At 45.7% G+C, this 72,089-nt stretch overlaps 1 protein-coding gene and 1 pseudogene across 1 annotated transcript; both read left to right on the plus strand.

The window, feature by feature from the left end:
* Window positions 1-9,103: 9,103 nt before the first annotated feature.
* LOC123153274 (uncharacterized) lies at window positions 9,104-12,497 on the plus strand (annotated as a pseudogene).
* Window positions 12,498-37,887: 25,390 nt separating this feature from the next.
* On the plus strand, window positions 37,888-39,877 carry LOC123151288 (cyclin-dependent kinase B2-1). The gene is made up of 6 exons (XM_044571022.1): window positions 37,888-38,433; window positions 38,568-38,741; window positions 38,848-38,941; window positions 39,028-39,097; window positions 39,195-39,333; window positions 39,443-39,877. Exons 1-6 carry the CDS (start codon window positions 38,023-38,025, stop codon window positions 39,533-39,535), a joined length of 981 nt encoding a protein of 326 aa, XP_044426957.1. The 5' UTR covers window positions 37,888-38,022; the 3' UTR covers window positions 39,536-39,877.
* Window positions 39,878-72,089: the final 32,212 nt, after the last annotated feature.

Consider the following 72,089-nt stretch of genomic DNA (forward strand, 5'->3'; position numbering starts at 1 on the left):
CCGACCTGAGCCCCAAGTTTCTCTCGCTCGGTGCGCTCCGCGGCCGTTTTCTTTTCGGCCTCGGACAACGCCTGCTTGAGGGTCGCCACCTCAGTCGTGGCCCCTATAATAAGCAATGCAATCCTGTTATTTTTGCAATCACGCCTCTCTATAGGCACTTTTTCTGTAAGGTATTTCCTACCTTCTTTTTCCTCGAGCTGCCGCTTGGCAAGGCCGAGCTCTTGCTCGGTCCGCTTGAGGTCCTGTTTCAGGACACCCACCTCCGCAGTCAGTGCGGCGGTGGATAGCAGCGAAGCCTGCACACGCATATTGACTCTTTGTTGTTAGACTCCTGCGAAATTTACTAGATCCTCTATTCGGCTTTTCTTTCCGAACGCCAAACAGAGCATCAGGGGCTACTTTCTATGCGGTACTATTTTTATATATTTTTACTTACCTCGAAGCCTGTTAGAAGGCTAGCGCAAGCTTCAGTCAGTCCGCTCTTGGCGGACTGAACCTTCTGGATCACCGTACTCATAATAGTACGGTGCTCCTCGTCGATGGAGGCGCCGTCAAGCACCTCGAGCAGATTGTCCGGCACCTCCGGTTGGACGGACGCCGCCGGCTCAGAAGGCTTGCTCCTCTTGGAAGGAGTTCGCCTACCGCGGTCCGAAACTGTTGAAGATTCCGACGCGGTGTCCGGCACAAAGCCGGACTTGGAGCCCTGGGGGGTCTTGTCCCCTTTACTCCTGGGGTCCGGGAGGTCGCCTTGCGGCTCCTCCAGGACCACCTCCTCCTGCCCCGGAGCTCGTTGCGACGCCACTTCGGCGTTGTCCGCAGTGCGGGGGGGAGACAGCGGGTGGAACTGAGTTGACGTCCGATGAATCCAGGGAGCCGCTCGACGACTCGTTGAGTTCGGCCCGGGGCGGGCTGCATAATTATGTTCGACATTAGGGAAAGTTGTGCAACAAAGGAACATCATGAGTTATTCTAATATCCGAACTTATGATTTCGCCGGACGCTTGGCCCTGTTTGGCCACTCCTCTTTGCCCTCTTCGGCATTGGGGGCGTAGTCCGGCGGAGGGGTCTTCCTTTTCCTAGACCCCTCGACCTCCCCCGTTGGGGCGGCCTTCCTCTTCTCTCCTCCCTCCGCTGGGGGGGGGGGGTTGGAGAGTTTTCTTCTTCCTCCTCCTCGTTTTCGCGGGAAGAGGGCGTCTCGGACTCGTCAGATGACGAGTCCGACACCACCACATTACGGGCACTCTTTCAAGTCCCCGTGGCCTTCTTCTTCTTGGCCTTCTTCTTCTTGGCCTTCTTCTCAGGCACCACATAAGGCGCCGGAAGCAGCAACTTCACTAGGAGAGCAGGGGCTGGGTCTTTGGGCAAGGGAGCCGGATAGTTAATCGATCCGGACTTCGCCCGCCAAGCCTGTCAAAGGTAAGGGAGTTTAGATCCCGCATAGAGTCAAACTATGAAAAAACTTAACATCCTGTAAAAGGTGAAAATAGCTTACCTTGCTAGCATGACGCTGCGAGCTGTATCTGCGGTCCTCGGAAGTGGATGTGGGAGCCTCGGCGCCTTTGGTTAGCACCTTCCAGACGTCTTCATATGTCGTGTCGAAGAGCGTGTTGAGGGTTTGGTGCTGCACCGGGTCGAATTCCCACAGATTAAAGTCCCGTTGTTGACATGGGAGGATTCGGCGGACGAGCATAACCTGGACTACATTGACGAGCTTGATTGGCTTGCTCACCAGGGACTGGATGCATGTCTGCAGTCCGGTCACCTCTTTTTCGTCGCCCCACGACAGGCCCGTCTCTTTCCAGGACATAAGCCACGTGGGGGCTCCGGATCGGAACTCGGGAGTTGTGATCCATTTCGGATCGCGCGGCTCGGTGATGTAAAACCACCACGATTGCCACCCCTTCAGGGTCTCCACGAAGGAGCCCTCGAGCCATAGGACATTGGCCATCTTGCCCGCCATTGCGCCTCCGCACTCCGCCTGGCTGCCGCGCACCACCTTGGGCTTGACGTTGAAGGTCTTGAGCCAGAGGCCGAAATGGGGGTGGATGCGGAGGAAAGCCTCGCACACGACGATAAACACCGAGATGTTGAGGACGAAGTTCGGGGCCAGATCATGGAAATCCAGGCCGTAGTAAAACATGAGCCCCCGGACAAATGGGTGAAGTGGAAAACCCAGTCCGCGGAGGAAGTGAGGAAGGAATACTACCCTCTCATGGGGCCTTGGGGTGGGGAGAAGCTGCCCCTCCTCGGGAAGCCAGTGCGCAATGTCTTTGGACAAGTATCCGGCCTTCCTTAGCTTTTTGACATGGCCCTCCGTGACGGAGGAGACCATCCACTTGCCTCTCGCTCCGGACATTGCTGGAGAAGGTTGAGGTGGCAAGTGCGGGCTTGGGTGCTGGAGCTTGAGTGCGCAGGAGATGGGTAGGCAAAGGAGGAATAAGGCGTAGGTAAAAAGGTGGATCCTTATCCCCTTATATGGGCGGACGCGGTTGTGCGTCCCCACCAGCCTAGTAAAACTCGCTTGCCTCCCAAGCGCCGTGATAAATGGCGCAATTGGGTTATCCATATCCGTATTGATGAGAATCCCGTAGAAGGGGGTACACGATCTCTGCTTTGACAAGACGTGCCAAGGAAACCGCCTCGCAAAACATGCTGAGGTGGAAAAGTAAAAATGATTCGAGTAAAGGACTTGGCTGTAGTGTGATGATGCACTGCGGAATACGTCAGCAGATTTGATTTGTGTTAATATTATTCTCTCTATGGCAATATGTGGAAGCTTATTTTGCAGAGCCGTACACTACTCTTGGTGTTTACAATCTTTTATGAAGGACTTGGAGGAGGAACCCGCCTTGCAATGCCGAAGACAATTTGCGCGCCGGACTCGTCATCATTGAAGCCTGGATCAGGGGCTACTGAGGGAGTCCTGGATTAGGGGGTGTTCGGGTAGCCGGACTATACCTTCAGCCGGACTCCTGGACTATGAAGATACAAGATTGAAGACTTCGTCCCGTGTTCGGATGGGACTTTCCTTGGCGTGGAAGGCAAGCTTGGCGATGCGTATATTCAAGATCTCCTACCATTGTAACCGACTTTATGTAATCCTAACCCTATCCGGTGTCTATATAAACCGGAGGGTTGTAGTCCATAGGCAATCAACTCCATATACAACAATCATACCATAGGCTAGCTTCTAGGGTTTAGCCTCCTTGATCTCGTGGTAGATCTACTCTTGTACTACCCATATCATCAATATTAATCAAGCAGGACGTAGGGTTTTACCTCCATCAAGAGGGCCCGAACCTAGGTAAAACATCGTGTTCCCTGCCTCCTGTTACCATCCGGCCTAGACGCACAGTTCGGGACCCACTACCCGAGATCCGCCGGTTTTGACACCGACAACACTTGATAAGTTTTTCAATGAGTACATACCTTGACAAGATTTTGAAGTAGTTCAAAATGGAATAGTCAAAGAAGGAGTTATTGCCTATGTTACAAAGGTGTGAAGTTGAGTAAGACTCAAAACCCGACCACGACAGAAGATAGAGAGAGAATGAAAGTCATTCCTTATGCCTCAGCCATAGGTTCCATAAAGTATGCCATGTTGTGTACCAGACCTATTGTATACCCTGCCCTGAGTTTGGAAAGAGAGTACAATAGTGATCTAGGAGTAGATCACTGGACATTGGTCAAAATTATCCTTAGTGGAATAAGGATATGTTTCTCGATTATGGAGGTGACAAAAGGTTCGTCATAAAAGGTTACGTCGATGCAAGTTTTGACACTGATCCAGATGACTCAAAGTCTCAATCTGGATACATATTGAAAGTGGGAGCAATTAGCTAGCATAGCTTAGTGCAGAGCATTGTTGACATAGAAATTTGCAAAATACTTACGGATCTGAATGTGGCAGGCCCGTTGAGTAAGCTTCTCTCACAAGCAAAACATGATCACACCCTAGTACTCTTTGGGCGTTAATCACATAGTGATGTGAACTAGCTAGATTATTGAATCTAGTAAACCCTTTGGGTGTTGGTCACATGACGATGTGAACTATTGGTGTTAATCACATGGTGATGTGAACTATTGATGTTAAATCACATGGCGATGTGAACTAGATTATTGACTCTAGTGCAAGTGGGAGACTGAAGGAAATATGCCCTAGAGGCAATAATAAAGTTATTATTTATTTCCTTATTTCATGATAAATGTTTATTATTCATGCTAGAATTGTATTAACCGGAAACATAATACATGTGTGAATACATAAACAAACAGAGTGTCACTAGTATGCCTCTACTTGACTAGCTCGTTGATCAAAGATGGTTATGTTTCCTAACCATGGATATGATTTGCCATTTGATTAACGGGATCACATCATTAGGAGAATGATGTGATTGACTTGACCCATTCCGTTAGCTTAGCACACGATCGTTTAGTTTGTTGCTATTGCTTTCTTCATGACTTATACATGTTCCTATGACTATGAGATTATGCAACTCCCGTTTACCGTAGGAACACTTTGTGTGCCACCAAACGTCACAACGTAACTGGGTGATTATAAAGGTGCTCTACAGGTGTCTCCGAAGGTACTTGTTGGGTTGGCGTATTTCGAGATTAGGACTTGTCACTCCGATTGTCGGAGAGGTATCTCTAGGCCCACTCGGTAATGCACATCACTATAAGCCTTGCAAGCATTGCAACTAATGAGTTAGTTGCGGGATGATGTATTACGAAACGAGTAAAGAGACTTGCTGATAACGATATTGAACTAGGTATTGAGATACCGACAATCGAATCTCGGGCAAGTAACATACCGATGACAAAGGGAACAATGTATGTTGTTATGCGGTTTGACCGATAAAGATCTTCATAGAATATGTAGGAGCCAATATGAGCATCCAGGTTCCGCTATTGGTTATTGACCGGAGACGTGTCTCGGTCATGTCTACATAGTTCTCGAACCCGTAGGGTCCGCACGCTTAAAGTTCGATGACGGTTATATTATGAGTTTATGTGTTTTGATGTACCGAAGGAGTTCGGAATCCTGGATGAGATCGGAGACATGACGAGGAGTCTCCAAATGGTCGAGACGTAAAGATCGATATATTGGACGACTATATTCGGACACCGAAAAGGTTCTGAGTGATTCGGGTATTTTCGGGAGTACTAGGGAGTTACGGGAATTCGTATTGGGCCTTAATGGGCCATACGGGAAAGAAGAGAAAGGCCTCAAAGGGTGGCCACACCCCTCCCCATGGGCTGGTCCGAATTGGACTAGGGAGGGGGGCCGCCCCCTTCCTTCCTTCTCCTTTTCCCTTCCCTTTCCTTCTCTCCTACTCCTACTACTTGGAAGGGATCCTAGTTCTACTAGGAAAGGGGGAATCCTACTCCCGGTGGGAGTAGGACTCCCCTAGGGCGCGCCATAGAGAGGGCATGCCCCTCCCCTCCTCCACTCCTTTATATACGTGGCCAAGGGCACCCCATAGACACAACAATTGATCTCTTGATCTCTTAGCCGTGTGTGGTGCCCCCCTCCACCATAATCCACCTCGATCATATCATAGCAGTGCTTAGGCGAAGCCCTGCGTCGGTAGAACATCATCATCGTCACCACGCCGTCGTGCTGACGAAACTCTCCCTCAACACTCGGCTGGATCGGAGTTCGAGGGACGTCATCGAGTTGAATGTGTGCAGAACTCGGAGGTGTCGTGCGTTCGGTACTTGATCAGTCGGATCGTGAAGACATACGACTACATCAACCGCGTTGTACTAATGCTTCCGCTTTCGGTCTACGAGGGTACGTAGACAACACTCTCCCCTCTCGTTGCTATGCATCACCATGATCTTGCGTCTGCGTAGGAAATTTTTGAAATTTCTATGTTCCCCAACACTACACATGTTCAATTCGATGATGTCCCGCGAGCTCCGATCCAGCAAAGCTTCACGGGAGAGTTTCGTCAGCACGACGACGTGGTGACGGTGATGATGATTTCATCAATATTATTAGTTTCAATAATTTCACTCTCTCTATCCCTAGCAAGTTGTCCATCAAGAAATTCACCAAGTGGCACAGTAGTATCAAGCATAGAAATAGTTTCATCATAGGTATCATGCATAGCAGAAGTGGCATCATCAATAATACACGACATATCAGAATTAATAACAGAAGTAGGTTTAGGTGTCGCAAGCTTACTCAAAACAGAAGGTGAATCAAGTGCAGAGCTAGATGGCAGTTCCTTACCTCCCGTCGTAGTTGAGGGATAAATTTTTGTTTTCTCGTCTTTCAAGTTCTTCATAATGATAAGCAGATATAAATCCCAAGTGACTCAAAGAATAGAGCGATGCTCCCCAGCAACGGCGCCAGAAAATAGTCTTGATAACACACAAGTATAGGGGATCGCAACAGTTTTCGAGGGTGGAGTATTCAACCCAAATCTATTGATTCGACACAAGGGGAGCCAAAGAATATTCTCAAGTATTAGCAGTTGAGTTGTCAATTCAACCACACCTGGGTAACTTAGTATCTGCAACAAAGTATTTAGTAGCAAAGTAATATGGAAGTAACGGTAACGATAACAAAAGTAATATTTTCGGGTTTTATAGTAATTGTAACAGTAGCAACGGAAAAGTAAATAAGCGGAGAACAATATGTGAAAAGCTCATAGGCACTGGATCGGTGATGGAGAATTATGCCGGATGCGGTTCATCATGTAACAATCATAACATAGGGTGACACAGAACTAGCTCCAATTCATCAATATAATGTAGGCACGTATTTCGAATATAGTCATACGTGCTTATGGAAAAGAACTTGCATGACATCTTTTGTCCTACCCTCCCGTGGCAGCGGGGTCCTAGCGGAAACTAAGGGATATTAAGGCCTCCTTTTAATAGAGTACCGGACCAAAGCATTAACACATGGTGAATACATGAACTCCTCAAACTATGGTCATCACCGGGAGTGGTCCCGATTATTGTCACTTCGGGGTTGCTGGATCATAACACATAGTAGGTGACTATAGACTTGCAAGATAGGATCAAGAACTCACATATATTCATGAAAACATAATAGGTTCAGATCTAAAATCATGGCACCCGGGCCCTAGTGACAAGCATTAATCATAGCAAAGTCATAGCAACATCAATCTCAGAACATAGTGGATACTAGGGATCAAACCCTAACAAAACTAACTCGATTACATGATAAATCTCATCCAACCCATCACCGTCCAGCAAGCCTACGACGGAATTACTCACGCACAGCGGTGAGCATCATGAAATTGGTGATGGAGGATGGTTGATGATGAAGACGGCGACGGATTCCCCTCTCCGGAGCCCCGAACGGACTCCAGATCAGCCCTCCCGAGAGAGTTTAGGGCTTGACGGCGGCTCCGTATCGTAAAATGTGATGAATCTTTCTTCCTGAACACGAATATATGGAGTTGAAGTTGAGGTCGGTGGAGCACCAGGGGGCCCACAAGGCAAGGGGCACGCCCAGGGGGGCAGGCGCGCCCCCCACCCTCGTGGCTAGGGTGTGGGCCCCTAGCCTTGATTCTTTCGCCAGTATTTTTTATTATTTCCAAAAATAATCTCTGTGGAGTTTCAGGTCATTCCGAGAACTTTTTTTTTCTGCACATAAATAACACCATGGCAATTCTGCTGAAAACAGCGTCAGTCCGGGTTAGTTCCATTCAAATCATGCAAGTTAGAGTCCAAAACAAGGGCAATAGTGTTTGGAAAAGTAGATACGACGAAGACGTATCAGCCGACCCCCTTTGCCCTAAACCAATTCGGTTTGGGCCTTGGGGGGGGAGGGCGCCCCACACTCCCCTTGTTGTCCTCTATTTCCACTAAGGCCCATGTAGGCCCATTAAGCCCCTCGGGGGTTCTGGTAACCCCCTGGTACTCCGGTATATGTCCGAAACCTTCCAGAACCTTTCCGGTGTCCAAAAATAGTCGTCCAATATATTGATCTTTACGTCTTGACCATTTTGAGACTCCTCGTCATGTCCGTGATCATATCCGGGACTCCGAACTACCTTCGGTACATCAAAACACAAAAACTCATAATACCGATCGTCACCGAACTTTAAGCGTGCGAACCCTACAGGTTCGAGAACTATGTAGACATGACCGAGACATGTCTCCGGTCAATAACCAATAGCGGAACCTGGATGCTCATATTGGCTCCCACATATTCTACGAAGATCTTTATCGGTCAAACCGCATAACAACATTCGTTGTTCCCTTTGTTATCGGTATGTTACTTCCCCGAGATTCGATCGTTGGTATCTGAATACCTAGTTCAATCTCGTTACCGGCAAGTCTCTTTACTTGTTCCGTAATACATCATCCTGCAACTAACTCATTAGTTACAATGCTTGCAAGGATTATAGTGATGTGCATTACCGAGTGGGCCCAGAGATACCTCTCCGACAATCGGAGTGACAAATCCTAATCTCGAAATACGCCAACTCAACAAGTACCTTCGGAGACACCTGTAGAGCACCTTTATAATCACCCAGTTACGTTGTGATGTTTGGTAGCACACAAAGTGTTCCTCCGGTAAACGGGAGTTGCATAATCTCATAGTCATAGGAACATACTAAACGATCAAGTGCTAAGATAACAGAATGGGTCTAGTCAATCACATCATTCTCCTAATGATGTGATCCCATTAATCAAATGACAACTCATGTCTATGTCTAGGAAACATAACCATCTTTGATCAACGAGCTAGTCAAGTAGAGGCATACTAGTGACACTCTGTTTGTCTATGTATTCACACATGTATCATGTTTCCGGTTAATACAATTCTAGCATGAATAATAAACATTCATCATGATATAAGGAAATAAATAATAACTTTATTATTGCCTCTATGACATATTTTCTTCAATATGTGCATGTAGTAGGACCATTTTAGGATGCTGCCAAATATACATGGGTGCACATGGGTGCTATTTTTAAATGTTTCCATGTTTAGGATAGTGCATTGATGAGTGGCGGTTGCAGAAGACCAGATGCCACTGATCAGTGGCATTTGCTCATGGGCAACTAGCACTAATCAGTGCTACTTGCTCTTGGGCAAGTCCCCTGATCAATGGCACTGGCACTTGAGAAAGTGCCACTGATCAGGGGACTTGCCCAAGAGCAAGTGACACTGATCAGTGGCATTTGCCCAAGAACAAGTGCCATTGATAAATGGAATTTGGCAAAGAGTTTGTGCACTGATCAGTGGCATTTGCTCTTGGGCAAATGTCTCTGATCAGTGCCATTTGTTGTAGTGCTAGTGCAACTGATCAGTGGCATTTGCAGAAGAGCTAAGGCCATTGATCAGTGGTTGTTCATTTTGCAAACACCTCTAATACTTGTCATCTTACCTGACAAGATATTGAAGAGTGACTGGGATGTGGTGGGTGGAGGAGCTCAGGTGGTGGCCGGAGCTGAGGGTGCCGAGGATCTCATCCCCACGAACAGGTGGCTCAAGAGGGTGGACCTGCCTGGCAGGGTCGCCTTCATGAGCCTGCCTCGTTCAAGGGGACGATCTTCGAGAACCGGCCACGAGGAGGGGGGCCGGGAGCCACCGCGCTTCTATCAGCAAATCAAGGACGCCGAAGACCTCGCCATGCTCGTCATCCCTCGCAAGTTCGTGGAGGTGATGAACGAGTGACTGGTCATCAAGAGGCTCCCGCGCGTGGTCAGGCTGTCGGCGAACAAGTGGTGCGAGTTCTGGGTGCAGGTCCAGAACTTCGAGGGGCACATGGTGCTTGGCCGGGGCTAGAACTACTTCTGTCACCAGCACCGGATCGTCCTCGGCGACCTCCTCATTCTGCACATCTCGGGACTCGGCCTGAAGGTCCAAATCTACAACAATGACTCCTCGATCATGTGCAGGTTTTGTTGCAACAAGCACAACTGTGTTGGTGACATTGAGCATGCAATGTAGTTAACTTAGGTATTAGTGTTGAACTTGTTATGGTCTGTGGCTAGAACTTATGGTACTTGTGCTGTGAACTTGTTAATATTTTGGCCAGGAGCAGCACCCTGGCGTGGAGCAGGGAAGGAGGATGCCCCTGCTGTTAATCTAAGTAGTTTGTTGTCATTTTCGTTGCTTGCTTTGTTTGATCTCATTTGGTTGCTTGTTTTGTTTGCCGTCAGTGCTTGCCTTTTTGATCTGCTGTCAGTTGTGCTTACTGTTGTGCTGATCATGTGGTGGTAAGGCCACCACATTTAAATGGGATGAGCAGAACACAAACGCTGCTTGCAACTAAACAGCCGAAATTTGCATCTGCTCTCACCCTAAACACAAAACGTCAACCAAACAGTAGAGGGTAAGTGCCCTTCATGCGATGCAGGCAACCAAATAGGTTGCATCTGTTGCATATGAGGGTGCATATGAAGAACCAGACTGGTTGAAGATGTACATGCAATGCAGGTACTGTAGCGAACTGCAACTAAACACACCCGTTGTGAATGCTATGAACAATGAAGGAAGGAACAAAGCCAAGTGATGGGCTAAGTATGAAGAGGCTAAAAGCCTGTTGTGTAACTTCAGTCTAGCTGAGGTCAGAAAAATTAAAAGAGAATGTAACGTGGCTGCATATAAGTTGGCTGCCCATGCTAAAATTTATGGGAATTTTTTTCTGCCGAAGAATGTGCCACCAAATATACTTCATGTAATCAAGAATGATTGTACTCGTACTATGAGTAAATGAGCTCTCTTTTTGCCCTTAAAAAGAAATAAACTACTATTGATCTCATAGAAAAATACAGGTTCTCCCGAAAAAAATACAGGCGTTTCTTAAAAAAAACGCGCCCGAGACTGGACGTGCAACGAGGAGGACGACGAGCCACAATTCCCACACGGCAGCCGGCCACCAAGCAAAAATATCCTCTGAAAACCAAGCGAACCTGCAGTTGCAGCCGAGCAATCACAGCAGCGTCGTCGACCACCATCGAGCCGTACTCCATGGCTGCCGTGACCACCGCCTCCCTCTGCCCCGGCCTCGGCAAGCCCCGCCAAGGCCACGCGAAGCCGCCGAGAACGACGGTCTGCCATTGCCTCCCTGCTCGGAGGGCGGAGGAGGGGGTGAATCGGCGGGACGCCCTGCTCGGCGTCCTCCTCTCCGCCACCGCCGCGTTGTCGGCGCCGCTGCTCGTCCCCGCCGAGGCCTTCGCCGAGACCGCCGGTAATGCCAACCACCGTTTCCGGTTTCGCCGGCCATGTCTGATGGTGTGTGCTGATTCCGTGGAATTTCGTTTGGTTTTAAGAGGCGCAGGAGGGGTTCACCGCGTACGAGGACGAGGCCAACAAGTTCACCCTCGTGATTCCACAAGGTGCTTCATCTTTTGCAGTAAAAAGATGGAGGAATCAGCCAAATTACGGTCTTTTTGGCTCTTAAACTGTGCGCGGCAGAATCAGAGTCCGCAAGGTGATGAACAATTCGGTCAATTTTCCTTTCCGTGCAGGCTGGCAGGTCGGTGCAGGTGAACGCAGCGGCTTCAAGAACGTGACGGCGTTCTTCCCCGAGCAAAACCCCAACTCCAGCGGTACGTACGAGTTGGGGTTCTTTCCCGGCATCCATCTCACAGTCCCAAATACCAATCCACCATACCCACCCCTCTCCAAATTCATGAGCTTCTTCTCTGCAATCTTCAGTCAGCGTCGTGATCACCGGGATCGGGCCGGACTTCACCAGCCTCAAGTCCTTCGGTAGCGTCGACGAGTTCGCCGAGAACTTGGTAAGTACCCGGCACTCCCACCTTTTTTGTAGAATCTTCAGTGAACTGCACGAATATCTATCTACAAGTATGCATGGTCGTCTCTGAATTCCTGCTCGTGTGTCATGGCCAATTGATGCACTCTCTGTATCTCCACCGAGCAGGTGACCGGCCTGGACAGGAGCTGGCAGAGGCCGGCGGGGCTCGCCGCGAAGCTCATCGACTCCAAGGCATCAAACGGCCTGTACTACATCGAGTACACGCTGCAGAACCCCGGCGAGAAGCGCCGCCACATCGTCTCCGCCATCGGGATGGCCTTCAACGGCTGGTACAACCGGCTGTACACGGTGACAGGGCAGGTACTTCCATCTTCTGCTCTGCTCAGGTCAACCAACCAACATCACTCCACTCACATTTGTTTGTCTACGTTGGTGTCTCGCACAGTACATCGACGACGAAGAGGAGTCAGCCATATACAAGCCTGAGATAGAGAAGGTGACATCTTCTTGGATTGAATCTACCTCCTGCTAGCATGTGCTTGTTGGAGCACTGACTGATCTCTTTTATGTATGCATATATCTTTGCAGTCTGTCAAGTCGTTCAAGTTCACATGAAATGCCTCCAAAAAGGAAGTTCAGGTGAGAACAAGTATAGAGTGACAGAGAAGAGAGAGTATACAGAGCTAGTAGCTCCTGATGTTAAGTTCAATTAGTGAGTATGTATATGTATGTCGAATTTTACGAGAAAGAAAAGATGAACACCAAATGTTCGAAGACTTCTGTGGCGGAGCTTGGCTGAGGACAGCATTGGCAGCATGAGTGTGAGATAGAGCATGAGAGTGTCGTTGGTTCAAACAAAATTGCTAGAACTCGGTTATAAGGAAACTAAAATTGCTCTGATGTAAACTTCCTAGCACCTATTTTTGGGCCCACATGTCAGATTTGTTTTTTCATCATCTACCTTTCTCTCATAATCTGGATCAGCTTGGGTCTCTCGTATAGTCAACTCTTTTAGAACCTGGGTATAGTACTGGAACCAATTCCAGCCTCTTTTTTTCTTCTTTGCACCTCACTCCATAGTGGTTAGCATCAACTATAGTTGGTGCTAAGATTTCTAGCAATTTCTATGATAAAGTCTAAAACATGTATAAAATTGAATGTATGTTTGCAATTTATAAGAAAAGTACTAGAACTGGATTATAAGAAAGCATATAAAATTGAATATATGTTCACAACTCGGTTATAATGTTTAGAACGCCCTCTCCAACTCATGGGCGGGAGGTAACCAACTTAGCCTGAGTCTGAGCTGACGTTCTAAACATTATGAAACTATGATAAGGTGAACTTGTTAACATATATTCAATTTTATACATGTTTTGAACATAATTTGAAATTAAAGCTTGCAATCCCATGTCTTCTAATACAAGACCTTTATGATTTGCAAGAAACTCATACTCCCTCCGTCCTAAAATAAGTGTCTCAACTTTGTACTAACTTTAGTACAAAGTTGTACTAAACTTGAGACACTTATTTTGAGATGGAGGTAGCAGAAATTTACTGCAATTTCACAGGAACATGAACCAATTTTCAAGGAAAGACATTGGAGAAAAAAACCTCGGTGGCAAAATCACATGCTTCACTACCTTTTACATCACTTCCATTGTTGCCTATCTCGTGTGACATATTTTTGACTTATTCGGGGTCTTTACTCATTTCTTGAACATTTATGTCTCACAGATTTTTAAAATGTTCTACCGCACATGCACGGTCCATTGTAAGGGGTGAAAACAGAGCAAAGATGAAGATAACTAGATGCTATTATATTTATTTTCTGTAATTTTTAGTTGAGCCGAAACTTCATCAAACGAATAATGAGGAAGATAGCCCCGAAAACAAATAAAAAGCCATATGGAGCAGTACATAAAACAAAATAGTTTCTGGGGCACACAAATCCCTTGAGTTGCCCAATAAGAAACACACATGAAACAAAAGCTAATGGTCTAGATCAATTTTGCCAAGATGGCTACAAATATTATCATTTATAAGTTGTAATATGGTCGAGTGCACAGATGGGCTTGGGCCACATCCATCGAACCAATGAGTGTCAGAGGGTTGGTTTCGCTGGCCCTCCACGGACAAGTCCGGAGGCCCTCCGACATAGACTCTCGGGGCTCCGCTGTAGCTACCAGCTACGGTGGCGAGCCCATGTTTCCACCTCCAGACAAACCCGTCGAACCTTCGAGGGCCTCGACCAACGAGCCCCCCGCGGATGTCCCGCGAGGCCTCCTCCTGTCCATGGATCGTGTCACGGGACCCATAGGAGGAGCGCCCTGCGGCTTCACGGCCTTGATCAATAGAGGTGAGGCGACCTTCTCCAGCAAGATCTTCTGCGGCCTCTCTGTGGGCGGGGCGGCCTGAACTTGTGCTGGGCTCCCGGACGAACCTCGGGGAGGGGGACGCAGGTCTATGGCGGCATACATCACCGTTTCTCCACGGATGGGTTGAGGAGGCCTCGAGACAGAATCCTTGAAGGCCTGAACAAACAAGTCAATAAAGACGGGTGGCAAAGCCCAAGAAAGAAAAATTGCTAGGACCTCACCTTGCAGAGGGTTGCTGATGACCCACAAGTATAGGGGATCAATCGTAGTCCTTTCGATAAGTAAGAGTGTCAAACCCAACGAGGAGCAGAAGGAAATGACAAGTGGTTTTCAACAAGGTATTTTTTGCAAGCATTGAAATTGTCGGTAACAGGTAGTTTGATAGCAAGATAATTTGTAAGGAGCAAGTAACGGTAACGGTAAATAAAGTGCAGCAAGGTAGCCCAATCCTTTTGTGACAAAGGATAGGCCAAAACATTCTCTTATGATAAGCAAAACGTTCTTGAGGGTACATGGAATTTCACCATATCACTTTCATCGTGTTGGTTTGATTCATGTTCGCTACTTTGATAATTTGATATGTGGGTGGACCGGTGCTTAGGTGTTATTCTTACTTGAACAAACCTCCTACTTATGCTTAATTAGCCCCCTCGCAAGCATCCTCAACTACGAGAAAAGTATTAAGATAAAATCTAACCATAGCACTAAACTTTTGGGTCCAAATTGGTCCCTTACGAAGTAGCGCATAAACTAGGGTTTAAGTTTCTGTCACTCTAGCAACCCATCATCTAATAAATACTCCATAATGCATTCCCTTAGGCCCAAATATAGTGAGGTGCCATGTAGTCGACGTTCACATGACACCACTAAGGGAATCACAACATACATATCATCAAAATATCGAACGCATATCAAGTTCACATGATTACTTGCAACATGACTTCTCCCGTGACCTCAAGAACAAAAGTAACTACTCATAGATGAAAATCATGCTCAAGATCAGAGGGGTATTAAATAGCATAATGGATCTAAACATATAATCTTCCACCAAATAAACCATATAGTAATCAACTACAAGATGTAATCAACACTACTAGTCACCCACAAGTACCAATCTGAGATTCCGGTACAAAGATTGAACACAAGATATGAACTAGGGTTTGAGAGGAGATGGTGTTGTTAAAGATGTTGATGAATATTGGCCTCCCAAAGATGAGAGGGTTGTTGGTGATGACGATGGCTTCGATTTTCCCCTCCAGGAGGGAAGTTCCCTCGGCGGAATCGCTCCGCCGGAGGATAAAAGGGCTCCTGCCCAAGTTCCGCCTCAAGACGATGGTGCTCCGTCCCGAAAGTCCTCTCCTGATTTTTTTTGTATGTCAAAATGACCTATATACCAGAAGATGGGCACTGGAGGTGAGCTGGGCTGAGCACAACCAACCAGGGCACGCCCCCCGGGGGGGCTGGCGTGCCCTGGAGTCTTGTGCTCACGAGGTGGCCCCCCTCCGGTAGTTATTTGCTCTAGTATTTTTTATATATTCCAAAATAATTCTCTGTAAATTTTCAACTCATTTGGAGATGTGCAGAATAGGTAACTCTGACATAGCATTTTCAAGTCAAGAATTCCAGCTGCCAGCATCCCCCCTCTTTGTGTAAACCTTGCATATTATGAGAGGAAAGGCATTAGAATTACTCCATAAGCATTATTATGCATAAAAACATTGTAAATAAGAGTAGGAAACATGATGCAAAATGGACGTATCAACTCCCCCAAGTTTAGACCTCGCTTGTCCTCAAGCTAAAAACCGATATCAAAAAATATACCCACGTGCTTAGAGAGAGAGAGAGAGATGTCGATAAAAACAAAATACGGACATAGAAGCATCATGCTTATTATTATAGCAACAACATATTTTATCATAGAACTTTATCATATAACTTCTCATGAACAAGTAAAAATTCATCACAACATCGAAGTAAAAGCATAAACTCTATTGAAAACCAACAAACTATGTTCTCTGTCAACTTTGCAACTCCAATTCATCATCTTTTCAGAAAGGGTCACGTATCGGAGCCTTTTGGCAAGTCCACATACTCAACCATCATATAATCTTCTACAATTGCTAAGACTCACCTCATACACATGAACAAAATGTTTCAACCGGACACATAGAAAGATAGGGGCTTATAGTTTCGCTTCCCAATGTATTCACCTCAAAGGTGATGTCAACAATAATAACTCATGCTCACTCATATCCAACTAGATATATGTGCCTAGATCTTTCCTCACCACATGATGCTTGCAAAAATAAAAATAAAAAGGAATAGGGAAGAATACTTTGACTCTTGCATAAAAGTAAAAGATAGGCCCTTTGCAGAGGGAAGCAGAGTTTGTCATGCGCTTTTTGGTTTGTATGTGAAGGAAATATGCCCTAGAGGCAATAATAAAGTTGTTATTTATATTTCCTTATATCATGATAAATGTTTATTATTCATGCTAGAATTTTATCAACCGGAAACTTAGTACATGTGTGAATACATAGACAAACAGAGTGTCACTAGCTTGCCTCTACTTGACTAGCTCGTTGAATCAATGATGGTTATGTTTCCTAACCATAGACATGAGTTGTCATTTTATTAACGGGATCACATCATTAGAGAATGATGTGATTGACTTGACCCATCCGTTAGCTTAGCACGATGACCGTTTAGTTTGTTGCTATTGCTTTCTCCATAACTATACATGTTCCTATGACTATGAGATCATGCAACTCCCAAATACTGGAGGAACACTTTGTGTGCTACCAAATATCACAACATAACTGGGTGATTATAAAGGTGCTCTACAGGTGTCTCCGATGGTGTTTGTTGAGTTGGCATGGATCAAGATTAGGATTTGTCACTCCGATTGTCGGTGAGGTATCTCTGGGCCCTCTCGGTAATGTACATCACTATAAGCCTTGCAAGCAATGTAGCTAATGAGTTAGTTACGGGATGTAACATTACGTAACGAGTAAAGAGACTTGCCGGAATGAGATTGAACTAGGTATTGGGATACCGACGATCGAATCTCGGGCAAGTAACATACCAATGACAAAGGGAACAATGTATATCGTTATGCGGTTTGACCGATAAAGATCTTCGTAGAATATGTAGGAACCAATATGAGCATCCAGGTTCTGCTATTGGTTATTGACCAGAGACATGTCTCGGTCATGTCTACATAGTTCTTGGTAGACCGTTTTTACGCACTATCGGTGTCGTGATTGATATGAAAGAAGGCAATATTAAGTGTCAATTTCCTTTGAGGAAGGGTATGGAGCACTTCCCTAGAACAAGAATTAGGCCACCATATGAATCAATCATGAGGGCATCTTATGGATCTCGAACTAAGGATGGCAAAACTTAGATCCTTGCTTTATGCCTAGCTAAGGGCATAAAACTATAGCGCTTGTTGGGAGGCAACCCAACGAATAAAATTTAGTTTTGCTTTTTGCTTCCTGTTTTTGAGTGTTATTACAATTATGCTACTGTTATGATTGTGTTTTTAGTGTTTTAATTAGTTTTTGTGCCAAGTAAAGCCTTTAGGATCTTCTTGGGTGATAGTTGTTTGATCTTGCTAAAAAAACAGAAACTATTATGCTCGCGAAAATAATTTTTGTTTTTAACCATAGAGCGATAAAATACTAATTCCTTTTGAAGTAGATTAATATACAAATTGCCCAGGTCTTCCTAATTTTTCAGAATTTTTGGATTTACGGAAGTATTTGAAATATCCAGATTGCTACAGACTATTCTGTTTTTGACATATTCTGTTTTCTTTGTGTTGTGTGCTTGTTTTGATGGCTCTATGGTTTTCTTTGATGAGTTTTTGTCATAGAAAAGTTGTAATACAGTAGATATAATGCAAGAACAAAATATGAATTGGTTTGCTACAACACTTAGAGTAGTGATTTGTTTTCTTATACTAACGGATCTCACGAAGGTTTTGTTGAGTTTTGTGTGATTGAAGTTTTCATGTTTTGGGTTATCTTACGATGGATGAAGGAATAAGGAGTAAGAAGAGCCTAATCTTGGGGATGCCCCGATATCCCAAGCTATTATCCAAAAGAGAACAACAAACTAAGCTTGGGGATGCCCCCGAGTGGCATCTCCTCTTTCTTCTAACGACCATCGGTATTTTACTCGATGCTATATTTTTATTCGTCACATACTATGTGTTTTGCTTGGAGCGTATTGCATGATATGTGTCTTTGCTTGTGTTATTTTGTGTTTTAAGTCTTGATTCCTTGCTGGACACACCTATTTGAGAGATTCAAAATTATTTCATGACTTGTTAGAATTGCTCTCTATGCTTCACTTAAATTTCTATGAGCTATGGATTTGCTCTAGTGCTTCACTTATATCTTTTTGAGCACGGTGTGCTTTAGTATTTTTGAAGAAATGATCTCTTGCTTCACTTAGATTTATTTGAGAGTTAGTAAAATTTTCAAGAAATTCTCTCTTGCTTCACTTAAATTAATTTGAGAGAAAGAAAAATTATGCTCATGATCTTCACTTATATTTGTTTGAGCTTATCAGAAGCAACATATGAAAATAAGTTCCAAAGTGATAGATATCCAAGAAGGATATAATAAAAACTTTCATGAAGATCATTGGACAAAATAAACTTGATTCTTAGTAATAGTTTTGAGATATGATGATGTGATATGTGAGTCATCTTGATGAGTAATTATGCTTTAGTAAGAATATTGGTGTTAAGGTTGTGATTCCCTATGCAAGCATGAAAGTCAATAATTATGCAATGAAATTATATCCTACTTGTGGTGCATTATTCGGTGTTAATTATGCTTAATGCTCACTTATGAGATTATTCGTTTCTTGGTTGGTCGCTTCTCAATCTTTTGCTAGCCTTCATTTTGCACTAAGTATGATCACTACTGGTGCATCCAAAAATCTTTTAACCAGTTTTGCCATATGAGTCCACTATACCTACCTATATGCGGTATTCTTTTTCCGTTCTAAGCAAATTTGTATGTGCCATCTCTAATATTCAAAATAAATTTCTCTTTTGTGTGTTGGTACCGCTAACAAGGCGGTGAGGGGTGGCTAATATTTTCCATGCTAGATGTGTTATTCTTACGATGAGTGTTTATTCACTTGTCATTGCACGAGAGTAAGGCAAAGGTATTAGGGATGCCCAGTCCTGAAATGAAAAATGAATTTACTTTATGTTTTCAAATAATAAATTCCTTGGAAAGTGTTGGTTTGGAAGGCACCCGTGGATACGGTTAGCCATGAAAAATGAAAGTATGGTGGAAAAAGGAATATACTTTAATTTCTGTTTGGGAACCGCCTATGATATATCTAGCACGGAAAGTGTTGGGAACTGTAAGTCATTTTCGTTGATGGGAAAAGTATGCCTCTCAAAATGTTTTTATCTCTCAATTTTTGTTTTGAGCTCTCGCACCTCTACAAATCCCTACTTCCCTCTGTGAAGGGTCTTTCTTTTACTTTATGCAATTTTTATTTTGAATTTGAGTCTCCATATTCTCTTATAAAGCACCAACTAGGAGACACTATGGTCATACTTGAGCATTGGGTGTAGTTAATATGCGAGTGTGTTTCATGAATGGATCAATGATTGAGCATAATGGGCTAGGGATAGCTTATTTTAGTGTTGATATTTTGAAAGACATGGTTGCTTGTTGGCATGCTTGAGTATTTAAATTATCATGTCAAAACTAGACTGTTGCTTTGAACAATATAGAAGTCCAAATGTCCATGCTATAAAGAAAATAATATGATATGACATGTTAGACAACATTCCACATAAAAAATTCTGCTTTTGTCATTTACCTACTTGAGGACGAGCAAGAATTAAGCTTGGGGATGCTGACATGTCTCCAATGTATCTATATTTTTTGATTATATTGTTCCATGCTATTATATTATCAATCTTGGATGTTTTATAATCATTTTATAGTCATTTAATATTATTTTTTGGTACTAACCTATTGACATATTGTCAAGTGCCAGTTGTTGTTTTTTGCATGTTTTTACATCGCAGGAAATCAATACCAAATGGAGTCCAAATGCACTGAAACTTTTTGGATATTTTTTTGGACCAGAAGACAACCAATGGGCCGAAGAAGCACCTAGGGGGTGCTCCGAGGGGACCACAACCCACCAGGGCATGCCAGGAGGCCCAGGCGCGCCCTGGTGGGTTGTGCCCACCTCGGGTGCCCCCTGAACTGCCTCTTTGCTCTATAAATACCCCAATATTCCAGAAATTGTAGGGGAGTCATCGAAAATCAATTCCAGCCGCCGAAGAGTCCAGAACCACCAGATCCAATCTAGACACCATCATGGAGGGGTTCACCACTTCCATTGGTGCCTCTCCGATGATGCATGAGTAGTTCTTTGTAGACCTTCGGGTCCGTAATTAGTAGCTAGATGGCTTCCTCTCTCTCATTTGATTCTCAATACAGTGGTCTCGTGGAGATCCATATGATGTAACTCTTTTTGCGGTGTGTTTGTTGGGATCGGATGAACTTTGAGTTTATGATCAGATCTATCTTTTTATCCATGAAAGTTATTTGAATCTTCTTTGATCTCTTATATGCGTGATTTCTTATAGCCTTGTATTTCTTCTCCGATATTTGTGTTTTGTTTAGCTAACTTGATCTATTTTATCTTGCAATGGGAAGAGGTGCTTTATAGTGGGTTCGATCTTACGGTGCTTGATCCCAGTGACAGAAGGGGAACCAACACGTATGTATCATTGCTACTAAGGATAAAACGATGGGGTCTATCTCTACATAGATAGATCTTGTCTACATCATGTCATCGTTCTTATTGCATTACTCTATTTCCCCATGAACTTAATACACTAGATGCATGCTGGATAGCGGTCAATGTGTGGAGTAATAGTAGTAGATGCAGGCAGGAGTTGGTCTACTAATCTTGTACGTGATGCCTATATAATGATCATTGCCTGGATATCGTCATGATTATTTGAAGTTCTATCAATTGCCCAACAGTAATTTGTTTACCCACCGTTTGCTATTTTTCTCGAGAGAAGCCACTAGTGAAACCTACAGCCCCCGGGTCTCTTTCTCATATTATTCGACTTTATGATCTATTTTATTTGCCTTTTATTTTCAGATCTATTAAACCAAAAATACAAAAATACCTTGCTGCAATTTATTCTTACTTATTTTATTTGTCATTCGATCTATCAATCTACTACAATTTATTCAAGTCTGTTTTGCCAATTTCTGGCACCGTTACCCGAAAGGGTTTGACGACCCCTTCAATACGTCGGGTTGCAAGTAGTTGTTATTTGTGTGCAGGCGCCGCTTACGTGTTGTTGCTTGGTTCTCCTGCTGGTTCGATAACCTTGGTCTCATCACCGAGGGAAATACCTACCGTCGTTGTGCTGCATCATGCCTTCCTCTTTGGGGAAATACCAACGTAGCTTCAAGTCGTATCAGTGTCATGGTTTGAATAATATTGCTTTCAACATTAATAGGTGTACCTGAGATATAGTGTTTAATTCTTTGTCCATTGACCACCTTCGGGTTAGTACCCTCTGCATTATTAATTTTGATAGCCCAAGAGCGATAAACCTCCTCGATAATATATGGTCCATCCCATTTAGAGAGAAGTTTTCCTGCGAAGAATCTGAAACGAGAGTTGTACAAAAGAACATATTCACCTTCCCTCTTTTGGATCCTTTTATCATGCCATCTTTTAACTTTTTCTTTAAATAGTTTGGCATTTTCATGGGCTTGGGTTCTCCATTAATCTAGTGAGCTAATATCAAATAACCTCTTTTCACCGGCAAGTTTGATATCATAGTTGAGTTCTTTAATTGCCCAGTATGCTTTATGTTCTAACTCAAGAGGCAAATGACAAGCTTTTCCATAAACCATTTTATAGGTAGACATACCCATAGGATTTTTATAAGCTGTTCTGTAGGCCCAAAGTGCATCATCCAATTTCTTAGACCAATTCTTTCGGGACCTATTGATAGTTTTTTGTAATATTAGTTTTATTTCTCTATTGCTAAGTTCAACTTGACCACTAGATTGAGGATGATAAGGTGATGCAATTCTATGGTTAACATCATATTTAGCAAGCATTTTACGGAAAGCACATGAATAAAGTGTGAACCACCATCAGTCATTAAATATCTAGGGACTCCAAACCTTGGGATAATAACTTCTTTAAGCATTTTAATGGAAGTGTTGTGATCAGCACTACTAGTTGGAATATCTTCTACCCACTTAGTAACATAATCTACAACAACCAAAATATGAGTATACCCATTAGAGGAAGGAGAAGGTCCCATATAATCAAAACCCCAAACATCAAATGGTTCAACAGCAAGTGAATAATTCATAGGCATTTCTTGACACTTACCGATATTACCAATTCTTTGACATTCATCACAATATAGAACAAACTTACGGGCATCCTTGAAGAGAATAGGCCAATAAAAACCATATTGCAATACCTTGTGAGCAGTTCTATCTCCCACATGATGTCCTCCATAAGCTTCGGAGTGACATTTCCGTAGGATTTGTTCATGTTCATGCTTAGGTACACAACGTCTAAAAATACCATCTACTCCTTCTTTGTAAAGATGCGGGTCATCCCAAAAGTAATGTCTTAAATCATAGAAGAATTTTTTCTTTTGTTGATATGTAAAACTAGGTGGTATGTATTTAGCAACAATATAATTAGCATAGTCAGCATACCAAGGAGTGTTGTGAGAAACATTTATTGCAGCTAGTTGTTCATCAGGAAAACTATCATCAATAGGTAGTGGGTCATCATGAATATTTTCTAACCTAGACAGGTTATCAGCTATGGGTTCTCAACTCCTTTTCTATCAGTAATATGTAAACCAAATTCTTGTAGCAAAAGAACCCACCTGATGAGTCTAGGTTTAGTGTCTTTCTTTTCCATAAGATATTTTATAACAACATGATCAGTGTGAACAATTACTTTGGAATCAACGATGTAAGATCTGAATTTATCACAAGTAAACACAACTGTTTAAAATTCTTTTTCAGTAGTAGCATAAATTCATTGGGCACTGTCTAGAGTTTTGCTAGCATAATGAATAAAATTTAATTTCTTATCATCTCTTTGTCCTAGAATAGCACCAACATAATCGCTAGCATCACACATAATTTCAAAAGGCAAGTTCTAATCAGGTGGTTGAACAATAGGTGCAGAAGTCAAGGCTTTCTTAAGTGTTCCAAAGGCTTCTACACAATCATCATCAAAAACAAATGGAACATCCTTTTGTAAAATATTTGTAAGAGGCCTAGAAATTTTAGAGAAGTCTTTAATAAACCTCCTATAGAAACCAGCATGACCAAGAAAACTACGAATACCTTTAATATTTTATGACCCAAGACAATACCTTCATTAACCATAAAGTGGCACTTCTGCCAATTCAAGACTAGATCAGTTTGCTCACATTTGTGCAAAACTCGATCAAGGTTGCTTAAGCAATCATCAAAGGAAGTTCCATCAACAGAAAAATCATCCATAAAAACCTCAACAAATATTTTCACAAAAATCAGAGAATATAGCAGTCATACATCTTTCAAAGGTAGCAGGTGCATTGCATAAACCAAAAGGCATTCTTTTATAAGCATAAGTTCCAAAAGGACAAGTGAAGGTGGTTTTCTCTTGATCAGGTTGTGAAATAGGTATTTGAGAAAAACTAGAATATCCATCTAGAAAACAAAAGTGTGTGTGCTGAGATAGTCTCTCTAGCATTCGATCAATATAAGGCAGAGGGTAATGATCTTTTCTAGTAGCTTTATTTAACTTTCTGAAATCAATTACCATTCTGTAGCCAGTGACAATTGTTTGTGGAATAAGTTCATTTTTATCATTATAAGCAACAGTAATACCCCCCTTCTTGGGGACACAATGAACAGGACTTACCCATCTACTATCAGCTATAGGATAGATTATACCTGCTTCCAGAAGCTTTAATATTTCAGTTCTTACCACTTATTTCATTTTAGGATTCAAACATCCTTGATGATCAACAACAGGTTTAGCATCAGGTTCCATATTAATCTTGTGCTGACAGAGAGTGGGACTAATGCCCTTAAGATCATCAAGAGTATACCCCATAGCAGCTCGGTGTTTCTTCAAAATTTTCAATAATCTTTCTTCTTCATGTTCTGAAAGATTAGCACCAATAATAGCATGATATATCTTTTTCTCATAGAGATAAGCATATTTCAAAGTGTCAGACAAAGGTTTTAGTTCAAACACAGGATCATCCTTAGGTGGAGGAGGACCTCCTAGAGTTTCAATAAGCAAATTGTGTTTGATCAAATGTTGTTGTTCAAAGAAAATTTTATCTATCTCATTTCTTTCATGCACATGCATATCATTTTCATGGTCTCGCAAATATTGTTCTAACGGATTAGTAGGAGGCACGGCAATAGATAATTCTTTCTTATGAGGTTTTCTACTAAACTTGGAGAAATTAAACTCATGAGACTCATCACCAAAGCTAACACTGACAATTTGTTTTTCACAATCTAGTTTAGCATTAACGATGTTCAAGAAAGGTCTAGTCTACCAAAGACAATGGACAAAAATGGTCTTGCGGGGAACCAAGAACTAGAAAATCAGTAGGGTATTTTATTTTCCCACACAAGACTTCAACATCTCTAACAATCCCAAGTGGTGTGATGGTGTCTCTATTAGCAAGTTTAATAATAACATCTATGTCTTCTATTTCAGCGGGTGGTATGTCATCCATAATTTCTTGGTATAAGGTAAAAGGAATAGCAGTCACGCTAGCACCTAAGTCACATAAACCATGATAACAATGATCTCCTATTTTAACTGAGACAACGGGCATGCCAACAACCGGTCTATGTTTATCTTTTTCATCGGGCTTAGCAATTCTAGCAGCTTCATCACACAAGTAAATAACATGCCCATCAATATTTTCTACCAAGAGATCTTTAACCATAGCAACAGTAGGTTCTACTTTGATTTGCTCAGAAGTTTTATGTGCCTTAATATTACTTTTGCGAACCACAGTCGAAACCTTAGCATGTTCCTTTATCCTAATAGGGAAAGGTGGTTTTTTAATATAAGCAGTAGGCACAACTGGATCAATATTGTAAATAATAGTTTCATCTTTAGCTATTACTGGTTCTTTAATTTCTTCTTTAATAGGGGGGTGATATTTAAACCACTTCTCCTTAGGGAGATCAACATGAGTAGGAAAAGATTCACAAAAGAGGCTACTATCTCAGAGTCAAGTCCATATTCAGTGCTAAACTTGTGAAAAGCATCGGTATTCATAAAATATTTAACACAATAAAATTCAAGCTTAATACCTGACTCTTTACCTTTGTCAAGTTCCCAATCTTCAGAGTTGCATTTTTGTAAAAGATCTCACCTGAATTCAATAGTCTTCTTCATAAAAGAACTAGTACAAGAAGTATCGAGCATGGATTGATCATCACGAGAAAGCCGAGCATAAAAGTTCTGAATAATAATTTCTCTCGAGAGCTCATGATTGGGGCATGAATATAACACTGACTTAAGTCTCCCCCAATCTAGAACGATACTTTCTCCTTCATGAGGCCAAATATTATATATATAACTCCGATCACGATGAACTAGATGCATAGGATAATTTTTTTGGGTGAAATTCCAATTTCAATCGATTCCAGTTCCAAGATCAAATATCATAGCATAGCCTATACCATGTCAATGCTTTTCCCTTCAAAGATAAAGGAAAAATCTTCTTCTTAGCTTCATCTCCGGGCAAACCTGCAAGCTTAAATAATCCACAAATTTCATCCACATAGATCAAGTGCATATCAGGATGTTCAGTTCCATCTCCTGCATAAGGATTAGCTAGCAGTTGTTCTATCATACCCGAAGGAATTTCATAACCAATATTTTTAGTAGGTGCATTAGGTTGAGGGGCAACTAATTTTGGTTCCGTTCGAGGTGAATATACCCCGAACAAACCCCTCAAAGGATGGTTTTCCATCGTAGCAAGTAACAATAAATTTCAGCAAGTAGTAATAATTTTCCTTACCAAGTGCGCTTCACTCCCCGACAATGGCGCCAGAAAAGTGTCTTGATGACCCACAAGTATAGCGGATCAATCGCAGTTCTTTCGATAAGTAAGAGTGTCGAACCCAACGAGGAGCAGAAGGAAATGACAAGTGGTTTTCAGCAAGGTATTTTCAGCAAGCACTGAAATTGTCGGTAATAGGTAGTTTGATAGCAAGATAATTTGTAACGAGCAAGTAATGGTAACAGTAAATAAAGTGCAGCAAGGTGGCCCAATCCTTTTGTGGCAAAGGACGGGCCAAAACGTTCTCTTATGATAAGCAAAACGTTCTTGCAGGTACACGAGAATTTCACCATATCACTTTCATCATGTTGGTTTGATTCGTGTTGGCTACTTTGATAATTTGATATGTGGGTGGACCGGTGCTTAGGTGTTGTTCGTACTTGAATAAAACTTCTACTTATGATTACCCCCCTCGCAAGCATCCACAACTACGAGAAAAGTATTAAGATAAAATCTAACCATAGCATTAAACTTTTTGGTCGAAATCGGTCCCTTACGAAGTAGCGCATAAATTAGGGTTTAAGCTTCTATCACTCTAGCAACCCATCATCTAATAACTACTCCACAATGCATTCCCTTAGGCCCAAATATGGTGAAGTTCACATGACACCACTAAGGGAATCACAACATACATATCATCAAAATATCGAACACATATCAAGCTCACATGATTACTTGCAACATGACTTCTCCCATGACCTCAAGAACAAAAGCAACTACTAACAAATGATAATCATGCTTAAGATCAAAGGGGTATTAAATAGCATAATGGATCTGAACATATAATCTTCCACCAAATAAACCATATAGTAATCAACTACAAGATGTAATCAACACTACTAGTCACTCACAGGTACCAATCTGAGGTTCCGGGATAAAGATTGAACACAAGAGATGAATTAGGGTTTGGGAGGAGGTGGTGATGTTGAAGATGTTGATTAAGATTGGCCTCCAAAAGATGAGAGGGTCATTGGTGATGACGATGGCTTCGATTTCCCCCTCCGGGAGGGAAGTTCCCCCGTTGGAATCGCCCCACTGGAGGTCAGAAGTGCTCCTGCCCAAATTCTGCCTCGAGACGGTGGCGCTCCATCCCGAAAGTCCTCCCTGATTTTTTTTCTAGGTCAAAATGACCTATATACCAGAAGATGGGCACCAGAGGTGGGCTGAGCTGACCATAACCACCAGGGCGCGCCTGGGGGCCTGGCACACCCTGGTGTCTTGTGCTCACCAGGTGGCCCCCTCCGGTTATTTGCTCCAGTATTTTTTATATATTCTAAAATAATTCTTCGTAATTTTTGAGCTCATTTGGAGATATGCAGAATAGGTAACTCTGACATAGCTTTTTTCAGGTCTAGAATTCCAGCTTCCGGCATCCCCCCTCTTCATGCAAACCTTGCATATTATGAGAGGAAAGGCATCAGAATTACTCCATAAAGCCTTATTATGCATAAAAATTGTGAATAACAGTAGGGAAACATGATGCAAAATGGACGTATCAGTTGCCACGGTGATATTGTTCCACTATGATCACTAGGATTATATCCTCCATAGGGACGCCAGTCAGAAGGTGCATCCGCAGTTTCAAGTCAGAAGGTGAGACCTTTTGATCATGAAGACGGTCGGGGTCCTTTAGGCCTTTATAATCATACATCGGGGACTCCCTCCACCCTACAGGATGGATATACATTTCCATCCAGGTCTTCAATATCTGCATTCCAAAGAGCCACTTATCCTGAAGTTGGTGAACCGCTTCCACTAGTGCCACGGTCTCTAAGGAAGTTTCGGTCACCGACCTCCACTATATCCTCTCTTGTAGGGGTACAATGGAAAATAGGGGCATCCCTGCCTCTGTGTGCCACCTGACGATATCAGGGGCGTAAAACCAATACTATTCCAACTCCACCTTCTCCTGCGACGTAGGAAGGTCGAAGTAATGGGAGCCCGAGCAAGGCTGGATGGCTGCCCACCACAGGTTGGGATCCTTCTGCCTTCATACATGGCAGCACCTTGAAGAAATACCTCCAGAGGCCGAAGTAAGGAGCCATCCCGAGGAAGCACACGCAGAGAGTTATGAAGCACGCCAGGTGCAGAACCCCGTTGGGAGTCAAATGATGGAGCTACAGCCTGTAATAGGTCAATATGCCACGGGTGAAGGCGTTCAGAGGAAGGCGCAGACCGCGATAGATGAAGGAGTTGTGCACCACCAGATTCCAGTGAAGGGGATCCATACCAGCATCATCTCACCAGACGGTGAGCAGTGCGGCAACTTGCGCCCCTGCAGCCACCCCTTAGTAAGACTTCCAGATGCCCATTTTCTTATCGTGGATGGTTTCCAATCTTCGGATCCTACGAACAGATCGGCCAGCTGCATCGGAGAAAGCAGTGACAAGGCTGTGGTCTGCTCCGAGGCACGCGCCTAGCCGGTGGCTGAACTAATCTCTCTAGGTTCGAGCTCTATGATGCTCTCCTTCCCATAAGATGGCGGCCAACGATAATCCAGGAGAATTTAGGAAGAGGAGATGGGGGAAGTGATGCTTGGCCCCACCCCCAAAATTTATGGAGAATACAAAAGGAAACCTATGACAACGCATGGAGGACCATCATCGGATTCAGACAACGGCATTAGCTAGGCCTCCGCGGTTACCTACGCCCTCTTTACTGGCTCTGCCAGGGGCCAAGACTCTTTCAGGCATCACTAGGGTTTCAAAGCCTGAGGCGTGTGTGACCGCAAGATTAGGAGCCCCACGTTACAAGCCTGCGGTAAGGAGGTCTCGAGTCTGGAATAGAGGAGCTCCGGAAGGTGCCAGGGCAACCTAAAGGAATCCCCTAATAAGAAATCTCTTTGTAACCCGGCAGAGGCCGTGCTCCCTACCATTCGAATGGTTCAATTGTGAGCTTGTCCAGATTCTCAAAGACTTTGAACTCCAGACAGGCTCGAGGGCTACGGACGGTGTCATACACCAGGGGTGGCTTCTGATGGGGATCCCGACAGCAAACACATTGAGGGGACCATAAGGCCCATCAAGGGGTCAAAGACGAAAGCAAACCCCACGCGACCAACAGACGCCTCTTGGACCATCTTGGCCCCCAAGTCATGTGGGCGGTGGCCAAGATGGGTTCTGCTCTGTGTAAAACCCTAGCCCTCGTTGTGTATATAAGGTGGAGGGCTATGGGGCTCTTGAACATCATCTTTCTTATATATTGGACTCTCGATGGACTCTAAACCCACTATTGTAATCCCTCACACGAGGTATCCCACAATGAATGACAATCACAAGCAGGACGTAGGGTATTACTCCTCACCAGAGGCCAAAACCTGAGTATATTGTGCGTGCGGGCGCCTTTCTGGTACTTCCGGCCACACTCGGCACCCTACCGAGAGTACTGACGACTTTCCGCTCTGTCATTGTGTTGGAGATATGACCTAGAGGCATGTATGATGATATTTCCTATGTGCTTATGAATAAAGATAGTCCTTGGACATTATCAATGATGTGTATCAGTAAGTACGTGACTTGTTTGTGGTACTATACATTGTATGATGACTTTTCTAAAAGCTCCCTAGTCGAAAGGGCTATGTGGACGCGTAGCCAACTAGACTAGCATATGACACGGCGGATGGCTCGGTATCATTGGCCATGGAGCATTGGACGCTAACCGAATAATATGGACTCAGAAGGATTTAGTCGGATTTGACATAGTTGGATCCGAGTTGAGATAAGGTCCGAGTCGGACAGACCCAACTATGAGACGCAACGATATGTCATTTATGAATCTCTACCACAAGATATGTTCTGTGTCCTAAGACATGAGCTGGCGCATGTACTCGGGATGGTGACATACCTGCTTTGCGCCGACCAAACGCTACTCCATGACTGGGTAGTTATAAAGGTAGGTTTCGGGTTTGTCTAGACCCATGCTGCGAGACATGGTCGAGCAAGATGGGATTTGCCCCTCCGACCAGGAGAGATATACTCTGGGTCCCTCGTGTGATCCGACTAAGATAAGCATGGCCATGCGACAGGGATTATGAGATAATCTGATTTGTGGTTGGCATCACTGAAACGAGAAAGAGGTCGGGCTAGCACAAGGATGATAGACTCACCTTGAGCCCGACAACATATATCGTGTGGCAAAGGGAAAAGAAGTATGACAAGTTGTACAGGTTCATCAGCGGGCTTCATTGTCTACTTGGTGGTTGGCACGCCTTGCTAGAGGCCGCTACCTGCGACCAAGCCGACTTGATCCTAAGGGGTCGCGTGCTTAAGGGAAGGAACCTGTGAGGCTAGATCTGACTCTACGAGTCATATGTAATCCTACTAGAGCTCAGATCCAAGCCGAACAGACTTTGGGCTTTAGGGTCCATGCGGGGCCCAAGTGTTGAGCCTGTGATGGGTGCCTATATATAGTGGAGGTGCGACACACTCAAAGGTTTGATCACTTCGGTGCCATTACTAGGGCTTTGCATGTGTTGCAAGTAGCCACCTCCACTCACCGCCGACTATGTGATCGAACCTAGCAGTCTGACGCACGATGTTCCTCCGCACGCGCGGATACCGTTAGAAGCGGTGCACTTATGCCGCTCCGGTGAACCGGTACATGGGACACGGCGCCCGGCTGTTCGAGGAAGATCGGACGAGGAGAGACGACTCTGGTCGCGCTGCCCCAACTGTACTTTCGCTGCACCACAATGCATGTCTTGTGGTAACAATCCGTGATCCATTCCCGTAGGATGTTCCTGGTTGTTGTGCGCGTAGGGAAATTTTATTCTGCAACCGATGCACCTAGCGTAGAACCCAACACATTGCCATTACACAAAAAATAATTAGGGACTACATGCACTTTTAGTTGCCTCAAGGCCTCCGAATGCCGTCCTTCCCGATCGTCCAAGTGATTTGAAAGTTGCCACATTTTTTACAGGTTGGAACCTCTAGTTGATCGCTCTGGAGCTTTTCAAGCTGTGTTAAAAGAGTGTAGCGGTCAGATTTTTGCTCCAACCTATAAATACCCCCACCCATCTCACTCGAAGCAAACTCCACTCATATACTATGTTCTGAGAGAGAACTCCACCTTTCTATGTTGATTTCAAAGGGAATTTTACTCCAACATTCCAAACCAATCCTTTGAGATATGATCAGTATTCCACTCCTACTTCTCCAATCCAAAAGCCAAACCTTGTGAGAGTTTCACTGCAAGAGGAGATTATCATTTGAAGCACAAGATCAAGGAAATCATCACCAATCAGCCTGCATTTTATTGCTTTTGAAGGGTGTGTGTGCCTCCTAGATTGGCTAGGTGCTTGGGAGTCTCCATGTTGTGTAAAAACCAAGAAGTTTGTACTGGCCTAGAGATCGGCTACTTCGTGAAGATCTACTCCGAGTGAGGCTGGTCTTCGCAAACGTAAGCCGATTGTGGCATAGTTTGGTTGCTCCTTCGTGGCCCCTTTGGTGGTGAATGTCCTTCCTGGACTTGTTCCTTCATGGAATGCACAATGGGATCCTTGTGCTCATAGATCTTTCGTGGATCCAAGCCTCCATCAACATGGATGTAAGATAGAGTCAACTATCTGAACTATGAAAAAAATCTTCACCGAGCCAACCCGTGTTTCCATATCTCCAACTCTACTCTTACTTAAAATTTGCATGTCTTTACTTTTCGCCGCCTATACCCTTGTAGACTTGCATGTATAGGGTGCTTGATAGACTATCATAGAAAAGTTTTAAATTGTCAAGGAACTAAATTTTGGGAAAAGAGTCTCAATTTTGCCTAGTATTCTATTCACCCCCCCCCCTTCTAGACATACTTAATCGATCCTACACAACTCGACGCGACGAAGCCCTAGATGGACGATTTGTGCTAGTAGCATGAGGTTGAGTCGTTGCGAGGACATGGCGATGGTGGTTCGAAATGAGGTCATGGCAATTGGGTGGCAGCGGGTGGTGGCTAGGGTTGTGTACGGGAGCTTGGAGAAAGGGGGGAATGGGTCTGGCTCGTTCTTTTGGTCGATCAAGTGTGGTGATACTGAGTCGGTAAGTCAGTTGGCGGTGGGACTTAGTGTGATTTTCTTCAAGCCCTCAATTCCTAGATCCCTGGAACTTGATTTCTTTGGCTTCACGTATTTTAACATGAGTAGACCTTGGATCCGGGGATTCAACTATGCGGAGTTGGACCGTTCAGGTTGGCTCCGTGTGTTGAGTTTTTTTTTTTTTTTGAGTTTATGGAGCACGGAGGCACATAACTTAAGAAATGGGGATTTATGTACGTGTAAATGTGGAAGTATATTATCCATTGAAAATCGCATTTCCACTTCTGCTCCAACATGTAAGCTTTTGTTTTGTTTCCATATGTTGTCGTTTTGTTTGTGAAGCCGGACTCCGCTTCTGTTTTCCTCTCGAACAGACACAAACATTTGTTTCTTGAAAAACTACACTGCTTTTCATATCTTTTTTTTCTTGCGGAAGCTCTTCGTACCATTTACTCAATGTAATTTCTTTATTCCCGACAAAAAATGTTAATATCATCTGCAGACCTATTCCCACTAGCTAATTACCCGTACTTTGCAACATGGGCATACACATGCTAGCGGTTCAACAATCTTGTCCGACATACTCCCATCATATTCTCGATTTCGGTAAGATTTAATTTGATTTGAGCATGGATAGAGGAACACAAGATTTTTTTTTGGTAATATTTGATTTGATTTGGTTATGGATAGGGGAAGGCGATGAAACTTTTGATTTTATGATTTTTTGTAAGATTTATTTGATTTGATTGAATTAATGCATGACATGGTTTTGAGAAAGTATTGATTTGGTTTTGATTATTCCAGTTTACTCTATTTACGTTGATTTTTATTTTGTGTGGTATCGGTTGAGAGATTAACAACAAAATCAACAGGAAACATGTCTAATTCTTTATTGCATTATTTTAATGAGGAGATTATAAATAATGCAAACCAATTAGGAGTTTCGCTAGGGGCAAATGATAGTGAAATCTCCAATTCGGTGAATGATCTTTTAGATTTGGAAGCGGAGCGTGAGCTAGAAACTATTCGAAATCTAGCAGCGGTACAACCCATGAATGATGATGAGATTGATGCGTTGGGGGTGAGAGTGCTCAATAATCTGTGTGCGGATCTAGCACCATCCAATCATGAGCCTGGGGTAGAAGATGCACCCCTAGATAATGCAGAAGCTAGCACCGCTCAGCCCGGTTATGAGGACCGGGTGGAAGCTCCTAGTAAACCAAAGCGCAAGTGGAAACAGAAGATTTATCCCGATTCTGCGGTTCATAGGAGTGCTAGGATTCGGACTACCAAAAAATTTCATGATGAATTATGAAAGGAATCTTTTGGAATAGCAGAGGTCTGAAAGACTTGGCTAAAAGAAGGTTTCTTGCTGAAGCATCTCTGGAGCATAGATTAGATTTTATTGCTCTCTCGGAAATTGGACGCGAAAATTTTGCGCCCCAGTTTCTTAGCTCTCTTGCGGGCGGTGTTGATTTCTATTGGCATTGCCTACCTCCTAGAGGAAGATCGAGTGGGATCTTGCTTGGTGTGAGATGTGATTCCTTAGAAGTCCAAAGTGTAGTGATGGGGGACTTCGCGGTTAAGTTTCGAGTCAGGTCTAAAGCTGATGGTTTCAACTGGGCTTTGCTGGCGGTATATGGTGCCACACAGCCCGAGCTTAAACCGGAGTTTTTGGCGGACCTTGTTCGAATATGTGGATCCGAACATCTCCCAATTTTAGTTGGGGGTGATTTCAATATCATTAGGAGGAGAGAGGGAAAAATAATGATAATTTTGACGGCAGGTGGTTGTTTATGTTCAATACCATTATTGAAAGCTTGGATCTGAGGGGAGCTTTCCGATAGAAAGTTTACCTGGGCTAATGTTATGCCAAACCCGACATATGAAAAGCTTGATCGAGTTCTCGCGAGCGTTGAGTGGGAACAGAAGTTTCCTCTCGTAACAGTGCAGGCGCTCTCGCGCGGAATATCCGATCACACACCGTTGTTTGTGGACTCAGGGGAGCCACATCACGTGGGAAACAAAAACACATTTTCTTTCGAGATGGCATGGTTTGAACGAGAAGGTTTCTTGGATCTGATAGCCAGGGAATGGGCTAAGGATGCAGGAGGTCGGACTTCTGTCGAACGTTGGCAGAATAAGATCAGGCATTTGAGAAGTTTCTTACGGGGTTGGGCTAAGAACCTTAGTGGAATGTATATGATTGAAAAGGAAAGGCTCCTTTCTCTTATTCAGACACTAGACATAAAGGCTGAATCCATGATTTTGCAACAAGTAGAGTGTCAAGTTAAACTTGATGCGGATAAGAGGTTGAAAGAACTTCTACGTGAAGAAGAATTGAAGTGGGCATTGCGGGCTAAGGTCAGCAAAGTCGTCCAGGGGGATGCGAACACTCAATTCTTTCACTTGATTGCTAATGTTAAGCATAGAAAGAAGAGAATCCTTCAGCTTGAACAAGATGAAGGAACTATTTTAGGACAGGACAACCTAAAAATGTACATAACCGAGTATTACAAGCAGTTATTTGGACCTTCGGAGGATAGTTGTGTGTCCCTCGACGAGTCCAGGACTGAGGATGTGCCTCAACTAACTGCAGTGGATAATGATATTTTGGTTGCTCCGTTCTCAGGAGAAGGAGATTTTTGAAGCGATATCACAGATGAAAAACAATTAGGCTCCCGGACCTGATGGATTCCCGGTTGAGTTTTACAAAAAGTGCTGGCACATTATTAAGGGGGATTTGTTACCAATGTTTTATGATCTGTTCTCTGGCCAGCTTCACTTATTTCACTTGAATTTTGGAATAATAACACTGCTGCCTAAGAAAACGGATGCTGTGAGAATAGAGCAGTTCAGGCCGATCTGCCTTCTCAATGTTAGTTTCAAAATCTTCACCAAGGTCGGGACTAATAGGCTCACACAGATTGCGCATTCTGTGGTGCAACAGTCCCAAACTGCTTTCATGTCGGACAGGAACATCCTAGAAGGGGTGGTCGTCCTTCATGAAACGCTCCATGAAATCCATTCGAAAAAATTAGATGGAGTTGTTTTTAAGGTGGATTTTGAGAAAGCGTACGATAAAGTCAAATGGCCATTCCTCCAACAGGCATTGCGTATGAAAGGTTTTGATGAAGCCTGGCGCCGCCAGGTTGAATCGTTTATGCAAAAAGGGAGTGTTGGAATTAAAGTGAATGACAATATCAGTCATTATTTCTAGACACATAAAGGCCTGAGACAAGGGGATCTGATGTCTCCTATCTTGTTTAACATTGTAGTTGATATGTTAGCAATTTTGATAGGACAGGCTAAGGAGGCTGGTCAAGTAGGTGGCTTGGTACCTCATCTTGTTGATGGAGGTGTGTCCATCCTTCAATACGCTGATGATATTATCATCTTTATGGAGCATGACTTGGCCAAGGCGAGAAATATGAAGCTGGTGTTATGCCTCTTTGAACAATTGACCAGGTTAAAGATTAACTTTCACAAGAGCGAATTGTTCTACTTTGGTAGAGCCAAAGATGAACAAGAGGCTTATAGGCAATTGTTTGGGTGCGATTTGGGGGCTTTACCTTTCACGTACTTAGGTATACCAATCCACCACCGTAAGCTAACAAACAGAGAATGGAAATGCATCGAGGACCGGTTTGAAAAGAAACTGAGTTGCTGGAAGGGCAAGCTCATGTCATACGGAGGCCGATTAATTCTGATAAATTCGGTTCTCACGAGTATGCCTATGTTTCTCTTATCGTTCTTTGAAGTCCCAGTTGGAGTCAGGAAAAGACTAGACTTTTATCGATCGCGATTTTTTTGGCAAGGTGATGAACTAAAAAGAAAATACCGTCTAGCTAAATGGGATATCATCTGTAGACCGAAAGACCAAAGGGATCTTGGTATTGAGAATCTTGAAGTTAAAAACAGATGCCTTCTTAGTAAGTGGATGTGGAAGTTGTCGAGTGAGACTGATGCCATGTGGACGCAAATCCTTCGTAACAAGTATCTTCAGACCAAAACTTTGTCTCAGGTGACAGTAAGGCCGACTGACTCGCCTTTCTGGAAGGGGCTTATGAAAGTTAAAACATCTCTGTTTAATAGGACAAAGTTTATTATTGGTAATGATGCTGGTACACGTTTCTGGGAGGATACTTGGCTCGGAGACACACTTTTAGCCATTCAATAACCGTCTTTATATCGTATTGTTCAACGACGTGAGGTGTTCATTGCAACGGTATTTCAATCTATCCCCTTTAATATTCAATTCAGACGATCACTAGCGGGCAATCGTTGGGAAGAATGGCTCCGTCTAGTACGCAGACTGATGGAGGTTCAGCTTTCTCAACAACCCGACGAATTACGCTCGAAGCTTACTAGGTCTGGAGTATTCACAGTTAAATCCATGTATATTCATATTATCAATTCAAGCTTCATTCCTAGCTCCAAGCATGTCTGGGATGTCAAAGTTCCGTTAAAAATAAAAGTGTTTATGTGGTTTGTCCATAAACAAGTTATTTTAACCAAGGACAACTTGAAAAAGCGTAATTGGACATGACCTACTAGGTGTAGTTTCTGTGATCGGGATGAGACGATCAAACACCTTTTGCTTGATTGCCCGCTAGCCAAAGTTTTATGGCGGACGATCCATATTACTTTCAATATTACTCCACCGAATTCTGTCAACACGTTATTTGGGACATGGCTTAACGGGATAGAGCCCGACTTAGCGAGACATATTCGTATAGGAGTTTGTACCTTGTTGTGGACTATATGGAATTGCAGAAATAATTTGGTTTTTACCAGGATATCACGTATTCATTTTTTACAGGTTATTTTCTGAGCCATGGCATTGATCCGTTCGTGGTCGCTAGTCGCTACTCACTCCGACAGAGGCCAGGAAGCATTTGGTTACTGGATCTATCCGCTGGGAGATGGTAACTCGGGATATATTCAACCGGTTTGGATGGCGGTCATGTAATAGGATAGACAATTAGTTTACCTATCCCTCTGTTTTGCCAGCCGGTTGTGGCGTCCTTTAGTTCGCTAGTTTGTATTCTAGCTCTTTTGGCTCTGTGTGAGCTTTTTTTTGTCTTTGGGAGACTTCTAGACTTTCAGACTTTGTTTGAAACCTATTTATTTGCTTAATAAGAGGGCCGTATGCATCGCTCAGATGCAGAGGCCGGGGCATTCCTCCTTTTTAAAAAAAAAGGAAGCCAAAGCGGGAAGGAAGGTGTAGGAGGAAAAACCGAGGGAGAAGTGAGGCGAAAGTAGAGATTGTGTTGCAGATTTCTGTTCTATATTCTTCTTTTTTCTTGAAGAAGAAAATGTATTTATAGGGGTTTTTCTTGAAAAAAATGTGTGTGTGTTTTTTTGAGAAACAAAAGGTGTATGCTCTGTTTGGGCTGGCGTACGACGGGACCAGCCCACACATGACATACGAAGGCAGCAGTTTGCAAATGTCACCTCGAAACGGCCTGTAAAGTACTGTAGCATCGATCCCTTCGTGTGAACGTGCGCTCATCCCACCGACCCAGAAAGGCGTGCCGAATTCGAAATTCGAAATCTGAAGCAACCGTTGGAACGCCTTCCCTCAAACGGCTCTCTCGCATACAAATCTCCCCCACGATCCCCTCCCCAATCACAAACCCTAACCCCAGCCGCCCCCCCATTCCCAACCCACACCACCACCAAATCACCCATCCCGCACGGCAGCCCACCAGAGAGGAAGAGGCCGAGGGAGAGCGGATCTGCGCGATGGCGACGCTCCAGCACCAGAACCAGGGGGCGGCGGCGCCGATGACCACGACTGGCGGCGGGCTGCGCGCCATGGACCTCTACGAGAAGCTGGAGAAGGTCGGGGAGGGCACCTACGGCAAGGTGTACAAGGCCCGGGAGAAGGCGACGGGCCGGATCGTGGCGCTCAAGAAGACGCGCCTCCCGGAGGACGACGAGGGCGTGCCCCCCACGGCGCTCAGGGAGGTCTCGCTGCTGCGGATGCTGTCGCAGGACCCGCACGTCGTGCGCCTGCTGGATCTCAAGCAGGGCCAGAACAAGGAGGGCCAGACCATCCTCTACCTCGTCTTCGAGTACATGGACACCGACCTCAAGAAATTCATCCGCGGCCACCGCCAGAACCACGAGAAGATCCCCGCCCACACCGTCAAGGTATATCTCTCATTCCCTCTCTTCGCCGTCTCGCTTCTTTTGTTGTTCGTTTTCCATGCCTTGCACGCGAGGTGTTTGCTTGAATGCACATACAGTGATTGATTCTATGGTGAACTGGTGATCCGTGCGTGCAGATCCTGATGTACCAGCTCTGCAAGGGCGTGGCTTTCTGCCACGGACGCGGTGTCCTGCACCGTGACCTCAAGCCCCACAACCTGCTCATGGACCGCAAGACCATGGCTCTCAAGATCGCCGATCTTGGGCTCAGTCGTGCCTTCACGGTTCCTCTCAAGAAGTACACACACGAGGTACGATTCCTGGTTCTGTTACCAGTATTAGTGCCGGATTGCTGTCTGATTCTGCATCATTCACGCCACTTGATCTGTTCATGACACAGTCTGAATTCTTTTGCAGATCCTTACTCTGTGGTACAGAGCTCCTGAGGTCCTTCTTGGCGCCACACACTACTCAACGCCGGTTGACATGTGGTCTGTGGGCTGCATATTTGGTATGATGAACTTAACGTTGTAAATTAGCATACTTTGAGAATTTAATCCTCTTAGGTAGATATGCTGAATTCCTTGTAAATGGCAGCTGAGTTGATCACTACCACGGCACTTTTCCCTGGAGACTCTGAGGTGCAGCAGCTCCTGCACATTTTCAAGTACAGTACCACACCTGGTCACACTTGCTTGTTTTCTCACTTGGCATCAGTAGGGGATATCAGATGTTGATGGTCTATATTGGTATTTGAATGATAGGTTGCTGGGCACTCCAAATGAGGATGTCTGGCCAGGAGTAGGCAAACTCCCGAACTGGCATGAGTACCCTCAGTGGAACGTCTCAAAGCTGTCTTCTGTAATTCCTAGTCTCGATGCCGATGGTATTGATCTGCTTGAGGTTAGTAATCAAGCATGGGATCCGTGCTACTCTATCCTTGTAGAAAATATAGAAGCAGAGGTGCTCTTGTGAGAATCTGGTGCTAACTTATAGCTGTGATCCTTTGCAGAAAATGCTGCAGTATGAGCCGGCAAAGCGAATCTCTGCGAAGAAGGCCATGGAGCACCCATACTTTGATGATGTGGACAAGGCGCTGTACTGAAGCTGTCTTCGTGGCTAGCAAGAAGCGGATTTCTTGTGATTTGTGCTTGTCCTGAAGCATATCTTTTGCTTCCAGGGCAGGCATCTTTACCTCTGTTATTCCAGCTGCCATTTAGTTTTGCCCCATTGACTGATGGTTGTCATGGATAGTGACTCTGGAGTTATGCATAATTAAACGCCTCTTGCCAGGCGTTAAGTACTGATCTTGTGAAGCACTACTTCTGCTTCAAAATCAGACTTTACCTCTTTTTCTAGCTGCTATTTATAGTGTACGCCATTCATTTTTGTTTCTGATGGATAACTGAAAAATCGTCTTGATGAAGGTAAAAGACTTGTGAGATTATCTAATTTCGTCTTGATGCTCAAGTCATCCTTGAGCTGAACTGCCTCTTGATGAATGTAGATTGCCAGTCATTCTTCTGATTACCGGAATTGTACTCGTCCAGTCACCCTTGAGCTGAACTGCCAGAATGTTTAGTGATATGCTGATGAATGGTACAAACTTGAGCTGTCTGCGCTGATTGTTTTGTTTGAGTGGCAAGCTGGTTTTGTGTAAATGATGGTGTGTCATCTTGGCTTATGGTGCATGAACAAAGTTCACGTCTAGCAGATTCCCTAAAAACAGCTTTTAAAGCTGAAGACAACTACTTTATGTAGCATGGCAATTCGGCCAGCTACGTCGGCAATTCCCCTTTTTTTTTCTTGGCATGACAATTCTCTCTGGTGCAACATGGAAAATCCTTGGAACGCATGACAATTCTCTCTGCTGCAGCATGGCGAAGTTCATGAAACACATGACACTTTTCTCTGTTTAGCACAATAATTATTTCTTCTTAGCATGGCAAACCTCCATGTTATAGCATGACAATTCCTAGCCTCCTTTGGTTTGTAGGAATCTTGTAGGAATTTCATAAGATAGGATTTTCGAAGGAAAAATTCCCATGGGGTCCTTTGGCCTATTCCTATGTAGGATAGGAATCAATCTTTCACATTTCAAAGGATAAAAAACATTAGCCTAGACTTAATGGAAAAATCCCTATCCTATGCATCAAATGACATGCCTTTCTCTATAGGAATTGAGATGCATGTCATCTCACTTCCTATGATTTTCCTGTTCCTATGATATTTCTATCCTATGAACCAAAGGAGGCCTGAATGTTTTCTGGAGTAGATTTTTGAGATAACACTCTGGGGTGGCGCCGTTCGCTCGAATGAGCCTCCCTGAGGGCACGTCCGTTTATGCCAGAGTTCTCCCGTAGGGAATGTCATCGCCTATAAGGGTCTCATATGTGTGTGTTTATACTCAAAACTTCTACTTCTAGTTGACACATATATCTAACCAAACAAAGTCCGATTGGTCATCAAACATTTTTTTTATGTGGGGCATCAAATATTTCAATAGCATTAGAAAGTAGATAGTTCAAATATAGGGGGAGGATGCTGTTGGCGTGGTTCCGCACACATATATTAGAGCTCTTGCTGGAGGTACCAATCTTGCAAGCTCCGCCTCTCCTCTATATCCATGAGGAGCTTCAGTTACCAACCCAGCAAGTTCTTGGGACAGAGGTAGGTAGGCGTGGAGGCAAGAGGAGCTTCAGTTACCAACCCAGCAAGGTTGATGTCTTGCTTGGGAGCAGATGCTGATTGGACTGAAGTTCCTACGGTGGAAATTTTAGTTCTTTTCCTCTTAGGCTTAGGCAGTGGGGCTTTCTCTTGTGAACTAACAACTATTTCTTGCTCAGGAAAAGATCGTGCATCCATGTTAATCTCTGAATAATGGACGCATTCAAATATGTTCCTGATGTCATGAAGCAAACAAGCAAACAAGTTGAACACTGACAAGCTGAGCACAACAAGTGATGAGTGGATTTTACACTCATATTTTCTTGAATTTTAAAATGAATATTCTTAGATATTCTCTGCGATTATCTCTTCAATTAACTAATATTCGCTAATAATTTGCAAAGGTGCGCAAATCACCCTGCTTTAACTTTTTGTTGAAGATATGGAGATAATCCGGAGGAAATAAATACATAATCAGCAAGCACTTAAAAGTGGATTAAACATAGGATTTAGTTTATTTGATTGCATAATAGAAAAACCAAAATGCTTTTTCGAGAGGCTTGAGTGAATGCAAAATTCCCTAAAATGTAATACAAATGAATCCTTGAAAAATCCTATTACCTCCGTGGGAAAATAAGTGACGTGGTTTTAGTTCAAATTAAAACCACATCACTTATTTTCGAAGTGAGGGAGTATAAGATTCAAAATCCTACCCCTCCATCTCAAAAATAAGTGCCTCAACTTTGTACTAACTTTAGTATAATTTTGTAATAAAGTTGAGACACTTACTTTGAGACGGATGGAGTATTAATCAAGCACATGATAGAACCCCAACTCTCCGGTAACTCTTACCATGCCATCACCTCCACCCTTCGCTCCTGCAACCCAATCTCTCATGTAACCCTAACCACGTCGTTACTACCGCCCCTCTTCTCCTTCTCCCCCTTGCCACCGCCAAGAAAAGCTTACTGGCAACTGGTGGCGCCGGTATCCTCTTCTCATGTGGCAGCATCAGGAACTTTCAACAAGATCTCATGGGGGTTGCGCGTCCAAGCCTGCACGCGGCAGCTACATCATCCCAGATGAGACTGCCCTATGCGGATGTGGACCGTGTCCCTAGAGTGTGCAGTGCTTGCTGAGCGGTCTAGGTGGTGGATGCACGTGATGGTGTGCTCATACTTGGTCCGGCGGCACACTGTTCTAGTGGGGCTGAAGTTTAGTACTCCCTCCATCCTAAAATTCTTGTCTTAGATTTGTCTAGATACGGATGTATCTAATGCTAAAATATGACTTGGTACATCCGTATTTAGACAAATCTAAGACAAGAATTTTGAGATGGAGGAAGTAGTTATTAAATCGTTAGCACCACATAAAAACATTCCCCCTAGCCTTCTTCCCTAATCAAAGATTGGAGAAAGAAGATCTAAGAGGGCGTGCCCCATCCTACTCAGGTCAGAGCGTAAGCTAGTGATGCTTTTGGCTACTAGACTTTAGTCATCTAGGGTGCGGCACTCAGCCACTTCGCCTAGCAACACAACGACTGTATTGCTCTCCCACAACTCCGTTTTCATGGTTTAGGCTGCTTCCATTTTCGCTCGCGTTGAATTAAGAATTCTCACAGTAACAAGGTCTACTCAATGTTAATTAGGCGTAAATGAAACTTTAGCAAAAATCTTGTAAAACAAAAAAAGGGATATTCAATTACCCTATGTTTGTTTTCAAAGCACAAAGAGTTCTTGACAAGATTCGCTGGCGTTACTACAAAGAGAATTAGCGAATCCTAAGGCAAAGGGGCGAGAAACTCAAGGCCACTCTTCCTCCGGGCTTTCTTTCCGCACTGGTGAAATAAAGTCGGGTGAATTAGTCGAATTTGCAGGGATCTTGGCGGAGGCTTCCCGGATAAATAGTAACGATCAGTCGAAGAACACCATGCATTGATGGGTGTTGAAGAAAAATTGAGCGTTTCTTGTCACAACCTTTCTTTGTGCGATTGATTTCCCATTCTTCTTTGCTAGCACTTGACTCCTGAGAGCTGCATCCGTGGGATATCTTCAACAAGGCATGTTACTCGCGTCGTGATTATTGCTCGCCATGCGACATGACTCGCATGTGAGACATCCTAGCTTCCCATTCGCAACTTCTAGCCTCGCCGACTCGGTGGTGGTCGGTTTGGTTGCCCTCTCGGATGGCCCCCGACGGCATAAGACGGCTTGAGGCGATGTGTGTACAACTACTTGAGGAAGTGGTGAAGGTTGTGGAGCATCAGTAGTCTTGAGCATAGCCGTTGAGGGAATCGCCTGATCGGATTTCTTACTCCTTGGTATGTCGGACGGTGATTTGCTGCCACATGCGAGGAAAATGGAGCAAGAGGTGATGTATGGTGGTGTTGTCTGTTATAGATTTGCCATTATTTGCCACCTCGAAGGTGGGAGGACGGCGAGGGATGACCAAAGTGTCTCGAATTGGGATTTTGGCAGTGTTAATGTCCTCCTCCCTTGTATATGGCTTCATCGCGTGTGCCATAATGACCATTCCTTGTGTCGCCCTTTGTGTGGTGAGTAGCTCTTTCATGATTGTATTGTCCTCTTGTGCATGCATGTTCATGTTTTGTGTGGAGTCTCACGCCATGACCATGCATCGTATCTTGATCCTTGTAATGCGGAAAGTGGAAGTGACAGCACATGTCGACTTCTCGAGTATCCGGTCTCGAGCTCTAGGTTGAAAACGTAGGTCTAACCTTAGTTGAGCATACCTGACAATAACAACGTTTTGCATCGTTAACTTGTCAAATGCTTTACTTGGAGCTTATTTAGACTTGTTCTTTAGGTTGAAAATGCACGATCTAGCCTTTGATGGTTGGATTCGGGGATAGTGGCGCTTGCACGTCATTCCCTTTCTAAGACGTTGCTTTTTTAAGAATCTTATTCGTAGTCACTGTATTGTCAAGATATGATTGGTGCCGATGGTCATTGCTGGATTTTGTCGATCGCCGTTTTGATCGCTTCGGGGGTCTTTTATTTTTCTTTTTTCCGCCTTGGCATAGCTTCGATCATGTATGACTTTGATCTTGTTGGTGAGATCTTTTGTGTGTTATCTCTTTGATGCTTCATTATGAGTCAATAAAATCATCATTTGTCAAAAAATCAAGCATACTATATAAAAAAGTTTTCAAGGGATTTTTCCCTTTTAAGCCGGTTTCCTGGGGATTTCGATTTTCTAAATTCATAAGAAGGTCCTTTGAATCAAATACGCCCTAATTTTGAGAAGACGGTACGCTATATGGTATCTTTTAAAAAAAAGGAATCACCCCCGGCCTCTGCATCTGGGTGATGCATGCGGCCATATTATTTATTATCCACAAAGACCTTACAAAGTAATACAACAGTAAGCCCAAAGCCATCATGTAGACGACACATGTCGCTACTCCTATCCTCTTGATGAAGGGGTGCCGAATGTCCGGGTCAAATACCAAACAGACATCACACGAAAGCCTAACATCTAACGTTGGATGCCCCATCCAAGCAACATAGGCGGGACTGGGTAACACTCCGGTCTGGCGCACTCTCAGTGAGTATCACACGCACATGCTGCAAAGGGCCGTCACCTCCGTCTTCCCTCGATCCATCCTCAAAGCATTTACTGACACATCGACCTTGTCGGGCTTCTCTGCCATCGATGCCACCACGACGCCATACAACGTCGACCTCCTACGCATGTCCCTCGCCACACATCTGACGCCAAGCCTCCACTGCTCCATGCCGTCGAGAACCGCTGCCATGAATATGTAGAAAAAAACACCACTCCACCGTAGATGCCATCCGCTGGTCCCTCCAGCCCGAGTGCATCTCCAAGAATGCCGCCCCAAGGGGTAACGACACATGAATGCCGCCGTCATCCGATCAACTGATCTAGGGTTTACCCCGGAGGTATTGGGTGGGGTTGGGAGCTTCACCTCGATGATGCCTTCATGAAGGAAAAAATGATAAGGACATCGTCATCACCGGCTCCGGCCAATGACCGAAGACCAAGTTTTCACCCGGATCCGTCCCAAAAAATCCACCCGACAACCCGTGCACTGTCTCGACCGCCTTCAGAGCCCCAGATCTAGCCGCCTAGATCCGGCGACCAACCGCAACAACAGTGCCACCGTAGGAGCCCTGGCGCACCGGCCACTGCCTGAATGCGCCACCACTGGAGCCTGGGAGGAGGGCTCCCACCCCACCTTGCCAAACCGCGAGAGCCGCCGAGATGGATCCGGTACGCTCATCACCGTCTCTGATCTGAACCAATCCGTGGCAAAACCGCGAGATCGCCGATGCAGATCCGCCTTGGATAGGGACTGCACCACGCCATGTCGCTGCGGAAAGCCCGAGCTTCACCCGCCGCCACCTTCCAACGCCGCCACCCCAGGGATCCAGCCGCCACCGACAGGACGTGCCACCCACGTGCAGCATGCGGGAGGAGCCCCTCGATCCAGATCTGAACCGAGAAGATCACCACAGCCGCCCCCGTGCCGGCACGCCCCGCCTGGCCGCGAATCTGCAGCCACCCGCGCCTTCGCGCCACAGAGCCGCCATCCAGCCGCAGCCGCGCCACGCCGCCCTGCATAGCTGCGCGCATCCGCGCGAGGGCGCTATCCCGCGCCTGCTCCACACCGCGCCGAACGGAGGAGGGCCCGCCGCCACCGACGTCGGCCGAGCTTTGCCCGGCAGCGTCAGGGAGGGGAAGGGGACGGTTTGGAGGCGGCGGCGCGTGCGTTCGCCCCCCGCCCCCTCGCGGGAGCGGGCTGGGCGAGACGTGCCACGCTATATGGTATCTAAGCTTTGAAGGTAGGTTACACGATTTCATATTACTATTATGGGGATTCTAATTCTAATTCTCTTTGTAGTGCAGTATTTGCAGTCCAGACTGTCTAGTGTGGTGAGCATGCAATGCACAGTGTGTAATGATTCATAACTAAATGACACTGGAAGGTAGTAAGTGGTAATAACTAGACATCGTTGTCTATTCTAAATTTCTACCGAACAGTAGAGTGCTGGCAGTAGCAATAGTGGTGCAAGTTAACGATCTCTTTCAGCTGGTATAATTGGGCATGCAGGCTAACTGTCCCTGCCAGGCGCAGGTGATTGAGTACCTCCGCCTGGGTTTATTAATCCTCACCTAGTCATATTTTGATCATAAATTCAACTAATAAATTACAGGTTTTATGTAGTAAGATAATAGCATTCAAAACCCTTTTCGAATACAAATCTAGCGATATAAAGTTTATGGTATTTAACTTAATTTTATTAGTTAAATTTATGATCAAATTTTGATCACTTACTACCTTTCAGTGCATAACGGACGGCTAAAGCGTGCAGATAATATCAAAAGAGGTCGGGGTAGACCGAATTTGACATGGGAAGAGTCCATAAAAGGAGATATGAAGGATTGGAGTATCACCAAAGAACTAGGCATGTACAGGGGTGCTTGGACGATTGCTATCCATGTGCGAGAATCATTAGTTGGTCGCGAGATCTTATGAGTTTCACCTCTAGCCTACCCCAACTTGTTTGGGACCAAAGGCTTTGTTGTTGTTGTTGTTGTTGTTGTTGTTGTTGTTGTTGTTGTTGTTGTTGTTGTTGTTGTTGTTGTTGTTGTTTTGACCATAAATACGAGAGGGGACTTATAAACCTTGACAGAGGAAGTACTATATGGACGCCATGGCACTAGCGCACACAGGCGCGCATGGATGCGTCGGACTCAACAACGACGAACTTACGTCGTTATCTTATTGAAGGTGTAGTCTCTTTGCCAAGGTGTAATGTGTTGGCTTTCATTGGTTGGTCTTGATAATCAGGATGAAAATCCTTGTCCTTAGTGTTTTTAGCAGAAGTAAAGACAAATGTGTTAAATCGTGTATCGCTTCTTGCAGGCGTTGTTATGGAAAATATTTCGATTTGGCCATAGGTGTTAAATTCAAATCTTGCTTTTAGTGTACTGCATGGTTTTCTCTAATTTCTCGTGTATTGCACGTGTCGTCTAGGTGTGTTATGTAAGGTGAGCAAAATGTATTGCATTTTGTGAAAGTGACTACCTCATAGAGTACGTCTACAGAAAAGTACAAGTACACTACAATATGAAATACAAATACACTACGGTAGGAAGTACAAATACAACACACACGGGGAAGTACAAATATACTACAAAGAACTACAAGTGCACTAGTGAGAAAGTAGAAGGACACTACACACTTGGAAGTGAAAGTATACTACCGCAAGAATTCAAGGACACTATGTGAGTAGTTACAAATATACTGCAGTTGTAACTTAAAGTTGCATCCAAAAATGTTGGCAAAATCTATTAATGTAAATGGGCGTATGGTCCCAAAGATGTTTTGATTAAAACTTAGATCTTGCTAATTGTCCATGCTTTACAACAGGGCCAAATATATTTTACTGGTTCACATCAATTGTGAAACGCATATACTTTCATCCACTATCTTCGCGTCCCCAATACAACCTTATCACCTATGTCAATGGCTCATGCCACTCACAAACACTTTGGATTTTAAACACATAATTGTGTAGTTGTGTATATGTGAAAATTTTACCCGCAAAAACAAAGTGTATATGTGAAGATTTCAAGAAGGAAAAAACCAATACATAAGGGGTCGTCAATACCCACCTAGCCTCTGGCGACGATAGGATGAAAGGAAAAAAGAACGAAGACATAGGAACCTAATCTTGGTCTAGCAAAAGAAAAGGTAGAGAAAACATGAGCTCGCTACACCGTAGAACAAAGATTCTATGGTTTCAGCTCATAAGTGGACCCGAAGATATGGTAGAAATCATATCGAAAGGAAGTGTGCCTCTTGAACAACTCACGGTGAATAACAGTATTAAGTTAATTGGTAGTTAAATGCTCTGATAACCGATTTCCTTTTATATTCTTATGGACATTACATTTTATGACATTCTTCTTAAAAGCTGGTCTTTGCATAGAACATTTGCCTTTTCACAACATTGATGGGTCGCTAGGTCTTGGGATTACTCGTAAGAAGATTTATAGTAGTATAAAATAATACAATAATGGATTAGACGGGACCAGGCCGGATATGTTATTTCCATGCATGTGTTCCCATATTAGCGATGGAAGGAGATATGTTGTCATACAAATATAATTACTCCCTCCGTTCCAAAATAGATGACTCAACTTTGTACTAAACTTAATACAAAATTGAGTCATCTATTTTGAAACGAAGGGAGTAGATAGTAGGCTTCCAATTTGCCAAACAAAAAAAAAGATTAGTTTTCACATTACTCAAAGAAGGCAATGTGATGACAGGAAAATAAAACAGAAAACAAATAAGTGGGAGGGGGTGAGAGTTGATGAGAGATGTGATGTCGGCAAAATAAAATTGAAAATAAATCGGTGGGATTAATACGTTTCCAGTTTTCCAAACGAAAAAGGGATTAGTTTTTATATTATTCAAGGAAAGAGATGTGATGTAGGGCAAGTAAAATTGAAAATAAATCAATGGAAGGGGGTGGTAGCAAACGGGTGTACCAACTCTTGTTTTAAATAGCATCGTTTAGTAGCAAGTAGGATGTCTAGAATGTTTTCGTGCGAACAAAAAAAAAACACATATACAACTCCGTTAACAATTTTTTTCATGAATCCATTAACATCGTAAACTGGTGCATTTGCAACTCTGGTTTAAACTAATCTTGGATCAATAGTTAAAAAAAGAATCTATAAGCACAGAACTAACAATCTTACAAAGGAAGGTTCTATTGTAACGTCACGTTGTAGCTCCAGGCAACCAAATTTGGGTCTAACAATCTCGCTCCGATTGACCATTGGTGACCGTCTCTCCTACCTCTGTTTCCATATATGGAGCTAAAGAGGGCTAAGGGCATCTGCGACGCGGACTCCAATCTTCCCTATATGTCCTTCGCAGGAGTCTGGACATTTTTTTGCCGTCCAATGCTATCCACCAAGCGCTCGGACTCCAAACTCTTTCAAACTAGAAGCAAATTTGTTGGGTGGGGTGTGTGTGGGTGGGGTGGGGGTGGGGTGGGGTGGGGTGGGGGTGGGGGGGGGGGGCTTTGAGGGAGTCCGGACATCTGTGTAGCCAACTAAAAGTCACGTTAGACATCTGTACATCTCTTCTCTCTCAACCGTGACATGCATATGCATAGAAGGACATTTAGAGGACATGGTTGGATGGTCGGCTCCTACATCAGTGTCAACAGAATGGTCCCCACCGGTCCGCGGACAAATAATGTGTCTGGTTTAAGGGTCAGTGTCGGAGGTACCCTAATGTCTCAACGGATACCGTCGTTCCATTCCTATTTTTACCCTCGAAGATTCCTGCTTAGGTACTCGTCCAAGGAGAGAAGGATGGAAAGGTGAATGTCAAACGAACAAGATGATTTTTTATTATTTTTTTGCGGAAAGAACGAACAAGATGCTAACGGGCTCCTATTTTTGTTTGAAGAAAGGTCATTATGGTTAGCTTTATTGACTCAAAACACCAACATCATCCACAAGTTTGTTGACGACAAACCCAGGAGACTCATCAACCCAAATCTCACAAGTGTGACTAACGTGTGGTTATCCTCCTTGTCTATTAGTGGATGTAACAGAAGTAGTGAGTAGTGATGCAAACCGTTCAAAACACATTTCATTATTGATTGTAGTTATATGAATGTCATTCATGAAATTAAAAGATTTCAGGCAGCATCAACTAGGAACACATTAACTAAATGTCGAAGCACCGTAAGAAAATCAGTGTCAGCCTTTCAGTCGATTGCGTCCGAGCTTGGAAACGAATGGCTGGATTTGTTTGGCCTTTCTCCAACCATTTGCCTATATCAGAATGTTGTTTCAGTCGACTGCAGACAATCAATTTTTTTCTCTCCACCCCCTACTCTGCCTCGCCTCCGACATGCTTATGTACGAGCCCTCAATGATGTTACTGCGCTAGGTCATCCCTAGCTCGAGGTCGACGGATACCTAATGCGAGCGGCATCGAAAGCAAAAGGCCCCTAGCCGTACCAATCAACATTTGGCCTCGCATCCGCCGGTGATGCCGTGGCAGGCCGTGTGGTTCCCATCTCCTACAAGGCCTGGGCTTGGCCTTGCTGAGGCCGATGTGGCTAGCGCATCACCCGATCTCGGCTTCAGATCGCCGTGTCGCACTGCTCCCTTTTTTTAAATCGACTGATCCAAAATTTATTTTTTAGTTGCATGAGGAATAGAAAATTTGATTAAATATGATCGGTAAAAGGACATAATATAAGGAACAGATTTGCTAATTCTCTATATGAGAATTACATCCGTCGGTCCGCAGACAAATAGTGTGTCTGGTTTAGGGGTTGATGTTGGAGATGCCCTAATGTCTCGGTGCATACCGTCGTTCCATTCCTACTTTTACCCTCGAAGATTCCTGCTTAGGTACCCATCTGAGGAAAGAAGGATGGAAAGGAGAATGTCAAACGAACGAACAAGATGGTAACAGGCTTTTTTTTGGTTTGACAAAAGGTCATCATGGCTAGCTTTATTGACTCAAAACATCATTACATCATCCAAAAGTTTGTTGACGATAAACCCGGAGACTCATCAACTAAAATCTTAGAAGTGTGACTAATGTTTGGTTATACTCCTTGTCATATTAGTAGATGTAACAGAAGTAGTGAGTAGTGATGCAAATCGTTCAAAACACATTTCATTATGCATTATAGTTGTATGAATGTCATTCATGAAGTTAAGAGATTTCAGGCAGCATCAACTAGGAACACATCAACTAAATGTCGAAGCACCATAAAAAACCAGTGTCAGACTTTTAGTCGATTGCATCCGAGCTCGGAAACAAATGACTAGATTTATTTCGCCTTTCTCCAACCATTTGTCTATGGCGAGTGATAGGCGCCGGTCCGCCAGCCAAACTTTTGGTCGGTTGCACCGCGTATGCACGATTAGCTTTATTATGGCCATACAATAGCTTTCTTGCCTAAACCGCTTTCTTAAAAAAAGCGATGGCGCCTGTCCATGGCGATCAGTCCCGCACGTGATCCTCCTCAACGCTAGGCAGCTCACCAGCCATCCTCGCCACCGGTGGTCGCCGTCGCAACACCCATCATCGCAGGTCTGACAGGACGCCGTCGCCCCTTACAGGAAAACACCGCCTTCTTCAAGCACGCCTGACGCCTCTGTCGTTGCACCAACTAGCCGCCATCGTCGTTAGCACGTCTGTCACAGCACCACCGTGTTGCCAGCCGCAGCTCTCGGCGTCACCGCTCACACCATTGGCGTGCCGGTTGAAGCTTTTTCCTCCATGCAGATTGAAGCTTTTTTTTCATCGCCGATTGAAGCTTTTCAAACCAATGGTTGAAGCTTTTTCTCATGGGTTGAAGCTTTTCCATCCATGCTCGTTGAAGCTTTTTCAACAGCCGATTGAAACTACGCCGATTGAAGCTTTTACCTTGGTTGAAGCTTTTTTCCACTGGATGAAGCTTTTCCCCATGCCGGTGGCAGCAATCGTCGATGCCGGTTCCAGCATATGGAGACCACGATCCCAACAATGCCAAATGCCGGTTCCAGCTCGTGGTGACCACGGTCCCAACATTTGCCAATGCCGGTTCCAACACAACCTGACCGCGGTTACAACATCCATCGTTGTCAGTCCAGCATGTCACCAGTGGTTCGGTAGCTATAGCACCAAGCTTGATTTTGCATCTGTGGGACCTACGACGAGCTCGAAGCAGCGGCAGTGGTTCACCATGGCGGCAGAAAAAGAAGCCATGGGGATGGGATTCACTCAGGAGGAAAGAGATGCATCGGCTGGGATTTGGGAGGGGACGGGATCCTATGGGGGTACGAGCGCGGCCCCTGTCGAGTGGGATCTGGTCTAGCCGGTTGACTTTCAGCGGCATGACGTGTGCGTTGGTCACTTGTGGAGAGAGAAAGAGCTGGGAGAGGAAGAATAGCGGTTGGCGAATGGATAAGGCCGTGGATGCATGGCTAGGAAAGAGTGTGTTGCACGTGGGTCTGGACGCGTGGACGAGCGACCTGGCGCAACAAGGATCGCTCAATCAAAATGGATCGCACGCCCCACGCGCGACCGGTGGAAGACTCGGCCGGCATGCCGGGTATAAAGTTTCCCTTTGTCTATATCAGAACACAGTTTTAGTCGATTGCGACCGGTCAGATTTTTTTCTCCACTCCCTACCCTGCCTCGCCTTCGACTGACTTATGTACGAGCCCTCATTTATGTTACTACGCTAGGTCATCCCCAGCTCAAGGTCGACATATACCTAATCCGAGCGGCACCAAAAGCAAAAGGCTCCCGACCGTGCCGGTCAACACTTGGGCCTCGCATCTGCCGGCGGTGCCGTGGCAGGCTGTGTGGTCCCCATCTCCGACAAGGTAGGGGCTTGGCCTTGCTGAGGGCGATGTGGCCGGCACATCACCTGATCTCGGCCTCAAATAACCGTGCCGCACTGCTCACTTTTTTGAAATCGACTGATCAAAAATTTGTTTTTAGTTGCACGAGGAATATCAAATTTGATTAAATATGGATCGGTAAAAGAACATAATATAAGGAACAGATTTGCTAATTCTCTAGATGAGAATTAACATAGTCTTATCTAAATCTTATATCATTTGATTACTCAAAGTAAGAAGGAAAACGTCTCTAGAGAATTAACAAAGTCTTATCTAAATCCTATATCACTTGATTACTCAAAGTAAGAAGGAAAAAATCACGCGAACCTTCACGTAAAATCAAATGGTATTGGAGTTAGACGAGACATAGTTAAGAGGGTGCTTGGATACGTTTTAATCTCATGACTAAAAGTAGTGGGACTAAAACTTGCTAGCCTCACCCATGTTTGGATCCAAATACTAAAGAAACTAAAATCAAGTTAATGAGCATCTATTATCCTCCAAACCCTTCAATTCAGAACTCGCCTGTGTTAAAGGAGAGGAGTTAAATGAAGAGAGAAAGGACTAATCCACATTTCAGTAAGGGTACCCCTGACTAAAAAAATTTAGTCTCAAGACTAGTTTTAGCCCCCTCTTTAGTTAAGGGTGTTTAAAACTTTAGCCTTTTAAAAAGACTATTTTAGTCAAACTAAAATAAGTTTCTTGGATCCAAACCCCCTCTAGAGTCTCGTTTCGTTGAAGTGATCTGATATCCATCGAGAGGCCAGTGGGCGTGTCACGCGTCCGCCCGTCTCACGTGAGGACGTTGGTCGGTTGGGCGCAGGCGCGCAGCCGTGAGAGGCATTTTGCAGCAGGCAATCGTCGCGTCATCGTCACGTTGCGCGCTCGTCTCTCTCAACTTTTTTTTTTTAAAGGAGGTCATCTCTCGGCCTCTACATCGAAAAGATGCATGCGGCACGTTGCGCGCTCGTCTTCTCAACATTTTTTTGAAAAAGGAGGTCATCCCGACCTCTGCTCGTCTCCCCAGCTGCCCCGCTCCCCGCTCGATCGATCGCTAGCTGGCTGCCGGCCGAGTGAGCGCGCGTACGTGGCGATGGGCTTCGGGCGACAGCAGCGCATGGTAGACGTCCATGCATGCCTCTTAACTCTAGACGTCTTCGCTCCGAAGGCGACAAGTACGTACTCACTAAACAGCTCGATCGATGGCGCGTACGCTTGGCCCCAAGTCAACTTAATTGAATTCGTACGCTGTACCGGCAAGCTCAGTGACGGGACGACGATGTGATCGTATGCGGAGCCAAACCATGCCGATGTGCACTGCATCTGAGTCACTCTGAGGGAGGCCGAGGTTGATGTGGGGATTACTCCCGAGTCCACTCGCTTGATCGCTACGGCAAGCGTATATGTGACCGACGCTTGGTTCTCTCCCGCCCGTACGTCATAATGAGACGGCGGGCCGGCTTTAACGCAGGACGGACGGACGGACGGACAAGAGAGCGCTCCCATCGATCGATCGCCACGACGTCGACACCTGCACTGCATCGCCGTTGCTGCGGCAAAGAAGGAATAGCAAGTTGGCTTTGATTGCAGACGCAAAACTTTCTATTCCTTTGCAATATACGTGTTAGGCCAACTCCACCGTACAATCTCAAACGAACGTTTGGTTTGACCAGATTTTGTCCCTTTGAGGTGGCAATGAGTTTACCCACGTCCACCTCTATTCGTTGGGTCGTGGATGCGCCTAACGCGCGGCCGTATCTTAAATCATGTCTGGGATGAGCATGATAAAATAACAAAAAAAACATAAATAAAATGCCTAAAAATATAAATAAACACGGTTAAAAAAATTAAAACATATTTAAGGGTCACGGCTACAAAACAAAACGGTTAAGTTTCATGCCGCACTTAAACGATCCAGTTTCATAATTAACATAAAAAATAAAATAAAAAAGCGGCCCGCGTGCTCCTGCCGTGCCCGTCCATCCCGTGGCCGTCGCCGTCTTTAGTGGCCGCCGGTGTCGTCATCGTTGCTGACAAGGTCGAAGTAGTCCGGCGACGTTCACAGATGGGCCGGTGGTCCTTGGTGCACGGGGGCGGCATGGTAGAAGGTGGCAGGTGCCTGCACCACCTTCTTCCGCGGCGAAGCTTCCCGCTCCGGTGACCGCGACAGCATGGGGCATCAGTTTACGCCCCCACGGCGGCCGCCATCTGCTCCGCCGTGCACGACCAGCTCCACTTCATCCAGAAAAGCTTATCTCTCAAATAAATGTATCAAGCATCAAATTAATGCTAAATGTATCAATTTGAGAAACAAGTTTGGAATAAAAAAATTTAGACGAAGGGAGTACGTGTTAATTACAAACGCAAAAACCGTCTCAGCTCGTTTCAGGTAGTAAGAGCAACTCTAATAGAGCGACCCATTTCGTCCGCCGCCGTCCGTTTGGGTCGGCGCGGATAGAAAAGTCGACCCAACGCGTCGATCCAAACGGACGCGCATCCGCTTGGCGTCCGCTTACCGACTCATTTCTGGTCCATTTTTGAACTGGATTTGCGTCGGTGCGGACACGAGACGGACGCGCGCGCTCGCCCTCTCCCCTCCCCGGGCTCGCTAGTCGGTGGCACATGGGCCTCTTCCCATCGAACAACACACCCTCGCCCACCTCCTTCGTCACCGACGCCGTCGGCAATATTTTTCATAGATAAAGGATACATAGACTCGTCGTTTTCTGACTCCGACTCGGTAAGGTCCTTCTCTAACATCTAAATATAGGCGTCAACATACCGCTCGTCCTCGGAGTTCCGGGACGACGCTTCTCCTAGCTTCATGTTCAATTGAGCGGCCTGCTTGCGCGAATGCTTGTCCACCCGATAGGCAGACCGCTCCGTCCTCGTCGCCTCCCTCTCCGTCCCCCTTTGCTTGTAGAACTGGCGCTCGTTGACGATGTCCTGCAGGAAGCGTTCGCGCCACACCGCCATGGCTTTCATGTCCATCTCGGCGACGGCGAGGCGACGCTGCCGCCTCCGGTTGCCACGACGATCCTCGTCGGTGAAAAGCCGTGGGAGAGGCGCGAGATCCTGTGCCCGCTGGCTCGTCGACACGTCGGGAAAATTCATCTCTCGACGAGGCCGCCGGAGGCGCCACGCCGCCGCGTCGTACGCGTGGGCCGCCTCCTCTGCGGTGTCGAAGGTGCCGAGACCGAGGCGTTTCTCGCCAAACCAGATCTCGGAGGAGAAGCCGCCGTAGCGGCGCTCGCGGACTCCGCAAAAATCCGAAGCGCCTAGGCGGTGCATCGACATGGTGGCGCAGAGGCGGCGAGACTAGTGAGAGGGGGGCGAGGCGAGTGGGCGGCAGACAGAATGTGAGGGGAGCGCCTTCTTAACGCGCGCCGGACGCAGCGCGCCAAAACCAGCGCTAGGCCGATCTTTCTCCGCCCGCGCGCTGGAGCGCCAAAACCAGAACGACAACATGGCCGCTGGCATGATCTGTGGCTGTGGACCTTTTTTTAAAACTGAGCGCGGACATGAAATGAGTCGGTGCATTGGACTCACTGCCGACCCAAATACAAAACTGAACGGATACCGAGCGGGCGGCCGACCCAAACAGACAAAAAGCAAATAAATGCACCATCCGTTTGGGTCGGCCCGTTAGAGCAACTCCAATGGGGTGACCCATTTCGTCCGCCCGTGTCCGTTTGGGTCGGCGCGGACAAAAGTGGCGGCCCAACGCGCCGACCCAAACGGACGCGCGTCCGTTTTTCGTCCGCGGGCGACCCATTTCAGGCCCATTTTTGAGCTGGATTTGCATCGGCGCGGACACGAGACGGACGCGCGTGCGCTCGCCCTCTTTCCTCGCCGGGCCCGCTGGTCGGTGGCACATTGGATTCACACCCTCGCCCGCCTGCTACGTCGCCGACGCTGCCGGCCATTTTTTCAGATAAAAATGGATACATAGATAATTCTAGCGTACACAGATAAAAAGAAAAGACCACTACTCGTCGATTTCTGACTCCGACTCGGTAATGTTCTCCTCCGATGTCTGAATGTAGGCGTCAGCATACGCCTCGTTTTCAAAGTCCCAACCCGCCGTTTCTCGTAGCTTCAATTTCAATTGAGCTGCCTGCTTCCGCGAACACTTGTCCTCCCGATAGGCGGCTCGCTCCCTCCTCCTCGCGTCCCTCTCCGATCTCAATTGCTTGTAGAACTGGCGCTCGTCGACGATGTCCTACGGGTAGCCTCCACGCCACAGCACCAAGGCTTCCACGTCCTTCTCTGCGATGGCGAGGCGACGCTGCCGCCTCCGGTGGACACGACGATCCTCGTCGGTGAAAAGCCGCCGGAGAGGCGCCAGATCCTGCGCCCGCTGGCTCGACACGTTGAAAAAATGCATATCCCAACGAGGCCTCAGGAGGCGCCACGCCGCCGCGTCGTGCGCGCGGGCCGCCTCCTCTGCGGTGTCGAAGGTGCCGAGGGCGAGACGTTTCTCGCGAAACCATATCTCGACGGAGAAGGCGCCGGAGCGGCGCTCGCGGACTCCGCGAAAATCCGAAGCGCGTAGGCGACGGATCGACATGGTGGCGCAGAGGCGGCGAGAGTGGGCGGCCGACAGAGTGTGGAGAGAGCGCCTTCTTTTATAGCGAGCGCCGGCCGCGACGCGCGCGCGAACCTTTCCCGCGCGCTGGAGCGCCAAAACCAGCGCGCGCGAACCTTTCCCGCGTGCTGGAGCGTCAAAATCAGGACGATGACACGATGTTAAACGTGCGCGGTCATGAAAATGGGCCGGCCCGTTAGGCGCACTGCCAACCCAAAACTAAAAAAGGATGGACGACGGGCGGGCGACTGATCCAAACGGATAAAAACGGATAAAAACGCCGTCCGTTTAGATCGGCCGGTTGAAGTTGCTCTTAGAGTTGCTCTAAGCTTTTTCGTGAGACACCAAAATCGTTTCAGAGAGTGGAAAAGGACACAGCCTGGCGTGATAAACGACGATCCTTCCCACACAATGACACAAGGGAAAACGCGGTGCACAAAAGGTAAAGCGGAAAAGGCAGGTCGATGTGGAGCCAGGCCGGTCGATCGAATCGATTTGTGGTGGCAGAGCGTGAGCTAGCACGATAACATGCGCGCGGATGCAATGGGTGCTCACGCTATCACGGGTTGCCAATTTGGAAGAGTTTGTCAGGGCATCTTGAACGCTCACTCATAAATTCTGTACTGCATCCGTCCGTACATAAGGATGTGGGAATCGGCCATTCAATGTTTAATCCGAGTTTCAACTAAGCAGGTGAAATTCATGTAAATCGACTGTTTTTCATATAAACTGGATGAAATTTATTACATTTTGGACAACTTTTTAAACTAAACCTTACTCTAAAGTCTAAACCCAATCTAAATGATCGTTGGCGTCTATTTACCATGTCCGGCTGTGAGCCTCGCAAACGAAGCTTGGGTTGTTGCCTTCGCCTTCTCTAGTTCTGCTTCGGCGGTCTCCAACTGTGCATCTGCAGCCTGAGTGGCTAATCGATTGACGATGTTGAGCCCGCCAAGCTTGACTTCAATGGGAGGCGGAGAGTGGTGGACTTCTTGGGACCCGAGCAGCAGCAATCGTCCATGCACTACTCTTCCTCGCTGTCGGCGGCGCCCAAGGACGTGTCGGCTTCGTGATCATAGCGGTGGGGCGTGGCCTTGGCGGAGCTGGCGATGTCCTTCTCGTCGTCGCTCTTATCGAACACCTCATCCGCTGCCTCGTCCATCTCCTTGTAGGCGGCTTGTAATTTCGCCTTGTGGAGGTGGTACAGCCAGCGGTCACGGCGGATGTCATATGCGGAACAGTAAGAGTTGAGCAGCACCTCCTACTCTGCCACGTCCATGTCCGGCGCGATGGCAGTGCCGATGGTGAGTTGCTCCTCCGCGTGCCGGTGCTCGTCAAGGAGACGAGGTTGTAGGCCTGGTCAGCTTGCATCTGCCGGAACTTGGCCTCCCACTGCTCCCGCACCATGTCTGTGTAGTGGGCACGAGCCTCACCGATTGTGATGCCGGCATGCACCGACGAGGAGGGTGGCGCCGGCTCATCCTCGGCTGCGTCCTCCAATGGGACATCGTCGGTCTCCATCTGCTTGCCAACCGGCAGCAATGACAGTCATCTCCTTCTTTTGCTCGGACAAGAGGCTGTCCCATATGGCTTTGAAGCGCGAGGAGGCCATGGCGGGCGTGGTGCGGAAAGGAGAAAGGGGCCAGAGAAGAATGACTCCGGCTATGGTCGGGGTGGAAGTTTATATAGCGGACGGATGACAATGGGATGAGGTGGTGTGGTTATTGGTTGGCGGCAGACGAACGAACGGGTGATGCCGGAGAAAGTTCCTCGGCAACAGCATATCATTAATGTAGAGCGACGGACCGCCGGGGTGTCCTTTGAACATGGAGCGGTCACGTGCACCAGGAAGCGGCGCGGTCTCTCGGTCGACGCGCCGTTTCAATTCTGACAACAATGAGAGGTTGCTTCCACTCTGGCCAGGCATGAATGCGGCACTGACCGTTTCGGGCGGAAAGCGCGTGCGGGCAAGGGAGGGTGTTAATGGTGGGCTAGGGCAGTCAGAAACGGACGCGGCAGCTGTCTGAACGCCAGGAAAGCCCCCTAGCTTGTCTTCGGTTTTTAAGAAAAAATGCATCTGGATCACCGAATAGATTGATAAAGAACCGTGTTGGATAACAAAACATGTGTGCATTATACGGTTCGAACGGTTGCTGGTGGTTTGAGGATCGGTGTTGAAAACGCCCTAATGATGCATATACAGGGGAAAGAACGAAGGGGCATCCTAAGAAAAACAACTTCTTCATTCTTTTATTAAATTCTTGTCTTTTATATTTGTGTAAAATATTCATGAAAAATATAATTATGTGCAAAATTCAACTTAGTACCAAAAAATGCTTTAAGGCATACAATCTATTTTCTCACGGAGATGGTTAAGTACCTTAGATGGTGGAGGAGAGCGCAGAATACCTTGTTATGAGGAGAATGACCATTCTTCATATTATGCCTTGAAAACAACGTGAGCCTACACACTTTCCAACACAAAAACATGCGTAACGTTTCACCATCAAGGCATATTAAAACTTAATATTACTTCAGACTAGCCACAATGGGTAGTAACATAGAGTAGTAACATGCGTATGTTACTAGTCTATGTCACTACCTCTATAGTGAAGAGTAACATATGTGTGATAACATGCAATACTTCATTTATTATGCTATAGACTCATCTTGCATTGATATATGTGATGTTACTCATACTACTAGTAACTAGCTATGTTACTATTTTCCTCTCTTTCTTCATTTATTGCTTGTCACATCATTTATTTTATCTAGAAATGTGTGATGTTACTACATATGTTACTCCCACTGGGAGTAGTCTCATGAATATGAGCCAGTGAGCAATGTGTGCTACTTTTCTAGTTGAGCGGATATGCATAGCAGAGCTCAATTTTCTAGTGCAAGCTCTCACTCGTGACTTGTTGTATTTGGTTTATCCGCGTAAATAGACAACTTGGGTAAGGCATTCATCCCGTATTCTTCTCACAAAAAAAGGCATTCATCCCATGAAAAGAGAAGTAGGTCTGCATATTGCTCATCTTTTTCTTAATAGTGCAACTAATTTAATGCGTATAAGTGATCTATTGCAAACCCAAGAAATGATAAACACAAATTTCTAAGCATGTTAAAGCCTCAAACATAAAGTAAGCATTTTATTTTTGTTTTCATCTTTATAAGCATTAATAAAACAAAAACGCTTGCCCTCACCCGACTGATAATAGGGTGTGCATAAACAATCACTGTGTCCGTCTGATCCTATTTTGATCCTACGCCACAGAGAGTTGATCAGCCAATTTGCAGTAAACATATATTGTGCAACCGATGCTTCATATGGTCTGACCACATGGCCCACTATCTTGAGCGTCTGCCACGGGCCTACATGGCGCAAACACCGCTCTATTCCAGCCGCCCAAGCCACATCTCTCCGTTATCCTTTAGAAATTTCTCGGCCACTCGTCTCGTTCTCTTGGCATGTTCCCCTTTGCTCTATCCTCTCTCTGTCATGTATTTTCCATCTCCACGCTCATGCGGCCACCTTCCAATCCCATAGGCCTTGTTGCAAATGGGGGCAACCCAGTTGGAGACGCGTCATGGGGCATCGCTGTTGCAAGGGAAGGCAGGGCAACAACACACGCTGCAAGGCTGCTCACCGGTGCTGGCTACTGCTTCATCATGCCATGAGCCAACTTCATCGTCGTTCTGCTTCTGATGTTGTTGTCGTGTTCGCTCCTTTGATAATTTGATATGTAGGTGGACATGTGCTTGGGTGTTGTTCTCACTTGAACAAGCCTCCCACTTATGATTACCCCCTCTCGCAAGCATCCGCAACTACAAAAGAAGAATTAAGATAAATATAAACCATAACATGAAACATATGGATCCAAATCAGCCCCTTACGAAATAGAACATAAACTAGGGTTTAAACTTCTGTCACTCTAGCAACCCGTCATCTACTTATTACTCCACAATGCCTTCCCTTAGGCCAAAGTATGGTGAGGTGTCATATAGTCGACGTTCACATGACAACACTAAAGGAAGCAACAACATATATATTATCAAAATATCGAACGAATACCAAATTTACATGAAGACTTATAGCAAGACTTCTTCCATGTCCTCAAGAACAAAAGTAACTACTCACAAATTATATACATGTTCAAGATCAGAGGTGTATTGAATATCATCGAGGATCTGAACATACAATCTTCCACTAAATAAACAACTAGAATCAACTACGAGATGTAATCAACACTACTAGCAACCCACAACTACCAATCTGAGTTTTTAAGACAAAGATTGAGTATAAGAGATGAACTAGGGTTTGAGATGGGATGGTGTTGGTGAAGATGTTGATGAAGATTGATCCTCCCATGATGAGGGGGTAGTTGGTGATGTCGATGGCTTCGATTTCCCCCTCCCGGAGGGAAGTGTCCTAGGCGAAATCGCTCCACCAGAGTGAAGGAAATATGCCCTAGAGGCAATAATAAAGTTGTTATTTATATTTCCTTATATCATGATAAATTTTTATTATTCATGCTAGAATTGTATTAACTGGAAACTTAGTACATGTGTGGATACATAGACAAACAGAGTGTCCCTAGTATGCCTCTACTTGACTAGCTCGTTAATCAAAGATGGTAAAGTTTCCTAGCCATAGACATGTGTTGTCATTTGATGAACGGGATCACATCATTAGAGAATGATGTGATGGACAAGACCCATCCATTGGCTTAGCATAATGATCGTTTAGTTTTTTCTGCTATTGCTTTCTTCATGACTTGTACATGTTCCTCAAACTATAAGATTATGCAACTCCCGAATACCGGAGGAACACCTTGTGTGCTATCAAACGTCCCAACATAACTGGGTGATTATAAAGATGCTCTACAGGTGTCTCCAATGGTGTTTATTGAGTTGGCATAGATCAAGATTAGGATTTGTCACTCCGTGTATCAGAGAGGTATCTCTGGGCCCTCTCGGTAATGCACATCACTATGAGCCATGCAAGCAATGTGACTAATGAATTAGTTACGGGATGATGCATTACGGAACGAGTAAAGAGACTTGCCGGTGACAAGATTGAACTAGGTATGATGATACCGATGATCGAATCTCGGGCAAGTAACATACCAATGACAGGAATAACGTATGTTGCTTTGCTGTTTGACCGATAAAGATCTTCGTAGAATATGTGGGAACAAATATGAGCATCCAGGTTCTGCTATTGGTTATTGACCGGAGATGTGTCTCGGTCATGTCTACATAGTTCTCGAACCCATAGGGCCCGCACACTTAACGTTCGATGACGATTTGTATTATGAATTATGTGATTTGATGTACTAAAGTTTGTTCGGAGTCCCGAATAAGATCACGAACATGACGAGGAGTCTCGAAATGGTCGATACATAAATATTCATATATTGGAAGGTTACATTCGGACACCGGAATGGTTCGGGTCGTTTCGGATGAGTTTCGGAGTACCGGGGGTTACCAGAACCCCCCCGGAAGTTATTGGGCATCATGGGCCTAGTGGTGGAAAAGAGGAGGCATGCCAAGGAGTGGCGCGCTCCCCCCTAGCCCAAACCGTATTGGACTAGGGTTGGGGGGCGGCCCCCCCTTTCCTTCTCTTCTCCTCCTCCTTCCCCCTTCTCCTTGTGGGAATAGGAAGGGGGGCGAATTCTACTGGGAGTAGGACTCCCCCCTTGGGCGCGCCACACCTTGGCCGGCCTCCTCCTCCCTCCCCCTTTATATACGTGGGAGGGGGCACCCAAAGACACACCAAAGTTTTTCTTAGCCGTGTGCGGTGCCCCCCTTCATAGTTACACACCTTAGTCATATCGTCGTAGTGCTTAGGCGAAGCCCAGCACCGGTGAACTTCATCATCTCCGTCACCACGCCGTCGTGCTGACGAAACTCTCCCTCAGCCTCAACTGGATCAAGAGTTCGAGGGACGTCACCGAGTTGAACGTGTGCAGATCACACAGGTGCCGTACGTTTGGTACTTGGATCGGTTGGATCGCGAAGACGTTCGACTACATCAACCACGTTACTAAACACTTCCGCTTTCGGTCTACGAGGGTACATGGACACACTCTCCCCGATCATTTCTATGCTCCTCCTAGATAGATCTTGCGTGATCGTAGGCAAATTTTTGAAATACTACATTCCCCAACAATGGCATCCGAGCCAGGTCTATGCGTAGATGTTATATGCACGAGTACAACACAAAGAGTTGTGGGCGATAATAGTCATACTGCTTACCAGCAAGTCATACTTTGATTCGGCGATATTGTTGGATGAAGCGGCCTAGACCGACATTACATGACCGCATTCATGAGACTGGTTCTACTGCCGTGCTTCGCACACATGTGGCTAATGGGTGTCTGTTTCTCCAGCTTTAGTTGAATCAAGTTTGACTATGCTTGGTCCTTGTTGAAGGTTAAAACAACATACTTGACAAAAAATCATTGTGGTTTTGATGCATAGGTAAGAACAGTTCTTGCTAGAAGCCCGTAGCAGCCACGTACAACTTGCAACAACAAAGTAGAGGACGTCTAACTTGTTTTTGCAGGGCTTGTTGTGATGTGATATGGTCAAGACGTGATGATATAAATTGTTGTATGAGATGATCATGTTTTGTAACAGTTATCGGCAACTGGCAAGAGCCATATGGTTGTCGCTTTATTGTATGAAATGCAATCGCCATGTAATTGCTTTACTTTATTACTAAGCGGTAGCGATGAGTGGTGGAGGTAGAGGGTGGACAGGATGGGCCACGACCCACCCTGAGATTTTTTGAATAGCTTTATAGCATAGGAAAAAAGGTAAAAAATATTAAGAAAGAAATATTTTTTATGAACAGTTCTATTGTTGGCCCACCCTGGCCCATTGGGCTAGATCCGCTACTGGTAGCGATAGTCGTAGAAGCAATAGTTGGCGAGACGACAACGATGCTATGATAGAGATCAAGGTGTCAAGCCGGTGACGGTGGTGATCATGATGATGCTTTGGAGATGGAGATCAAAGGCATAAGATGATGATGATGGCCATATTGTAAGGGCATATTTATCCCTAAGTGGTTTTGGTGATTGATGACAATGCATTTGCAGACTAATCATGTGCATTGAGCATTTCAGATATCTCATACTTAGGCACAAGAAGATTCGTTACCCCTCGGAGTCTAGTGAAGACGGAGTTTTCCCTATGTTTCTTTTCGGTGGATTTGAGTCGTAGGAAAGCCGTACTATTAAGAGGGGGTCCGCTTTGGAAAGGTTTGGGTGGAATCATCACGTAAATAGGTTGTTCCTTTTGCACCACCTTTCCTTTGGCTCTTTGGAGTATCCTCCGTTTTTCCGTGTCTCTGCAAAATGAAGGACTCCTAGTGTTGTTGTGCTGGGGCATGCGGTAGTACTGCTCATGGGAGCGGTAGTACCGGCTAGGGACACGGTACTATCGCAGGCCCTTGCGGTAGTACTACCCCACGGGCGCGATAGTACCGTGGGCTCAGGCCGGGCACAACAGCACGAGCGGAAGTAGGGGCAGATGTAATTTTTTACATCCGCGCCCTACACGGTAGTACCGCTCCAGGCTTGCGGTAGTACCGCATCGGATTTTTGCACAGATCGAAACTCAGCGGAAGTAGCCACAGATGGATTTTTATATGTCGTGCCTTCCCAGCCTAAACAAACCCTACCTTGCGGTAGTACCGCAAGGGGGAGCGGTAGTACCGCTCCGACGGTTCTACCACTCTTCACCTCAACGCATCAGGGCTGGTCTAGCCCCTGCCGCACATACGGTAGTATCGTGGCGCCCCGCGGTAGTACCGCAGGCCCTTGCGGTAGTACCGCATGTCAGGTGTGGTAGTTCCGCAAGTCGCGGGCTGAGAAAGTGGATAACGGTTGGATTTGTCCTATTACTATAAATGGGGAGTCTTCTTCTCCGAGTTGACTACCTCTTCCATCCCTAAGCTCCATTGTTGCTCTAAGCTCCATTTTCGCCCGATCTCTCTCCCTAGTCAATCAAACTTGTTGATTTTCTAGGGATTGGTTAAGAAGGCCTCGATCTACACTTCCACCAAGAGAAATTTGGTTCCCCCACTAATCCCTTGCGGATCTTGTTACTCTTGGGTGTTTGAGCACCCTAGACGGTTGAGGTCACCGCAGAGCCATATTCCATTGTGGTGAAGCTTCGTGGTGTCGATGGGAGCCTCCAATTAAGTTGTGGAGATTGCCCCAACCTTGTTTGTAAAGGTCCGGTCGCCGCCTCCAAGGGCACCAATAGTGGAATCATGGTTTCTCGCATTATGTGAGGGCGTGAGGAGAATACGTCGGCCCTAGTGGCTTCTTGGGGAGCATTGTGCCTCCACACCGCTCCAACGGAGACGTACTTCCTCTCAAAGGGAAGGAACTTCGGTAACACATCCTCGTCTCCACCGGCTCCACTCTTGGTCATCTCGTCCCTTTACTTGTGCAAGATTACTTTGTGTTGCATCCCTTGCTTGCTTGTGTGCTTGTTGTTGTTGCATCATATAGGTTGCTCACCTAGTTGCATATCTAGACAACCAACTTTGATGCAAAGTTTAAATTGTTAAAGAAAAGCTAAAAATTGTTAGTTGCCTATTCACCCCCCTCTAGTCAACTATATCTATCCTTTCAATTGGTATCAGAGCCTCGTAACTTTATTAAGGACTTTGCCGTCCGAAGAGTATGGTTGACACCATAGACGGTGAGGAGGAGCACCCCGGTGTGATTCCGTCCTCGTCTACGGCCGATGGGGGAACCTCGGTCTCACATGAGGAGTTCAATGTGGCCTTGGACACATTGAGAATCTCCATGACGGCCGAGGTCAAAGGCATGCTTAAGAACTTTCTTGATGGTCTTAAATTATCCACCGCACCGTTGGAAGTGGTTGATCCCACTAACAAGGTGATGGATGCTAACTCCGACAAGGGGGAAGCTACTAGTGATAAAGTTCCTTTGTCTAGTGGTAAAAGTGGAAACGTCATCTTTGCCCATGTTGAACCTCCTCTCACTTATGGAGGCCCGGTTCCCTCCACTCATTTAAATCATGCGGGTTCTTCTCCTAAGATTGTGAAAAATGAGAATTTTGATTCTTGGGTCTATCGCTTTAAACGTCATTTAAATTATGTCAATACTCATCTTTGGAGAATCATTGAGCAAGTTTTCTATCCGCATGACCCAAGCAACTTCACCCCTCAAGAAGCCGTAGATCATCAATTCAATGAGAATGCTCTCTTCATCATCCAAGATGCAATTCCATCCGAAGATATTGCGCATCTCCGACCTTTCACCGTGGCAAAGGAAGCATGTCACCATGTTGCTTCCTTTTACAAGGGAAGCGCAAGCATTCAACGCTCCAACTATGAAGTGGTGCAAGATGAAGCCGACGAATTTGCAACAAATGAAGGTGAAGAATCTCGTGAGCTTTACCGAAGATTAACCACTCTCGTCGTCTCACTCTGAGATCATGGGAGCAAAGACACAAATGACAATTGGATCAAGCGCAAGTTTCTCAAAGCCATGATGCCTTACCATAAGACCATGTCCTCCATCATCCGTCAAAGGCTAGACTTCCACACCTTGTCTGTGACGCCCGGATAATTAAGCCACAGTAATTCCTTACTAATGATTCCACGTCATCATGATTACTGTTGTTAAACTCGCATTGGTTCGAAACCGGTTCAAATTTCAAATTCAAATCAAAGTCAAAATTCAAAATTGCCAAACATGGAAACTAAAATGTTCAAAGTGTGGTAAATAATCCCTGGATATTTGTCATGTTGGAACCAACCTCTTTTGAATTCCAAAATGCCTCTGAAATTAATTATTGGACCAGCAGCAATTAAATCGGCCTTTTCAATTTCTAAAAATGGTTAGACAACTCCTTCTGACCCCATACTTTTTGTTCCATCTCATTATATTGTGTTAGATTTATGTGCCAAGTTTTGTTCATAACAAAATTCATTTTGTATAAAAAGGAAAATGCAAAAGGAAAAGAGAAAATGGAAAGCAGAAAAGAAAAGGAGGAGAACCTAAGCTACTGGGCTTGTTAGCCCACCTAACTAAAGGCCAGGCCACACAGCCCACCCCGCCCCCTTTATAACCCCTCCCCGAAATCCTAGCTACTCACCCGATCCACCACTCCCCCCTATTCCCACTCCCTCCCACGATCTGGATCGGGGGCATGACCCCATGGTGTTCGCCCCTCGACCCCGACGCCCGCGTTGATTGCCATCGCTGACCCCGCCGCTGATCCTCGACGTCGGCGCCCCGCGGCCCACCTCGCCGGAGAACCTCCCCTCGCCCGACGACTCGTCCTCCTACCCAGACCCCTCCCCCTCGTCTGGTTCTGGATCGGGAGGGGCTCGATCCCGCGCCCCCATCGCCGCCGTGCTCCGCCACCGCCGCCGCCGCTCGGGCCCCCCCATGCCGGACCGCCTCCTCGACCCCGCCCCGCCTCTCCATCGCCGGCGCCAACGCCTCACCGCCGCATCATCATGACCGTCCTCGACCTCTTCCTCGCCGGTTGACCCGGAGCCACACCGTCCCCTTCCCTCCAACGTCGGTGAGGGCCTCACCCCCTCCTCTCTCTGTCACGAATGCACTCCGACGCCCGCTCCAGGTCACCGCCCGCCTACGCCGGCCACCTCCCCTGCGCTGCCTTTGTTCGTTCGCCGCGCCACCGCATCGGCGTCACGCCCATCGTCCCCTGCGCTGTGCGCGTGCACCCTCCCCCACGTGGACGTGCACCGCTCGCGCCCTGGCCGAGCCCCTGCCCCGCTTCGCTCGCCGCGCCCCTGCACCTAGCTGCTTGCCGCCGCGCCTCGTCGCTCGTGGTTGGGCCCGTATCCAGTCGTCGCCGCCGCCTAGCGCCGGCAAGGCCCTGCGAGGCCCCCTCCCCCGCAAGTCGCGGCCCCAGCCGGCCGGCTGCGCCCGCACGTTGTGTGCGTGTGTGTTTGGGGCCGAACCCCCCCTTTTTGCTTATTAGTACTAATGTTGATTAGTGCTAACCGTCCCCCTCTTCTAATTATCCACTTAAAAAGAAATGCTAAAGTATGTGTGAATGACACCTGGGTCTCACTGGTCCCATTGACCAGTCAAACTGCTGACTGGGATAACCTAGTCAATGACATGCGGGTCCCCTGGGCCCTTGGACTAAGTCAACAGTCTCAGTTGACTGCTGACTTGGCAGTCAACTGGACCCCACCTGTCAGCCTCTTGCACACTGCTAGGTACACTCTCTGTGTACCCGTAGTTTTTTAATCTTTATTTACAAATTAATAATAATTTCAGAAAATCGCTAAAATTCTGAAAATTCATAGAAATTAATCCGTAGATCGGATGAAAAAGTTTTGTACATGAAAGTTGCTCAGAACGACGAGACGAATCGGAATATGCGCTCCGTTCGTCTGCCACACATCCCTAGCATAGCGAACATGCAACTTTCCCCTCCATTTCATCTATCCAAAAAATGCCAAACTTCGGGAAAACATTCTCGGATGTTTCTCCCCCTTCGCCGGTATCGTGTAGCACCACGTTAGATCACGTCTAGCTCTGCTTGTTGTCCTGTTATGCACTTGCTTGCTATGTTTTTATTGTTTCTTCCCCCTCTTCTCACCGGTAGACCCCGAGAACGATGCTGATGCCCTTGTGATCGACTACGTCGGTGACGACACTTCTTCCTTTTCAACAGAGCTTCTAGGCAAGCAAACCCCCTTGAGCATTCTGATATCGCCCATTTCTTTCCCTCTCATGCTTGCATTAGAACTGCTACTCTTTATGTATGATCCTACTCTGATGCATAGCCTGTTTTTGTTACCTGCTTTCATACCTTATCTGCTTATTCTAAACTGCTTAGTATAGGTTGGTTAGTGATCCATCAGTGACCCCCATCTTGTCCTTGTTGCCCCTGCTTCATCATCGAAGACCCAATCAACAGGATCGAAGACCAGGTCCCGGCACCGCACATCACTTTTCCCTTTTGTTGCTCGACTCTGCAGAGTTAGCATCGGGTGCCGAGGGTGGAACCTCATACATCACTCCTGATGAGATCTCTGTAGTGTAGCTATTCGGTCGTGGTCATCGAGGGTAATGCCGCCTTAACCACTTCCGTTACGGCTCTATCATGCAACCCCTCAAGTGTGAACCTCGAGGATGGATCCTCTTACGTTCACCTTGATGATAACATCGAGTGGAATTCACCGGGGGTGATTCCTCGGGTTTTCCCCTTGGTGTTAGACACACAGTTACTATGGTTACTATGACTTTACACTGAACCATGTTACTAAAGACGGGTCGGCCCTGAGGGGTACCCACACGAGCTTAATAGCGAGTGATGTGGAGTCGGGTTGACCTGGAAGGTACCCGCGAGATACTTACGAGGCGTGGCCGGGCATTCTTAGCCCTTGCCGCAAGTACTCGAGACGGGGCGACGGGGTCACATCTTTCGTTAGTCTCTGCTCGTGACCGCACTGCCAACGCACTAACGGTTTGGATATTTGATCCGAGGGGCCTCTGGCCTGATAGCACTAACCATCACGTGGGCATTGTATGGGCGTTCTGCGTCGTATGCATCAGCCGAAGCTTAATAGACGTCATGCGATTGAGCGGCGCGCACCGGGTTGGACTGGTAAGCACATGCCTTTTTAAGGAGGTAGCTAGGTCTGCTCACCGGCCGCCCACGCAACATGCAGGAGTTCCCGGGGCGATGGACCAATACCCCTGGGGGCATAGGTTTAGTCCAGCGTGCTTGACCTCTTTATTAAGCCTAAGTTAGGTTGCGGCGTATTGTTTGGCCGAGGCCGGGCATGACCCAGGAAAGTGTGTCCGACCGGAGTTAATCGAGCATGGTGGGTAAGTTGGTGCACCCCTACAGGGAAGAAAAAATCTATCGATAGCCTGTCCTACGGTAACGGACACTTGGAGTTGTATCCCGATCGATACAACTAGAACTGGATACTTGAGATGAGAAATGGTTATGAGAAATGGATAGTATGGCTCTGGGATTGCTTTCTCGCAGGGAGTCGAGAAAGGATCTCCAGCCGAGGTTGATAACACTACTACTACTTTACATTATGTTGATCTGTACTCTTCTATATGCTGCAAGATGCTTGAAGATGCTTGAAGATGCTAGTCTTCGATAGGCTAGGCTTTCCCCTTCTCTTCTGGCATTCTGCAGCTTAGTCCACATATACAACCCATTCGTTTGATACAGATGCATACTTAGTTTAGATCTGATGTAAGTCTTGCAAGTACTTTGGATGAGTACTCACGGTTGCTTTGCCACCTCTTTTCCCCCCATACCCAATTGTTACGACCAGATGACGGATCCCAGGAGCCAGACGACACCACTGATGATTACTACTACCCCGAGGGTGCCTACTACAACGTGACGGCCGCTGACGACTTGGAGTAGTTAGGAGGCTCCCATGCAGGAGGCCTTGCCTTTTCGATCGACGTTGCTTTTGTGCTAGCCTTCTTAAGGCAAACTTGTCTAAACTTATGTCTGTACTCACATATTGTTGCTTTCACTGACTCTTGTGTATTCGAGCCCTCGAGGCCCCTGGCTTGTAATATAAAGCTTGCATTATTTTAATTTGTGTCTAGAGTTGTGTTGTGATATGTTCCCGTGAGTCCCTGATCTTGATCGTACGCATTTGCGTGTATGATTAGTGTATGATTGAATCGGGGGGCGTCACATTGTCCTCAAGTGAAGTGTTGGATGAGTTTGTGGCAATGAGTATCTTGGACAAGACCGCCGACAATGCGGTGTTGCGTTCTCAAAGAGCAAAGAAGCCCAACCTTGCCTTGAAGGCCAAGGCTAGTGTGGAAGAAGAGGATGAAGAGGAAGAAGAGGAGAGCAACCCCGAAGATACAAAATATGCTTATCATGAGCACATGGTTGTCGCTTCAAGGCAATTTTGGAGCAAGAAGAACACAAGGCCTAACTTCAACAAGAACAACTCAAGTGTCATGAAGGGCAAGCAATGTGTGAGGACTTGCTATAATTGTGGCAATGTGATCCATTTTGTTGCGGAATGCCCATATGAGAAGAGGGAAGACAATGGTGGCTGATACGTCTCCAACGTATCTATAATTTTTTATTGTTCCATGCTATTATATTATCCATCTTGGATGTTTTATATGCATTTATATGCTATTTTATATGATTTTTGGGACTAACCTATTAACCTAGAGCCCAGTGCCAGTTTCTGTTTTTTCCTTGTTTTTGAGTTCTACAGAAAAGGAATACCAAACGGAGTCCAATTGACGTGCCAATTTTTGATGATTTTTTATGGGCCAAAAGAAGCCCCCAAAGTAAAATAGTTGGACCAGAAGAGTCCCGAGCCATCCACGAGGGTGGAGGGCGCACCCTACCCCCCTAGGCGCGCCCCCTGCCTCGTGGATGACTCGGAGACCCCCCTGACGTGAGACCGATGCCAAAAATTCCTATAAATACAGAAACCCCCGAAAAGAAACCTAGATCGGAAGTTCCGCCGCCACAAGCCTCTGTAGCCACCAAAAACCAATCGGGACCCTGTTCTGGCACCCTGCCGGAGGGGGGATCCATCACCGGTGGCCATCTTCACCATCCCGACGCTCTCCATGACGAGGAGGGAGTAGTTCACCCTCGGGGCTAAGGGTATGTACCAGTAGCTATGTGTTTGATCTCTCTCTCTCTCATGTTCTTGATATGGCACAATCTTGATGTACCGCGAGCTTTGCTATTATAGTTGGATCTTATGATGTTTCCCCCCCTCTATCTCCTTGTGATGAATTGAGTTTTCCCTTTGAAGTTATCTTATCGGATTGAGTCTTTAAGGATTTGAGAACACTTGATGTATGTCTTGTGTGGGATACCCATGGTGACAATGGGGTATTCTATTGATTCACTTGATGTATGTTTTGGTGATCAACTTGCGGGTTCCGTGACCTTGGGAATCTATGCATAGGGG

This window comes from Triticum aestivum, chromosome 7A (genome assembly GCF_018294505.1).
Source record: "Triticum aestivum cultivar Chinese Spring chromosome 7A, IWGSC CS RefSeq v2.1, whole genome shotgun sequence".
Taxonomy (NCBI): domain Eukaryota; kingdom Viridiplantae; phylum Streptophyta; class Magnoliopsida; order Poales; family Poaceae; genus Triticum; species Triticum aestivum.

Excerpts from the sequence above, each read along its gene's own strand:
- LOC123151288 (XM_044571022.1), top strand. The coding sequence starts at position 38,023 with ATGGCGACGCTCCAGCACCAGAACCAGGGGGCGGCGGCGCCGATGACC. Across the intron at positions 38,742-38,847 it reads TCAAGAAGTACACACACGAG|ATCCTTACTCTGTGGTACAG; the intron begins GTACGATTCCTG and ends ATTCTTTTGCAG. Across the intron at positions 39,334-39,442 it reads ATGGTATTGATCTGCTTGAG|AAAATGCTGCAGTATGAGCC; the intron begins GTTAGTAATCAA and ends GATCCTTTGCAG.